This window comes from Aquila chrysaetos, chromosome 5, assembly GCF_900496995.4.
Source record: "Aquila chrysaetos chrysaetos chromosome 5, bAquChr1.4, whole genome shotgun sequence".
Lineage (NCBI taxonomy): Eukaryota > Metazoa > Chordata > Aves > Accipitriformes > Accipitridae > Aquila > Aquila chrysaetos.
The window spans coordinates 67,182,729-67,254,186 of NC_044008.1; positions in this window are offsets into that span (position 1 = coordinate 67,182,729).

The following is a 71,458-nucleotide window of genomic DNA, read 5'->3' on the forward strand; positions in this document are numbered from 1 at the left end:
TCGGTGAGCGCAGCCCCTGTCCTTGTACACAAGCCATGCTCAAGGTGAGGCATCGCAGAGATGCTTAAAGTAGAGTCTAACCTGATGCAATGAGCCTTACGCTGGATCTCGCCACATGAATGTTTGTTTCATGCAGGGGTTTTATTTGCTGTAGAAATAATTAAATTTTGATACAATGCCTTTATGATCTTGTGCTTGGCTTGTTAGTGCAGAATGGAACCCCGAATCGCAGCTACTGCCCAGGTTAATCAGGAGAGCTCAGTACTGACAGGATAAGGACCCTGAGAGGCAGATGGGCAGAGCACGGTGTGGCCAAACAGTGAATAGTCATGCAAACATGGGTAGATATGTGACTGCATATTGGAAAAATTCCCCTTGCCATTGTGTGTCAGCCAGCAGACAATGGCACATATACAGTTTAGTGCCACTTTCTGTGGGGTTTCCAGAGGGTCACACAATCTGCTGCAAAATATATTGTGAATCTTGTTGCTCCTCCAAATTTCAGCCAAGACATCCACCCTTCCAGCAGTTGCAAGGCAAGGTTGCGGTCTGGCTCATAGCATGGGCGTTCATGGGTATCAGCAAGTCTGGAGGACTATGCGAGTTATGGATGCAGCTATAAAAGGTTATGGCAAGCCATGTGGGCTTCAGAAGGTGTGTAGGGTCTGAGTTGGTGGCAAAGGTTGGACTGGATTTTGATCTGAAATGACTCACCTGGTGCTTGGAGCTCTTTCATGGACTAAGCTGACCCTTTGGAACGGATTTGTGTGCTTTAAACACAGCTCTCAGAAAAGTAAAAGTCTAGTCTGTGGACTCATCTAAGCTTTTCTGCAGGCCATCTCCAAGGTGGTCATCCTTGAATGGGATGAGATTTCTCTGCAGATGGCAGCTGGTCAACCAGCTACTGACTTCTTACTGCTAACCACTGCCAGGTACCACAGATGAGCCCCACTGGTGTGTATAGAGCCACTGGTGGGACCCACCTGTGGCCAGAGGGTGCCAAAGGGGCTCCTCAAGGAGACTGTAGAGAGGGGTTTTGCAGGTAACTGGGTTTCCAGCACGGCTGCAGCAAGAAGCCCAGCATCAGCTCCAGCGCAAGGTGACAGACGGAGAAAAGGTGGAGGGAGGAGAGCCCTGAGCAGGTGCTGCTGTAAAACATTTCCATCCCTTTCTGCTTCGAAAGGCGTGCCGGCTTCCCGGAGTCTGCGTGTGCATGGATGTGAATGATATAAATGTAAAATTGGCCTTCTCAGGTTCTGAAGAGCGTAGTTTGCAGCTGGAGATGGATCACCAATCTTCCAGGGAATTGTGCTCTACAAGGTTAAGCATGTTTGCAGAAGAAATATGGATAATGCTCTTATCATGTATGACCTTTACTATATGTGTAACATTGTCAGTGACAAAAATGCCATTTTTTAAATGGTTTTCACACTATGGTATCCAGCCATTAATCATGATGTATGTGAGTGACTCTATATTGTTTCTCTGAAATTGCAGCATTAGATTACTTTCCATCCCGGCTGCTCACATGAATTGTACCCCCTGTTACCATGAGCAAGGTTCCTATTTTCCATGCCTAATGTCATTCTGGCCCTACGTTTACCCAGAGGACTAGAGAGAAACTTCCAAGGCACGAAGACTGCAGCTCTCCTCTCCTTCCTCAGCAGACAATTTGTGCATATGTGCGTATAAATGGTGCACTTACTTTAAGATGTCTCTCTAATCCAGGAGTTGATAAATTACTCTTTCAGACGCCTCTGCTGATGTTGCATTTTTAATGTAGACAAACTAGCTTTGGCTCTAGTCTGTGTATCCCTGCTACTGCCATCTCCACTCTTCATGGGTTAATGTTTCATCTTGCCTGGTGTAATTTGGGAGTTTTTACTTCCAAAGTGTATTTTGATTTACAGAAGGTAAAAAGCGGTTGGCAGTTTGGTGTTTACTCTTTTGTGGGCTTTTTTTTTTTTTTTTTTTATGCAGTGAGCTTTCAGGTGCAAGTGATGCTTCTCACTATACATAACTAATTCTTCTCTTCCCTGCCTGAAGAAAGATGCCACCCAAAAGGGATGTCAAACAAAATCCCTTACGTCCTGCTTGAGCTATGTTTTTGGGGTCACGGTGTGAGTTGAGGTCTAACTGCTCGCTACGGTGCATGGTGGCACGTAACACCTGCCAGTACAGGACTTGTGCAGAGATCAAAAGGAAAATAGAGCTTGCAGGTAGTAACGAAATAATGCAGTCATTATTTGTAGCCCTAACTATTTCTGCCTTTTCCCCCTTTATTGTTGGTATTAAAGCACCCAATCGAGATCAGGGCTGGTTTTAGCAAAGTCGTAGCTGTGGGCATCCTGTTCCCAGCCCTGTGTGTGTGTGCAACGGAGTCGGTGTGTGCCCAGTGCCCGCTCTGCACGTGCCCACACTGTGCAGGCTACCGCCAGCAGCGCCAGAGCTGCGGCACAAGGCCAGTTGTTCTGCTGACAGCTGGAAGACGGCATCAGGCGCCACGTAAACAAGGCTTTGGAGGTATCCCTTGTCTCTCCGTTGGAAAGAAGTTTGCATTATCCATGGCGTCACCACGGGCTCGTTGGGAGCTGATCTCCCTTTGCTGCTGGAGTGGGAGTGAATGAAATGAGTTGAAGGGAAATGAAGACTTTCTGATGGAAATAATGTGGATGTGCCCCATCCATGCAGAGCCATGTGTATCTGTGGGGGAAGCGAGATTCCCAGTGTTTCATGTCTCCAAATGTAACTCATTAAGATCTAATCTTGTTCATTCTCATCAGTGTCAAACAGGAGTGAGGCCACTGAGACCACTGAGCTCTGCAGCTGGAGTGGGGGAGCGGAGAGTTAGTCTGTTGGGATGAAAATTATTTTAAATTAACAAAAAAGGTCCGTGTTTTTGTAGACCATTGCTGATTTTGAGGAAGACCTCATTAGGCCTTTGACATCCTGAGTCACCTTGGGTGAACCACAGGTACCTTTGTCTCTGGGCTAGAGTATCTCTCCCTTCCTCCTGCTTTCGTGCAGAGCTCTTTGTTTCGGAAACATTCCATCTCTTACTACATGCAGACGTTATGCCCAGTACCGTAGGGATTGGTTTCCTTTACACCACTTCCATAGGGCTCTGTAATCTCTTTATTCTGCTTTCTTACGTGACTCTTCAATATTGCAGAGAGGCAGCAGGTCCCCAGGCACAAGGCACTGGACCTTCCCCAATGAGCAGTCTGTCCTCACCAGCGTGATCCCTCCTTCTGTCCCCACAGACCCTCACAGGGTCTACTCCTGTCCCCAGAAATCCCTATTGCTTACTGATAACTTTCTGGCACTGAACTGAGTGCTTGTGGCCATAGCAGCCCTTGCTCAACTGGATTTATGGGCTGTGAGCTCTCACCTGTGTCTCAGGATGTCCGTGGCACCGTTTTGGGTACGGCTGAGTGCTGCACCCCCAGGGGTGGAACCGGGAAAGGTGACAGCCAGGTTTGGTCTGCAGGATCCTGAGACAGCCCTGCAGAGCTGCCCTCCCTGTGCCTGAGCCCTTCTCACCAGCCTCTCCCTGCAACTGCGCGGGAGCATCTTGAGATGAATAAATTATGTGTGTGTGGGAGCAAATGCAAAACAAATTGCACATGCACACGAGATCAGGCGTGTCTCTTGTCTCTTTGTCTCTATTTCACTGTATGCTTTTGTTTCAAAGTCTTGCTTTTCTAATGAGTTTCTCCGTGCCATGTGCACTGAACTTTGAGACCGATAATGCTGCAAGAGATTCCCATTTGTTGGTACCATCTAAAGAAGTAACGTGTCTTTCTGTCTGCGTGTCTCAAACACATCTTAGACTAAGGCCAGACCTTATTTTCTCAATTTACTCTGACTTGCTGTTTCTCTTCCCTCGTTTTACCTTAATAATAAGCCCTGGAGAGCGGTTTGGGATCTTGACATGCATACTCAGTCTTGCTGTGTAGGGGTGCAAAGGATATTTTGGGGGGATGGACCTCCTCCCTGCCTCCCCTCTGGAAGGGTTGATGTTGGAGGCATTACTCCATGTTCCACGCCACGCAGTGAGTCAAACTCTGCTAAGTAACTAAATAAAGATGTAATTTTAATGATGATTAAATTGAAGCACCTCATTAATTTCATGTGAGAGGTGGGGAAGTACACGGCAGCTCTTTCCCTAAATTCATTGTTTGTCTGGCCGCGAGACGTCCCCTCTCAACGTCTGGTTGAGTCTAATTTAAGTATGTAAATTTAATGGTTCAGTAAGTAAAATTGCCTTTATTGTTTGGAATGGTTTGCACAGTAATTTACGAGCTAGCAAGGCTCATTTGATAGGAGTGTATGATGGAGTAGGTGACTACAGTGAAGGACATGTTTATCTTAAGGATACAGGGGAAGAACGCAGATACGTAGCATCCGTAATCAGGGACCTTGGGATAACAGCGCCGCTGGCAGATTCAGGCATGAGCCGGGTCCCCGGGACAAAGGAGCCCTGAGGGCTCGGTCCTCGGGCACACCGAGGCATGGCATGGGATGGCTTCCCTTGCCCTATGTGGTTGCTGTCATTGGAGATCACACCAGAACTGAGACGTGCCAGTGCACCAGCTCAGCTGGGGCAACCGCTCTGTGTGGGACCAATGTCACCGCGATGCCCCAGAGAGAGATTTTTATCATCAAAACGAAGGACAAGAGAGCTCGCACACTGCAGGAGGGGCAAGGAAATGATTTCAGCTGCATTCAAGTCTTTTTTTCCCCCCATGGTGCTCCTTGGAAAGCCTTTTGCTGGGAAGCATGGTGGGCTTAGGCAGTCCCTGTTAGGAAATTAAAGGATTGCTCTGTGTTTGGGGATGGTTTTCCCCAGCAGCCCGAGGAGCTCAGGTCTCACCTGAGGCTGGATTCGTGGAGAAGCAAGGCTGAGCTGTGGGTGGTCCCAGTGACCTCTCTTAGCCATCCTGCCAGTGCTGTGCGTCGCTGTCCCTCTTCAAGGCTCCTTCATGCTGTAACCAGCTTGTTATTATAGCGTTTTTTATTTAAAACGGCTTGTGCTGAGGAGCTTGAAGTGCTTTTCAACTTTAATTAAGCCCCACTACACACTTGTGTTCTGGGAAGTGATTGTCACTCTTACCTTGTAGGAATTTACAGGAGGTGGCAGGGCTCTGCCCAGAGTCACCCTGCTGGGCAGTGCCGGGGTTGGGAAGAGGTCCAGGACACCCACGCCTCCAGCCCCCCTGACAGCATCCTTGCTATCAGAATCCGCTGCCCAAAGCTGTCATTTGAACAGACAAATTAAGGTAGCAAACTGTAGTTTTCTTGACTAAAGTCTGGCTTCCAGAAAAATCTCTGTAAGGCATGTTGCAGTCATCGAAAAACAAAAATGAAATGGAAGTGTTACAACAAGTAACTGCTCTTTAGAAGGAAATGTGCTGATACGGGGATAGGTCGAAAAGCCTAACCCTTAGAAAGGACAGGGACTTAGAGTTTAATTGTCATCATTACAGACATAACCCAGAAAAATCTCCACAAATTTTTTGTTTTAATTTTGGCTCATCCGCCCAGCATTTACGGCTTCCCTCGGTCAGGCTGGACAGATGTGCGTACACCAGTCGCTGCCGAGGGTTTCCTTCTCCTGCGATCTGGTGCAGAGCAGGAGCGGGCACAGGGAGCAGAGCTTGCCAGGCACCAAAGCCCCAGGGCAGACATGGGGGTTTGCTCTGCACCCCGCTTGCACATGGCTGCGTCCCACTGACAGCTGCTGCATATGGGGGGAACTCACTGCATTTTTCTCTGGCTTTTACAGCCCACAGCAGTGTCCTTTCCCCGTCGCAGGTAGCCAGGGAGATATGGCAGCTATGGCAGCATTTGCTGCAGCTTCTGCTTGCTGGTGGGAGCAGGGCTGTGGTTTCAAGAGCTGTTCAACTTAGTGTTTGAATCTGTGGTAAGAAATTGAAGATAGACAAGAAGTATTTACGGTCCTGCTTTTATTCCAAGAGTGAGAAACAAGAGGGCAAACACCACCTTGACGTGCTTTGGCCCTTCAAGTACCTTGTGGGTGGCTCAGAGTACAAAAAGACCACTACTGTGAAAGATTTCCAAGTTGGAGACATCCTCGCTGCTCTGCCTGTACCCTATCTATCTTTGCTTGGGCACAGCTTCTGGAGCTGGCAAGATATATTTAACCCTGTGGCTGCTGCATTGCAATGAGAGACCATTAGCAAGCTGAGCAGCCGTTACATCCCTCTGTGCTGAGAATGCAGCCATTTATTTTGCTAAGTAGACAGTGTGTAGTGAAGAGTGTGATGAGAAAGGAGGGAGGGCTGGGCGATGTGGAAAAAAGGATAATTAAAAAAATGAAAGGAAATCTACCCAATTGCATTGACTGTTTTCAGGGGTTGTATTCCTCGGGCTATGTTCAAGATCTCAGGGTCTTCTCTGCAGTATGTCCTGCTGCCGGGTTGGGCGAGGGAAGGATGGGGCAGCTTCGGCCAAAGAGATGGGAAACCCCTTTTCTCCCACTCTCTCTTCCCACGTTTGACCGGTGAGCAGGACCCGCTGACTGCAGTGGTGGTGTAAAAGGAAACGATGGACCTCTTTTCATGGTCTTCTTCCACCGAAGTCATCTGCTGCTTTGCTCTCAGAGTCTTTAAAAACTGAATTTGGGGGGTTGGTGCTTTCCATTCTCCTTCACCTAATGACCATCCACCAAAAACCCTGCTGCCAGTCAGTTTGAGCTGTGCTGCTGCAAGGATTTTGCTCTGCTGAAATGAGTATCAGGCTAAACCGTAATACTTGTTTATTGTTGTGGTTTCCCCTCATTTTATTTGCTTCTGAGCCTCAAGTATGAGAAAACACACACCTGTTTGTTCTTTGCAGTTATTTCTTGGGTTGCTTTCTGAGGTCTTGCAGACCCCAGCTGGGAGATGCTGCTCCAGGCAGGGACCCTGCTTGCTCGTGCCTTGCAGGAAAGGGCCGTTAATGCAGTGGAAATACAGGAAAAAGGGCCGTATTGGTGTGGGGAAAGTAACATGCCCACTTTGTAGCGTTAGGGATGGAAACGTACAATTAACATAGCAATCGGCCAAGTATATTCCTAGCTGACTTTAAAAAACTGTTCCTGCGCTCAGTGATGAGCAAAGAGAGACCGTATCGTATCCTTTGCTGCCTGGGGCAGGCACTGGGGAAACCCCAGCTGGGGCCACCTGCACCCGCTGCCGGGATCTTCCGAGGGCAGCGGAGGGATTTGATGCTCTTGCTCAGATTGAGCATTTTTTTGCATCAGCGTTGCATTTCTGCTTACAGCAGGGCTCCCCACTAGGCAGTCGTGCAGATTCGCAGCCTTTTGTCTCCAGCACTGGCTGCAATGATGGGCAACTGCCTGCTCCTCTGCCGGCAACCGACCCAAACGCGGGCAACGCGTGGCAGCTGCTGTCTGAGCTGGATCCTCAGAAGGATGAAGAAAAAAGTGCAGACGCTGAGGACTGCATACAGAGCCGCTATCAAGGGCCTTGAGACCAATTAGTCTATATTAATTACCTTTTGAGCTAGCCTGCAGCTTTTTGAAATTCCAGCATCATCCCCACCACGAACACCTTTTAGATCCTTCAAAGGGCCAGAGCTGCCGGGTACCCCGGGCAGGCTGAAATCTCTCGAGTTGCCCAGGCTCAATTATGTCTTTCAACACAGCTCGTCACCTCTAATCCTAAGGCCCAAATATGAGGGCACTGACCTTTTCAAGTCTTGGAAAGGTTGTTCAAATGAGGATGACAACCCAAAAGGGGGAAAAAAAAAAAGGAAAAGAAAAAAGGGAAACAGGAAATTCCATGTGACATGGAAATAATTTCTCGCGTCCGTGTGAAGGGTTTTACTCTGCCTTCACTTACATAATTTATCAATTTAGAGATTAGTAAAATTGTACTGTCTGCAAGGAGAGGCAAATTGGTGCATTACAAAGCTTTACAAAAGATCTGTCCTAACCGTGATAGGAGAGAGAATGAACTGCCAGCCCTGGACAAAGCAGTTTAGTGCTAAAAAAATGATAACGTCAGTTTTGGCTCTGCCTAAAATTTATATTTTACACAATGAAATGAGGGAGATTTCTGCCAAAGTCTTGAAATGGTGGTAAATATTTTCAGGTTCTTTGTTTTAAATTCGTGGGAAGGGGGAGTTATGGATGTAGTAGGGGGTTAATCTTTTGTGGGGGGAGGTTGTTGTTATTTATATTACGGTATTAGGGTGCTGAGACGGCTGGTAGTTTGGTTGGTTTTGATGGAGAAGATATAAAAATTTAATGATGGAAAACAGATATGCAAAGAAACAACAAATTATCTGCCTGAGTTGCGCTGCTTTTTCCTGGGCGAAACACAAATAAAGAAAGTGCATAAATGATAATGAACCAAAATGTCAATAATTGAAGATCTGAGTCACATGGGTAGGGAAACTTTTGTACTAATTATCCAAGTTTCAATCTTGCAGTGTCTCTTTCAGGAGCAGAGCAGCTTTAGCTATTTGAATCATTTCTTGATCATGCAAACATCCATTGAAATAAATTCATTTTTCTTCCGTGCTTTTCAACTCTTTTCCATAGCCCTGGGATGTGACTGTCTTTATATTAATAGGAACTGCTGCCTGACAACCATTAAATGTGCATTTAAGCCTTTTGCATACCCTGAACATGCTATAGCTGTTCCATGTCATGACTGCTGACGAGTGGGGTCAGGCCCTTTCCTCAGTAGATATTGCTGAGCCTATTAGGCTCTAACGGGGTTAGAACAATTGATATTTACAGCCCTGCTGTGGCCAGCCAGGTTTTTGCAGCCAGCAGAAGGGCTGGCAGCACGAGGGGTCCGATACTGGGCTGAGCCACTGGCTGAGGAAGGTAGAAAGGGTGTTTATCTCAGTTCCCAAAGGGAGGAGAAATTAGGGGGAGAAGGTTGCTGGCTGGATGGGATGAGGGTTGCTGCTTTAAGATTTATTAACAGCACCAACTTTTTAGACCAAGTCTTTTGGAAATGCTCTTGTGGGAAGCTGAGCGCGTGGTTTGTCAGGCTGGAAAAGCAGGGCTCTGCTCACTGTTTCTCCCTGGGATGCAAACGTGCCCTTTGCCCCGTCTCTGTGCTCTGCCCTGGTCCCATCCAAAACACACAGTGATGGCACCTACTCGTGCATCGTGCGCTGGGATCCGCAGGTGCCATGCGCTGGGCAAAGGCACGGCAGGGATCACCGCTTGCTGAACACAACCCGTGCTCTGGCTAATCGAGGGGTTCGATAGTGCTGTGATTGTAACACGACGGGTGAGCTTTGGTTGATGAATGCTTTTGGGTAAGGCACAGAAAAAGGTCAGAAACTTGATGTACACAGAAATGCTGCAACTAGAGACTGTCTAAAGCCAGTGGTTTGGAGTTGCCACGCTGTGCTGCTCATGCCGTGCAGGTTATTTGCCAGGGGTGGAATCCCCAGGGCTCCCAGAAGCTGGAGCTTTGCGCGTCCAGGTGCCATGGCAAAGACCTGGGGTGACACTTGGGAAAGTGGTTAGGTGGAAGTCTATTACTTGATTTCATGAGGTTTTTTTCCTTTGGCTTCAGACAGAAGTGGAAACCAGAGCAGAGCCTGACCTGGTTACATAAGAGAAAATGTAAAAATAACCCATGAGCGTGAGAAGGGAAAGTGCAGGAGAAGTGGACCTGTGTGACAGTTCCTGGAGCTGTCCCGGCTCCAGCAAAGATGCTCCCTATCCTCGGTTGGACCGCTCTTATGGGGTGATTATTTCAGCCTACAGAAGCCTGTTGTTGCAATTAAACACTCAGAAAGAGCGGAAAACAGAAGGGAACAAAGCGAATAGAGAGGTGAAACAGCCTTGCCTCACTGAGCATTAAGAAATTATTTTCTGCTCTGAAATTATTTTAGGCCCAGAAGACAAGACAGAGAAGGGAGATGATGGACTTTGCTTGGAGCTGGGACTTTGGAGGACAAGAGGGACAGCTCTGCAAAACAGGGTCCAGACAGGTTTTGGGGTTTCGGTGTTAGGATGATACTTGCCGGAGCACTGGCTCGGGGCACTTCTGGTCTGTGCTGCACATCTGCTGCTTTTCCCTTTTGTAGAGATGACTTAGGGCAAGGGATGAGGCAAATGAAGCAAGGCCTGGTATTTGCTTTCACCTAGGGATGTTGCAGGGCTTTGCTGAGATGGGCAAGTACTGTCTCATAAAGGGAGAGCTTGCAAACGCAGCAGGTTAAGTGACCAGCAAGGTGAGGCATTTGTTTCCTTAGCAAAGAGAAAGCAGAGCTCCTGTGCCCCAGGCTTCCTGATCCATGCAACTAAACAACAAAAAAATATAGAAGAAAACTGAATAAAGCTCATTCTTTCAGCTAACTGCAGGTGACCACTTTCCCAAGGTAGTTGTTCTCCTCTTTATTCCACTCGCTTTAGCACTCACTGGGCACAAGCAGCCGGCTCGCTCCCTCCCAGCAGGATATAGATGTCAGTCAAGACAAGGAAAGTCCGAATCCCTCATGTCACAGCGTGACAAGGAGGCCTGGATGGTGGTTAAGTGAAGAGAGTAAAGGCTGATTTAGCAGTCTCCGTGTTAAAAAGGCTTTGAACGGGCAAGTAGGTGTCAGCGCAAGGTGACTGAACAACAACCCCGGGCGTCCTTAGGGTGCACTTGCTGCTACAGTAAGAGCTGTTTGTGTGCAAATCGACTGCTGGAAATGCCAGGCATCCGACGGAGTGGCTGGTGTTGCCGCTACTTTGGTTTTTCCCCTTTTAGTTTTGAAAACAGAGGTGTTTTAGGGTTGTCGGCAAGGTGGAGATGGGAAGTTGCATTAAGAAAAAGCACCCAAACTGTGCAAGGAGCTGCCTGAGGCAGACGGGCGTGCCATGGCTTGCGGCCCAAATGCTGCTGGTAATGCCACAGGGATGGGGCTGGGCTGGGTTTGTGCCACCCTGGGGTTCCCTGCAGAGGGGAGCCCCGATTTCGGCCTCACCCTTCTTCCAGCCACCCGTTGCCGTTTTGGCTGGCGGTGCCTCACCGTGCCGCGTCCCCATGCCTGGTGCCAGCTGGGCTGGTGGCTCTGGCCGGGTGAACCCCGAGCACCCACGACCCACTTGCAGCCCCTTCCCCACCCAGGGCATCCAGGACTGGGCAGCGCTGCCAGCCCCCAGCTGCCGGCGCCGCCTGCTTTTGTCTTGCTGACAGCGTATGTGGGGACGACTCGCTTTGATTAATATTAACACTGCGTCGGCGGCTCCTTTCCCACCGTTTTAGCAGAGGACTTCTCCTTCAGCATTGATCTGCCCTGCGTCCACCAAGGAGGTGAGGATCAATAGGCAAAATGTGGGCACAGCTCGCCTGCCGCCTTTTATTTATTCCTCCCTCTTATTTATTTATTAGTTAATCTGATTTATATTTTTCCAGCTGCTTTCATCTACCGCAGGGCAGTCAGGTCTGTTGGGGGGGGGAGTCAGTCAGCCGGTTGGCCGTGAGGATGGGCTCCGTCTGGCAAAATTGCCCACGAAACAGTGCAATCCTCCATCCGACAGCCCGTGTCTGCTGCCGAATATTGTCATCGCGATGCTGTTTGCTGGGACGGTGCTGCCGGGCACCCCCTCCACCCTGCCCGCCATTGCGCAGCCCTCCGCCGCGGCGCTCCCCCCGCTGCCACCGCACGCCTCCTCTGCTCGCAGCATCTCTCCCCTCCGCATCCGCTATAATTGACATTTTCCATCTGACAGGTTCTGTTTTCCCTTCCCGCAGTTGCTAAGGAAACCAGAGAGAGGGCCCGGGAGCCATTAGCTGCCGTCATCGCCTGCCCGTCCGCAGAAATGTCACTTCTGCTAACGAACACTGGAGGAAAAAAAAAAAAAAAAAAAAAAAAAAAAGTTAAAACCCGAACAAAACGCGGTGCCAAGCTGCCGTCGTATTAAAGAAAGGGGGATGGTGTAACGCCCCCCCCCGTGTCACCTCCCCGTGCAAAGGTGGTGCATCCCCACCCCAACGCAGCGGCAGGGCTCAGCAGCCTTTCCCTGCTCTACCTTCGCTTGGGTGGCCCCTGCAAAACGTGGGGGCAAGGGCTTGTCCCAGCCAGGCGCTGGTGCCCACGGGCTGTCCCCAGCTACGGGGAAGGGCAGAGAGGTGCCTGTGGGGGTTTCTGGTCTCCGAAATGGAGGTGTCGAAGCCCCAGCTGCCCTCCTGCAGTGTGCGTACCCCCCCAGGGCTGGGACCGCAGGTACGTGAACAGCCTCCCCCCGCGCTGCTTGCTGCCTCGCTCCTGCTGCCGTGTTGCAATTTTAAATTCTCTTGAAGCGCTTTGTTTTTAAAAAGTACATGGTCGTCCTTCGCCGCTCCCCGATGTGATGGTGGGGAGACGGGCTGCGGCAGCCCTTACAACTCCCTGTTGAATTAAGTTTACAAATAACAAACGTCCGCTGACCAAACCGCTGCGGTTCTGCATCCTGCCACGCGCAGGTTGCTGTCCTGTGGAAGTTAAGACTTTGCTGCCGTCTTCATAAATTCCTGCAGCGTTCCTTTCGCTTCCTTTCAGAAACTTTTATTCCCCATCACCATTTCTTCATTCCCTTCCCTTCTTATTTAGAGAAATGCCAATATTCTACTAATTGGAAAATCAGATACAACGTGATCCAGCAGCTTGTTGGAAACCCCACATGCAATCTGTGGTGGAGCTGGGGAGAAAGCTAAAATTTCCTGCCATCCCATTTTGGAACATCTTCCATGCTACTGTAATTCTTTACTCCCTCATCAAGATACCAAACCAAAGGAGACCCAGGCTCCTCAGAGGCACTGCCGGCTCCACGCACACCCCAGGTTGTCCTCTACAACCTGCTCCAAATGAAGATAGAAATCCTTCTCTGTTCTATCAAGTCTGCATGACCAATGCGGTTACTGTAGATTCAATGAAAATTTATTTCTTTTGCTCATGGAAGTGATCGCATGCGGCAAAACCTTCAGGGACTTCTGCTTTATTATTTGACATACCTCAGTGCACACTCACAAAATAACATTTTTAAATATTTGTCACAATCAGGTCTGGTTTTGGTGAGACTGTGCTATGCTACAGCTGGGACCAAGAACTGTATCTTTGCCAAATCTTAAGTTTTAAGAAAAACTTGAACTACTTGGAGGTTCAGATGACCTCTGAGAAGTTTGAATTTCTGGTCTCTGGAGAGTTACTGTTTGACTTTTGTGCTGGGTTTTGTCCTTTCCTGCTAGTGGTCCTTTGTCAGCGGTTGGCAGAGAGAGGAAAGCACCAGACCTGTCCCTCTTCCCTGCTGAAGACCTGTCAGTAATGCCAAGCAAAGGGTTTCAGCCCTGCATTTCCCTTCACAAATGCACGGCAATACAAAACTACAAGCCAGAGCTTTCCATAGTGTTTCTTGTGCCATAGCTTTGCCCGCTTCTAGCAGCCAGCTGAGGGTTAATTTGGCAGGCTGCTGGCTGAAGGCAGCAATTCAGAGCTAAAGGTGGTGGCGAGTGCCATGCCCTCTGGATCCTGAGAAGCAGCCCGAGACGGTGCCACGAGCATCGTGCAATTTCTTGTCTCCATTACCCAGACCAGGTTTCCAGCCTCTCCCACGTGCCTGGGTGCTACTTGTCACAGATGCACAAGAAACAAAAGACTCGGTTTCTTTAGGATGGGCACAGGAGACCAGCAAGGCTAGGCGGCATTGGAGGGGACGGGAAGGTGGTTCATGGGTTTTTCTCCATGTTTTACCACCACAAGACACCTCCTTCTCCCAAGCACCAGCTGCGTTAGCAGGGGTGATGCACCCTCCCGTCCAGCCCCGTGCTGGTCTTGGGACCGTGGACCCCCAGTCGCTACTTGTACGTTGTCAGTGCCTTGTCCGCAGTTACCTCTGGGGAGTGTTTCCCTGACTTCAGAGCAAGAAATGGCCACGTAAAATGAAATAAAACACTTCCCTAAGCGAGCTAGGCAGGTCCCGGGCAGCTGCAGGGCTGGCGGGGCGATGTGCAGGAGGAAGAAGAGGGACGGAGTGTGCTGAGCTCGGTCTACCTGGCTGGCAAAAGGGGAGGGGGACCTCGGAGACTCATACACCGGTGTTTTGGCTGTTTGGTCTTCTGATTTTATTTATTTTTATTTTGCGGAGAGTGAGCAAGCCCCAAGGAGAGACCTGATGTATAGAGCTTTATTTCCGTCTCCTGCCTGCTTTATGGTATTCTTCCTTACCTCTGTGGGTAAATGTTGGCTCTTTAGTGGCAATGACTGCATCTATTATGCAAGGCTGAGGAAGTGGTGAAATAACAGCATGAGAAATGTGCTCGAATGAGTATTCAAATGCGAACATAACGAGTGCAGTCAGTGTAGCGCTGAGTCCTGAGGGACGTGGGAGCTTTGGTTCGACTTTTATTTCTTTAAAAAGAAAGCCTTAACCCTCCCACCCCCTGGGTATTATTTTCAAATTAATTACTCTCATTACATTAATTGTGTGAGTGCCTGTTCCATTTTCCCCCCTTTCAGTGGGTTAGGCTAGAACAGGGCTGCTAAAAATATAAAACCTAGGAATCGCACAGCAACAATTAATCCAGAAAAAGGAATGCTATTGCTGCACACACTGTCCTTGTTTAACAGATAATAAATAACAATTAATAAATGATCCTGTGTTGGAGCACTCCCTCCCCCCAGATGTAATGCTGATAAATTTCTCTCTCGCTTGGGGGTTAGGGAACGCCGGCTGTTTAAAGGCAAACTACAAATCTAAAATGAAAATTGAGTTCTGACTTGTCATATGGCTGAAATGCCCTCCCGTCTAGGCTGGGGTGGGCATTCATCGCAGCTGTGATGTATGTTTTAATTTACCTAGTATATGTTATTAGATTATAAGCCCCTTAGGGCAGGGATCTCATGTTTTATACCTCTAAAGCACTGCACACACCTATTGAACTATATAAATACCTTTTACAAAATGAATTTGTCCTCCTGCTGTGAAATCCTGCCATGCCTCCTGGTTTGCATAAATATCCTAGGACATATCGGTCTGCGGCGATTTTGACACGGGGGGGTCCTGTGGAAATTCTGGTGGTGCCCATGTCCCAAATGCTGTGACAAATCTGACTGTGCCAGAGCGGGGAGAAAGGTCCAAGAGATTTTCAATTGTTTTGGCTTGGTTTTGTTGTTTTGGGGTTTTTTTCAAAAACTGTAGTCTTTTCTAGTATGTTTTGTGGGAAACATGCTGGAAGCCTGGTTAACTGGGACATTCAGCGAGTATTTCATGTCTTGGCTCCGTTTCCACTTTAGCGCTGTGTTTTGTGGGGCTGCCTGGGGGCAGGCTGGGTGCTCTTCCCACTGGTGTTTTCTCCCAGTTTTACCCTCACTCTGAAATGTCAGCAGCAATGGGCGACCTACCCCACTGGATTTTCATTTTTCCTGTGTTTTTCTTTTTTTAATCTTACCCTGCTGCTTAAATTTCTAGTTTAATACCGAAGCATCCCTCTCCCCGCCTTGGTGCTCTAGTTCAGCATCTTTTCACTGAGGATCTTCAAAGCACCGAAGGGAGTGATGTGCCAGGGCTCAGTGAAACGTGGTGGGAGATGAGCTCACCTTCAGTGATTTCTGCCTGAATTCTGGGAGCAGTAAATGCGTGTGCAGGCTGCTGCCCATCCATATAGGTTGTTGTGCGGTCTGGACTCACCTACCCTGCCTCAATCCTTAGCCCCAATTATTCTGTCAATAAACTCCTCTGCCAAACTCACAGCTTCTGTGGAAGTTGCAAAATATCTTAATGAAAAATATCCAGACTGCAAACACTTGAGAATCTACTGTGTCTTTTAAGTTGATTTTAATTAAGCTTTTGGGTCTTTATATTAGTATGCATCTCTGTTCTGGTCTAAGCTATTGGAGTTGGGGATTTTTATCCGTTTATATTGAATGATTAATAGGAACAGGCAGATAGATCCATGTCGCTAAACTTTCTTTTCTTGTCACTGCCAAAGGCAGGCTTTGTGGCTCTCGTGTAGAAGTGCTACGCAGAAAAGTTTGTTCTCATTAAGTCAAAATATTTATTATTAAAGCAGTGGAATCTGGAGTTAATCCCTGACTTGAGTGGAGGTGCTTGCTATTTACACCGTTTTAAATGTCATAAAACTTACCAAGTGCTCATATCTCCGTGCTCCCAGCAAAACAGCATTATAAGAAATGACCGATTGCCCAAACTATTCAAAGAATACGTAGAATTTCCTACTGTGTGAGAAAGGCAGAACAAAAGGTGAGCCAAGAGCTAAATGGGATTAGGTGGTAAAATATTTTTGCTTGCCCTGCTTCTGCAAATATGGCTCATGTGGGTATGATATTCTGGGAGGACTGACCTTCCCAGTGCAAAATTTGAGCCTGCTTTCCATGGGTGGATCTCAGAGGAAGATAACTTCAGGGTTCCCAGTAGCATGGGGGTCGAACACAGCCCTACTCATCTCCAGGCCTCAGCAGACACCTTCTCTGCTGTCTCAGAAATGCTTCTCCAGGAGCATCCTCGAATCTTGGGGAGCCCCTGTGTTAGAGGGGAGACCTCCAGTCGGTAAGTTCCTGCAGTGCAATTGCGTAATTAAATAATCCTCGGGATGTTTTGAGAGGATTTTCACAGTAGTGTTTATTATGTAAACTCTAGGCTGCTCTTAATGTCCTGGCTGCTGCCTGAAAGGGAGCAAGGGGGGAAGCAGCACCTTGTTCTTTGCGTCAGCCTAGACTTTAATAAGCAGTTGAGTTGTTTGGAGCTCACAGCAGAGCGGGTGAGATGAAAATCTGGCAGGTGACACCACCATCCTGTAGGAAATCAGTCACGGGCCCATTCTCTACTTTCTTACCACTTCTGCACTGGGAGGACATGGACCGGGGTGTGTGCGAGGCCAGCGTACAATGTCACGAGAGCGAACCAGCGTGTCCTGCTTCCCCCAGGACTTTGTGCAGGTTTATATGGCTGACTCATGATAGCACTGCACTCAATAATCGTCTGGTGTGAAAGCAGCATGCCTGTTGCTAATATTGAAGAAAAAGTGTTTCCTTTGGTACTTGTGAAGGACGCAGCTGAGCAAGAGCTCTGCATGATATCCCACAGCTGCCTCTTTTGGTTCTGTCCCATGTAAATTAAATCACCCTGCTCCAGCTGGCCATGGTGCCTCTGGACAGCACAGCCTGTGTGCCATGGGATGTCACCAGAGCTGCTCCCGGTGGGGATGCTGGGTGGGGGACAGCAGGCTGGGCCAGCTCCACGCAGTGGCCCCAGCCCCGTCACTGCTTGGCCCTTCATTTTGCATGAACCGCGCGGAAAATGATTAATTAGTTTTCACTTGGCTCAAGCTCACTGCTCAATCTGTGTGTGCCTTGGAAAGCTGCGGACAGACCTGGCCTGAAACCAGGGAGCCTGGAGACAAATTGGGAAGATGGAGAAACTCAAAACAAAACGTGATCCACTAAAACAAAGGAACAAAATTTCCCAACTTCAGATTGTTAGAAAGGTTCATTTGGGATTTGATTTGGCTGGGAGCAATGGTGAACCAGCTCCTTTCCAGCATCAGGCCATGGGCAGATGGTCTCTCCTGGGTCCAGCTGTCCCCACTGGGGCTGTAGCACTGCAGCTGTTGGGGGTTCCCATGCATGTGGCTCCCCATGATGGTGGGGAAGGTCTTTGGAGGGTGCGTTTCTGGCCCGGCTATTCCCCAAAAGCCACCCATAGGGGTGCCACCCTCCCCAGCTTGCTCCCATCTCAGGCATGTTGCTGCAGGGCTAGCAACGCTGCCACACGTGTGACCGTTTCCAAATGATTTGCACGTGTTGGTAGTTGCCTAGAAAGAGCTTTTTCTCCTGTTTCTGTGCTTGTGTTTTGCTTCCTTCACGTGCGTCTTGGTGTCTTCCCCCAGGGAAGGAAACATCAGGTGGGTTTTATGCCTCAAACAAGTTGGGGCATGAGCCAGGGCTGGAGCAGAGACCCCTTTGGCAGTGGGGTAGTCCCCCAAGTCATCGGCTACCACGTAGGACAGATGCTTTGCACGGCACCAGTGTCCGGGTTTTGCCAAGAGTCTGCTGAAACCTCCATGGTGTCCCAGGCGAGGAAGGTGCGAGTCCCTGTGTCACTGGGCTGAAGCCAGAGGTAGCTGTGGTTGCTGATCACCCCTAGTCCTTGTGCAGCTCCCTGGATGCCTCCAAGCTTGCCCCTGCTCACTGTCCAGGTCCCTGGGGCCCTCCCTGGTCCTCTCCAATGCCACACCACCTCCTGGGTCTTTCTGGGGTTTGCTCTAGGAGAAGAGGAGATATCCACCCAAATCCCTCAGGAGAGCAGTCTCCCGTTAGCAGGTTGACTTTTTGCTATCCCATGTCTTTTTGGGGCAGCACTTGGAGCTGGTAGCATCAGTGCAGGGAGACAGCACTGAGAAAGCACTTTCTCCCAGCAGGCGCACATGCTGGCCAGCCATTTACCTGGAGCATCCCTGGCCACCAGCTTGGGCTCCAGGTGTCTCACAAACTAGATCCCGCGTGGGGTCTGTTCCGTAAGCAGCATTTACGTGGCAGCCGTCGGCTTCATCTAGACTATGTCTAAGCTGCTTTCTGCCTGCAAAGCAGGGTCCAGTGCTGCAGGGATGGGCAACATAATCCCAAGCGCCCCGGGCTACCTCCCTTCTCCACGGAGTGCACGTTAGACTGTGGCTTTGCTCTGTCCCCTTGAACGGCTCCTTTAGTTGCCTCCCACCTCCTCTGCAGGCGCATTGGAGGGCAGACCTTCATTTTTATGGAGTGGGAAAGTACTGAGACTCGGCTATTTCACACAGTGAGGGGAAGTCACGGAAAGGGGAGGTCATGTTCCTGTCCTCCATGCACCATCCAGTCCCTCTGGGTCTGCAGAGAGGTGGTGCACGGCAAAGGTTCCTGCTGCCTGCAGGACCGGCAGGGCTGGCACGTGGCGGGACGGAGCCACCTCAGTCCCTACACAGCACAGAGCTGGGGTCAAACTGGCAGCCAGGGTCTGCAGGGGCAGACCGTTGGTATAACTGCACCCACGTGGCAATTGCAAACCAGGGTGCTGGTTTTCTGCCTGCACGGACGCACAGAGCCGCTGCAGCGGGAGCTGTTCCCCGGGGCGCCCGGGCCGGCTGCGGTGCTTCGGGCACGCCAGTGCGCTGCAAATCCTCGTCCTGGGGAGGGACGCAGACCGGCTGGTTTCACGTCTGGCCGTTGACAGGCCCCGGCGATGTCTCTGTGACTTGCTCTCTTATCTTTGCACCGCTTTGACGCCACGCTGAGGCTGGTCTTAAGGGAGACGTCTGTTAGCTCACAGGGCGAGCTGGGATGGAGGCTGCAGGATTTGTGTGCCGCTTCCTTGCTTGGCAGGAGGAGAAGCTGGGGAAGGGCAAGAACCTAAGCCTCTGGGAAGCTCTCGCACCCTTTGTGCTTGCCCGCAAAGATTTGGGAAGGATCCCCAAAGGCAGGAAGATCTTTTTTGGGGGGGAGTTGCTGTTTACTTTGGCGGCACAGGTGTCGAGCGTGGGATTTTAACGTCTCTAAGCATGAGCGTCCACTGTGGCATTGTTCCCGCAGCCCTGGCTGTGCGCTCACAAGCCTGCTGCAGGCTGTACTAAAAATAGGATGCAAACATCATCCCTCCGCCACCATCCAATCAGTGGCACGGCGCGGGGACGCGCGCCCCGCTCGCCGTCAGCTGCCTCTTCCCTCCAGCTCGCAGGCTGTTGACAACTCTGGACAGACTGGAGAGGGGGATGGTTCTCCTTCTAGGAGAAAACAAGAGCTTCTCCTTAGGAGTCAGAGGAGAGCTGGGCATTCGAGCGTACGGGGCCGTGCAGCAGAGTGACTCACACCAAGCCTCGTGCCCTTCGCTGCCCCAAAACTCTGCCCCGGCTGATAATGTTGGAAAAGCAATATGGAAAGGCTGCAAGCGAAGGTGAAGAGTGAGATCATTTCCAGTGGTGTAGCCAGAGGTCTTATCTGTAGTGTCAGCGTGCAGATTTGGTTATGAACAAGTAGGGTGAGGTTGCTGCTCTCATCTGCAGGACAGCCGAATTTTCCAACATGCTGCCGTGACCCAGAGTCTCTGAGACCTTGTCCCCTTTCGCAGGAGCATAACTGGGAGGCAAGGTTTTGGAAAAACTAGCCGGGGCGCGGTGGGGGGGCTGGGTAATTTGACAGCATTCTTCCAATATGTGCTGTTAAGCATCACCGAGTTGCAGATCATTTGCAGCAGCAAAGGGCAAAATCCATTCTTTCTTCCAAGAGGAGTTGATTCAAAACTGTTATTCCTTTTCCTCTACGATAATTGTTCTGTCGATAGTGCTTTGCAGAATATTTACAAGATATAGTAAATACCATAAAGTACCTATAGTCTTAGACAAATACAATATACAAGCCATTGCTTCAGATACAAGAACCATTGCTAGAAATGTAAATCAAACCTTTGCTGAGCCTCAGAATATGGAAGATAATATTTAGGTTTTATTAGGTTTCATTTCTATACCTTCTGTACATTCCAAGGTTGGGTTAGGAGTAGACATGCCAAAATCCTAAGGGGGAACCTGTAATTACAAGATTCACAGCCTGTTTATACAGGCTGATGAAACCTGAATAGGTCTGACAGCTACCGCCTTCACTTCCAAACTTACGACTGTATCTCCCATCCTTGGAGCACAAGGAGTTTTATCTGTTGTTCATAGCAGGATGATGTTGTAGTGGTTTACTTTGCAAGACAGTCCCTGTAGGCTTTTTCTTCTGTTGGTGAAGGTAGGAAAGGGTGACCTAGCTTTGCTGTTCCAGCGGTTGGGGTGGTACCGCTTGCTCTAGTTTATATCTGTTGGCTGGAAAGCTGTGCATGACCGGGAGGCTGTTTTGGCAGGCTCAGTGGATGGAGAGCTCGGGTCTCTCCCTGATTATGTGTGTCATTTCCATAACCCCCGATGGAAGTCCGGGAATCAGCACTTCAGGAAACACTCATCAAAACCAGCCCAAGCCAAGAGACGTCAAAGAATCCCAGAAGACTTGATGGAGGTACCCAGGAAAGTGTCTTTCCATGGGCCTCTTGGTTTTGTTTCAGGTGTTTCTAAGCCTTAAATCTATGCTAATATTTTACTGTCTCAGGAGACAAACTGGGAAGGACAAACCCACAGGAACTCTCCCTGACCCCCCTCCAGGCAGGAATTATAGTACGTTTTAAAAGCGACTAAAAGCAAAGCTGCTCATTTCTGCTAACCCCATCCTCCATGGCCCCTATCATGCTGCAGCTGCAAGGGCTCTCTGCCTAGATTTTGACTAGATTTGGTATTTGAAGTCTTCCAGATGTCAAGGCGCAGCTGAGAGCCGGGGCCCTATCCCTGCAGCCCCCAGCATGAGGACCGTGCTCCTGGCCCAGCTGCGAAGCGGCCACAGTATTCCAACCCAGACAGATCTGTTTGGGAATAAAGGGACAGAATACATCGGGAAAAGCTCCTGGGCTGATGCTGCCAAATTTGGATATTTTGCAACCCCCCTGAGGGGCAGAGCAGAGACATTTATGTTCACGGTTAGTGCCTTGAGCGGCGATGCAGCTCCTCCATCCTTCTTCCCAGGAAATCGATTCCTGCAAAGCCACAACCACATTCAGCCGGGCTCTGACTGATCCAGATGCCCTGTTGCTCCCCGGCTGGCTCCCGCCGAGGTTCTTCCTGGAGCCAGAAAGATCCTGTCCAACTCCGCATCAGGTCCTTTTAAACAAAACAAAACAAAACAAAACAAAACAAAAAAAAAAAAAAAAAACAAAAAAAAATCAATGCGGGAAACCCAGTCACCCCAGCACCACCCCAAACCCTACTATTCACCAACAATTCCCTTTTACTAAACCTCATTCACCATGAGGAGCCTCTCCTCTTTCAAATAGAGAAAAGGATTTTTTTCCCTGTTCCCAGGACTTTTTCCTGCCATGCTTCAATGTTGCCCTGGGGGTCTTCCTCCCAGCAGCCTGCATTGCCACCATGAGTCCCTTCCCATCCACAGCCAGCAAACCCAGCTCCATCTCCTCCTCCTCCTCCTCCTCCTCCTCCTGCTGTATTAGTGTCCTGGGATGGCTCCCAGCGAGCAACAGGCTCTGCCGAGCCCCAGCCACATGTTTTATCTCCCTCCAAGATATAAGTTATAAGTAAAATAACATTATCTCATTGCATTACATCTCTCCATGCCAGGGGCTCTGCGGCTTTTTGTAATGTCAGAGCAAGAGCCAGGGAAGGGCTCAGTGCTGAGAGGGGAACAATAGGCGTTTAAAAAAATCACCATTTCTTTTGTATCAGCTGCATACTTTAAAAGGATCGTTCTTACCCTTTTAAAACACTATCTAAGTTTCTTGCTGGGCAATTAAGATTCCCCAAATGACAGTAGCTGCGAGTTGTATCTGTGGAAATGGATGCTGGTGGAGAGACATATTATACTAAAAGGTTGGTTTGGTTGTTGTTTTTTAAAGGGAGGATGTTTTCTATTAATTATCTTTTATATACTCAAACACTGTCTCCCATTACTCTTCCAAGTCAGGGACAGTGAGAGATGTGTCAGGGCTGGGGAGCAACACACAAGCAGTAAGATTAATTGACACTTAGAAATCAGATTGTGATGAATAGATCTCAGCCTCCCAAGGAGATCCATCTTCTTTAGGGTGCATTTAGGGCTCAGGCTGCCTTTAATATATGCAATGAAGCATCTTTACCTTGCATATGATACTGCTGCTAACCCCATGGCATGACATCCTCGCCGTGTATGGCTGGCTGGTGATAGGATATTTTACACTCCACCGGTTAGTGTTTTCTTGCTTTTTTAGGTACTTTTTAAAGTGCTAAAACGCAGCGTACACGAATCCAGCGGCCAACAGCCTAAGGGCTTCTGAACCTCCGGAGGGGCCAAAGTTTTTCTCTTTTCTCTCCCACTCTTCAACACAGATACATTTCATTTCAAGTGTAAGAGACATTGTCACCCTCAGGCAAACTGCCCCCTCCCCAAACTCCTTTTTAATCAGGCTATTTTCTGATGGTCTACCTCTCAGCTCAGTGTTCAAAGCACCACAGATGCTACTGTGGAAGTGATTACAATTTCATTAGCCGGGCAGGAGAAAAAGGGATACAGGAGGGGTTTGATTCAGGATCGGGAAGAAGGACGCAGAGCATGCCAATCAAGGAGAAGACAGAAAAAATAGATGCCCTAAACGTGTAAAGCCACATTGAAAAGAGCAATGCAAATAGGTGAGCCTGCAGGAATAAAACCACGGTGGGAGGCCGGCAGCTGGTGTGGGTGCGCACCTCAGCGTGCCCCGGCACCTGCAGCCTTTGCCAAGTCTTTGGGGTTATCCCCAGCCCTTCCTGACGGTGAAGCTGGGGAGAAAAAGGGGGGGGAAATCTTACTGGTGGCATCTGCCTTTCTCCATAGGGTCACTGCAGCCCTTGCTGCCACGCAGCAGCTTCTCCCATCCTCTACCAGCTCTGCTCCTCGTACCAATTACTTATTCCGCTGTGTACTTTCCTGTAACTACCCCTTTGAAAAACAAATAAGCGGTTGAAAACAAACACATTTAGCTAGCCGTTTACATGGCACTTGACAAACACAGATTACAGCGTGTTCCTGCCCCCGAAGACTTCACAGTCTCAGGAAGGCAACACAAACATAAAACAACAGATCCTGGGAGGAAGAGCCGAGGCAGTTGCTGGTGATGTGCCTGAAGGAGGGAGGATGGGAAGGGAGAGGAGAGGTTCCTCCTGGCATTTGGGAAACGCTGGGAGGGAGACCGTGTGTAACTCTGCCAGCCCAGTCTTTGCAGGGTGAACTGTCCTGGCTCCCTCAGCACCGTCAGCTTACCCTGGCTGTCGGGAGGCAGCAAGTGCCTCAGTAGCTTTAAAGCACTTCGGGTTTGAGGCATTTTTAATTGCTTGTTTGGATATTTTCAAGTGCGTGAAGATGACTTGACTTTCCTCGGTCCTCGCTGCGGCATCAGCCTTGCCCTCCAAGAGACACGCTCGCATCCCCTCCTGCCTCGCAGAGGGGACAAGGGTGGTGGGAATGGCAGAAACCCGACGGCTTTGGGAACCAGAGGGCAGGGAATGTTGAGGAGTAACAACAGAGGGGGCTGGAAACAGCAACCCCGTGGCACTAGCTGTGCAAAACCAAGGGGGTCTTCTCCACATGCAGGGCTTGCTGCTGAAAGGGGATGCTGCATTCCCAGCATATATTTTCTTTTTTTATAATGCTGTGCTTTAAAATCCAGCGGTGACAAGGAAGGAGGAGAAGGGGATAGAGCATTTCAGCATTAACACTGCTCTTCTGTTCATAATAACATGCTGGTACTTTTAGGAGTGTCTCGGAGCTTAAGGGGTGAAAGGTGAAGTTATCTTTCAAGAACAGCACTAACACTACAGAGCTACTTAATGCGAGCTGGGAATAATATAGGGCCGCGAGTTTAACCGGACAACGTTGTACTGGGTTGGTTTCATCCTGTCTGCGTTGGATTGTAGTGTTTTCCTATTGAGTCAGGGGTTTAGTCTTCCCCCCCCTTCCTTTCTTCCCTTCTCTCCCCCCCTTTGCTTAGACCCGGTTAGCGTATCTGCTGCTTTGCTGATGCAGCGATGGTTCCTTCTGCTGCCAGGATAAGGGCTGGGCTGCTCCTGCAGCGGTGGCCTGTGCCGCAGTGCCCTTCTGTCAGCCCCTGGAGGGCCGGTGGGAACGCACGGAGCGCAGCGCTCGCTCTGTGTGTGTGCGCGCGCGCGCACGCGTGCATTCACGTGCATGCCCCCACGCTAAATCTTTTCCTCTCCCAGCAAGCTGTGCTGTGCACAGGAGAGCAGAGGCGATTGCTTCTGCAAGGGCTTTTGTACAAGAGGGAAACTCTGCATATCTTTCTGTATTTATCATTTTTCCCTTGTTCGTTACAGCATGATGCAAAGAATGCCTTTAGCCCTGCGCTGTGTAGGTCTCCTCTCTCCTCTCCCCTGCCCCAGGCGAGGCTGGTGGCTGGGAGCAGACTGTTCCAAAGGTGTCTGGGTGTGCTGCTCTGGGCAGGGAGCTGGGATTTTGCTCTTCTCCCTGGCTCTGGAGGATTCATCTGCATCAGCCGTTGCTGCCTCGGCAGACTGAGCAGATGCTTTTGTAACCAGCCTCATGTTTCTCAGGGCTGGGACAAGTCAAAATCTTGGGAATATTTCCATCTCCCTGCCTAGGATGTGGGAACAAGCGAAGGAGAAGCCCAGCGATGCTGACTCCCTCTTGCAATACTCCTTGTCTCATTTTAGTTTGCACCTGGGCAGTGGCAGGCAGGTCGTAGGAAGTACCATGCTGTGACACAGCCTGGGTGGAGTGGTATTTGTTAAGATGGATGAGGCTTTCCAGGAAAAACAAGGACCCTGTTTTCAAACTTAGGGCCATAGTTAAATCTGCAGGCTCTGGGCAGCGGAAAACAAGCTGCTCCTTGAGGTACAGCTTGCCACAGGCATTGAAATTTCCTTGGTCGGTGCCAGAGCCTGGCAAAGCAGACTGGTCACGGCTGGGAGAGGCGAGAGCTGGTGGGGAATGTCAGCATGTCATGAGAGCATGAGCAAGGATTCACATCAGACCTTTATAGTTGCTTTATCCTAAAAAATGCTAGAGATCTTATTTCTATAGCCTTTTCTGCGTTATTTTTAGACTGGCTCCTAAAGAAGCGTGGCTTAGGTGATTGCACTCCTTGTACTCAGCCGAGACTGGTTGTCAAGCCTAACCTATTAACTTCTCAGCTCAGTGCTTTGCTTCACTGGCATGTGATTGAAGGAGTAAGATCTCAGTGATTTTAACTACACATTTCATGAAAGTTGGTGGGCAGGTAAAGGAAAGAGACTTAAACAGTAATAGACCCCACCGAGAAGGGCTGCGGCATGGGTTCTGGCGGTGTGAAACATCAGAGGACCCACCTGGGAAAAGAGATCTTAAACACAGGCACAAAATACAGTCACGTTATGAAATATTAGGCACCAGAGAGTCTATTCCTGGCTAAGCGTTCTCTAAGTGCAGTGACTGATGTCTGTAACAGGATGGTCTCAGAAGCTTTTCCTGTGGTCAGGATTTTCACATCTGTCTCCCTTCTGGATTCTTTAGTGGCTGCTAAGGGGTTGAACCCACAATCTGCCTTTTATAAAATGCCAGGCAATGAGACATGATGCACAGGAAATCAGCCTTCATTAGTCCTCGTGTTGGAAGAATTACTTTCCTATGCCAGCGGGGTAGTGTATGTTCAGCAGGCGACCACCACCTTGGTGCCCATCTTGGCTAGTCTTCTTCAAGAGTAGCCCTCTGCCCTGCGATCCAGATGTGAACCGAGACACACGGTTAAGACAGCCCTGGGACTTCTGGAAGGGCTGTACAGACAACAGAGCTGAGAGCAAAAGAAGCTGGCATGACTTTTAGTGTCCTGGAGCAGCAAAGAAGGTGTTGGCTGATTTACTGCTCAGCAGTTTGGCTCTGTATGCTTTGAAACCACCTCCTTCCCCCTTGTTCCGTTGGTTTCTTCAAAAGAAAACTAGACCAAACACTGGGAAGGTACCAAGCTGCTGTGATCCCAGAGTGTCGGCAGCATCAGTGGGTTGAGTTTTACTGGAAAGCTGGATTTTTTTCTTCTTCAGGCATTTTGCGCTAGAAAGCAGGGTAGCCAGACAAATATTTGTTCACTGACTCCCTTCCTCCGCTGTGCAGCAGGGATCGTGTGGGTTTGATTTCAGTGTATTTTGGGAATGTGCCTTTCTCACTGGCACCCTGCAGCAGCATCCCGAAGCTGAGAGGTCATGAACAGCTGAGCTGCTCTCTTGCATGGAGCTAAACGTGAAGTACCGGGGGAGGAATGGCTGCAGTCAGCCGGAAAGGTCCCCCAGAGCAGCCAGGCTGCAGCGGCAGGATATTGCTCCCAGGTGGAAGAAGTAACGAAGGAAAATATCACAGAGTTTTGAAGATTTGAGCCTCCAAATTGACCACTCGCTGCAAGAGGAGTGTTCCTGTTGCTCACAGTCTGGATCTGGTCCTGGGGCACAGTGTAAGTTATAGCATTGCTGCTATAACCTGGCCTTTCCACCCATGCACATGGCAGGCATGCAGCAGAACTGCCAATCATTATCATCTTCTCTTGCCCAGGTTATACGTGTTCCTTTCCTGCCCAATGCCAGGAACAAATTTCTGCAGTGATAGCTAAGGGCTTGGGTACGTGGCGTCTGCTGGAACCTGGTTGGGATGAAACTGCCCTGAAGGAAGCACAAAACCCCCATGGCATCAGTGTCCATCAGGCAAGGATGTTCAGTGTGGCCTCCTGTGGCACCGGTGGTTCCCTGCAAGGCCTCCTTGTCCCCTGGGGTCAGCATGGACATATCATCGCCGTTCCTCACCAAAATGTCTTTGCCAGCATCAAGGTGATTAGCACGAGGCTCCCGATCAGACTCATTTTCTCCCTGTCTGCCCGTGCCTTGGGATTTTCAAAAGCCCCAGGGCTAAACCTTCCTTTGGGTTGTGGTATCTTCTTGGTGCAATGAATACCATCAGAAGAGAAGAGAAACGTGTTTGGGAAAAGGCTCCGGCTGCTCCTGCTCTCGGGCGATGCTGCAAACGCAGCAGGCTGCGTCGCGTCCTCGCGGCGCTCCGCGGGATGGGCGGGTTTTGCAAGGAGGATGAAGAGAGTTTGGCTCTTGTGCCTGATGATGCTGAGAGATATCAGATCTCCTCACACAGCTGCGGTCTGTATAATCCCTCTGATGCTTCCTCCTACCTGCAGCTTCTTCCCACTGGCTTTTAATGAGCAAGGGCGACAGTAAACTTACATAATGAAGGGCAAAGTCTAATTGAAGCTTGATCTTTACTTTGCAAGACTCTGTTTTGTGGCTGTGAACCCCATGCCAGGCTACGCCTCGCTCTGCCTCATCTGCTTGTCCTTGCCGATGAGATGAGATGCTGCCTCAGGAGGGCCGGTCGCAGCGCTGAGCAGCTTAAGGCAGATTAGAATCTTAATTCTTCAGAGAATGATCTTCTGATCTCCTTCCCTCCCTGCCAGTCAGCAGCAGCTCCGCAGCCCCACATCTCAGTTTTCTGCCTCTGACTGGAGATGACAGCTGAGATGTGCTGGCAGGGGAACCGAGAAATCCATGGTTTGAGACGCGCGTGAGGAACGAGAAGTCGTCTTCCCAAAATCCGAAGGTCCTCGGGCGCCATGTGGTGTTGCTGACCCACAGCCATGAGTCGGAGGTGGAGGCTGGTGCAACTTTGCCGTCCCAGCAGGACGCCAGCCTGGCTGAGTTACCCCCCTCCACCAGCCTGGTGATTAACCTATCCTGCCTCTCCTTTTTTGGAGGAGCCTTACATATTAAGGCCAAGCAGAAAGATCAGGCCTTCAGCCAAGAAATGAGTGGCTGGGATTGCAGGTGAGGGCTGGGAGTTCCTCCTGTGTGCACCAGCTCGCTCTGGTGGCATCTGGACTCTGCAGAGCTCAAAGGAGCAAAATTGCTGCATATGGAATAGGAAAATGGCAGTTACTGTGGAGACAGGGGAGTGCAAATCAATGAAAAGGATTTTGATGGAAAAAGATATCTAGAGGAAGTCATAATGGGTAAATGCAGCGTGAAGTTCTCTGTAGGAAGACTGTAGTGCATGGCTGGGACGCTGCCGCTCATCTCCCTGGACGGGTGCTGGCTGGCTTTGGTCAGTGGCTCTCCCCAGCACTTTCTGTGTCTTGTCTTCTCCTGTCTTGCAGATGTCAAGCCCTGACTGCAAATGGCCTTATTTTAACATCTTGTATCTGTGCAGGAATGAGGGAAAAATGGTACAGGTAACATATTTCAAATCATGTTTTCATGCTGAGCTCATCACAAGTGCAGATGAACCTGGCATGCAGACCCTGCTCTCCCTGGCCTATGAACAGCGATTTGGATATGGGCAGCGGGAGCCCATCTCCAGGAGATTTTTCCCTCTTCTTTCTGAGCTGCAGACCAACATCCTGGTATCTACATAATCCCGCTGTGCACCCAGAGAGGTTTCAGGTTGAGAGGGCAGAGGGCTGTGATGATATTTAAAGCTGCCCCCAGCTGCTCGGAGGATGTGGCCATCATTCTTGTGTCCTGGCAGCTTGCTGGGTCCGTGCTGTTAACCCAAAGCAAAATAAATAGGCTGCTTATCCCATCCCTCTCCTGCTTGGATCACAACTTTTGATTTTGTCATAAAGCTGCTTGACTTGATTGAGAGAGCTATAATAATGATACTTACTGAGGAGGTTTCATCCAGCAATCTGAAATAGAGGTCCAACGATCCCCATTAATGAGCCTTTTATTGCGCCCATCTGGCTGCTGCACGAGCGTTCCCATTGCTGCTGGCTGAGGCTCGTGCCTTACCTCGGTGGCACATCAGTGCACCTCATTTACCCCAGCATGGCCCTGCAGGGCCTTAGACACCAAAAATCTCTGAAGCTTGGGGTCTGCATGACCTGGGCACGCGCCTCTGTCTCCCTTTGTGGAGCTCCTCGTGGGAGGGGAGGCAGAGTTACAAAGTGGAAATATTGCCAGGACTTAGCCAGGGAAGGACGCTGTGGGTGTTACTGCCATTTGCACAAGCTGGATTAATACCTGCATTTAAAAAAGAAAAGAAAAAAAAATTATGTCGCTGCTGGTAACTTGCAGGCATCCTCGCTCTCCTTACAAGCTGGCAGAGCCTTCAGCAGCAGCAAGGCTGAGGTTTAATTGGGAGGCTACTGTGCTAGATTTTTGAGACCCTGATGAATCTCCTCTGTTTTGTAAACTATCCAGGGCTTTTATGTATTCCTGCTGCTAGTCCTCTCCACTCCCCAGGGACGGCATGCAAGGAAAGTATGTCCTGTTCAGCAAATTTATGTTTATTCCTTTAATCCTCCACCACAGTGGGGTGGCATCTCAGCTCAGTGTGCATCAGCTCACTGGGGACACGGGTGCCACCACGGCACGGTCTCATGCGCCATCAGGGACCGAGTACCCAAAATACAAGTGCGAGGAGTAGTGAGGCGGATGGCGAGCAGAGATGGGTGCTGCTGTGGGCTGGGGGCGGGGGGACACAGCTGTCGGCAGTCGAGCTAATAGACTTGTGAGTGCTGCTGAGATAAAACAGCAAACAAAGAGAAAAAAAGGCAAAGGGAGGCAGGAATGGCTTTTCTTCGCTGCATGTGTTGTTTGACTGGAGGGTGAGGGAGGTGGTGGAGATGGTTTAGGTTCCCCCACAGCACCTTGGGTGCAGCAGGATGGGGGCTGCGAGCCCCCCTGTTCAGCCACGGCAGCTCTGGTAAATGCTGGACCAAATTTTGCATTTCCTCTAGCAGCTCCTGGCCGGGCTGATGCAGCAGCGTGGCATGTTTGTCCGTCGGGGCTATTTTCTGAGCTCATCCCTGTGGCACTGGAGAGTTCCCGTGATATCTGGGCGAGGGAACAGCTTTTAGGCTTTCACTATCCTTGGAATTTTGTTGATTATGAGTCATTTGCAAAAAAGCCCAAAACATGCTTGTGCTGCGAGTGATTTTCTGAGAGCAGCCGGCTCCTTGGGCACTGCCACCCTTCCAGCTCTCTTCTCTGTTTCTCCTGTGGCTGCCGGGCCTAAACCAAAGCTGGGTGAAGTCCATGGAGAGGGTCCTTGTCCATGGAGTTTGAATCAGCCTCTTTGCAAAGAAAGCTCGGGGCCATACTAAGGCATCACGACTGCCTGACTGGCAATCGCTGTCATCTTGCACAGGATCAGGGATCCAGAGCAAATGCTTTGGTAAATGCCTGTTTTCACTCCTCTGGTTGTGTTCATGTTTCTTTCCCTGCCCTGTCCTTGGGGCATTGCAGGGTAAACCTAAACTCACACCCTTTAGGATCAGGCTGCTCCCATAGTCCAGGATGCCATGGAGCACAGGGTAACACAGAGGCTGTCTAGATACTTCAGCTGTTGATACACATGAAAGCCTTCCAATTCCCCACCGAACCCAGGACACACCGACTATAACGTGCAGCATCTCTCAGATGACCATGCTTCTGGCTGGCATCTTTGCTCAGACGTGCAATGTACCTGCCACCGTGACAGCCTGACGGCCATGTGGCATTATAATAGGATTTGCTCCATGTCTATAAACTGTTATCCTAAATATCATCCCAAATCCTTTGATGCCCAGTGACAACCTGTCTCTTTAAATCTTTTTCCCCCCCTGAATAAAGCGACATGCTCTCAAATCATCGGGAATTCCACGTATCCACCATATAATTGGATTATATTTTATATGTCTCCTAAAATAATGATATAGTTACATCTTATTCTAACAATGAAGCGACTCAGAACAGAGCAGAGACTCACCGTGGCTGTATTATAAATAATGCTGCCAAGCTGGTTGGGATTATCAGCAAAAGAACTTGTTAGCCTCTTGGAGAGCAGATGCTTAATTAGAGCTGGGTGACACAGATGGGTGCCTAATAAGGGGAAAACACCCGTTTTGGTATTCAAAAAGAGCTGGGACCAGTTGGTATGGCTTTTACCACCTTATACTTAACTATTTGCCCAACTACTTCTCTTCTACCCTCTGGTTAGGAGCCCTAGGTCCAATTCCGTCATCATCGCTGATGATGGATATTAGTTAGGTATTAGATAAAATGAATGTCAAGCTGAGGTCAGGTTCAGACACTGCATTTTGTGTTTCCAGAGGCCTGCTGGTATTTTGGGAATCACTTTCCCAAAGGCCACATGCAAGGGGTTACAGTTGGGGCATGACAGAGTTGAAAAAAAGGGATTCCCCGTGGGGAATGGAAAGTGAACACATTTGCAGACCAAACGAGAAGGGTATTTCTTTGATCTGGTTTGGCTTTTACTACAGAGAATGGCTACAAGAAGCAAAGTTATAATCTTGCCAAAATTTGAGGTGCTTAGTGACAGAATTGGGGTGTTTACATGATGGTGGGAGACAGGACTTGTGATGTTTCAGATACATAATCCGTATTTCTGCCTCTTCATGTTCAGTTTGGGTCTCTAGTTTCAGCTTACCTGCAGAGGGTGGAAGAAGGTTCTGGTGTTTAATCCTGGGGCCACTAATGGTTGCGTGTCCCTTGGCGAGGCATCCTAACTCAGTTGTGCCCCCAGTGAGAGTGAGACTGCTCCCCACTTCTGCTTGCTGGGCAGGATCAGGGCTCAGCATGGGGGTCCTCCAGCTGGGACATCTGTGGCCTGGTCTGCAGAAGCCCATGGCACTCCCATCAGGCGGGGGGTCGTGGTTGCTCTGCATCTCCAAAAAATTAATTTCTTTTCTTCTGGGATGACTCCAAGTGGAGGTCATCAAAATTCAAGGTTTAGCTATGGAAATGGTGGTCGAATAGCACCTTCCAGGCACGTGCTTGGGATCCTGATGTTTCGGATGTTTTCCCCTAGCCCCGCTCTTTTGGAAGCTCATAGTGGCTTTGTGTGGCCATTTGCCCCAGGCAAGCCTCCTAAATTAGATGTCTTAAATAAATGGCACGAACAAATAACTACAGAGAGAACCTCTCTTCCATGACATCTATCCTGGTTTATGTCAGGAAGCAGCAGATGGGTGAAGCAGACAAATGAAGACTGGTAGGATGAGAGGTGTGAAGTGACAACAGGATGACAAAGTGTTTTGCAGGATCAGGCGGCCACTGGCCCAGCCATACTGGGGGAGAACAGGGGTAGCTCTGTCCCAGTCCAAATAACTGTTTCACACCATTTTGGTTGGGACCTTCTTAGACCAACAAATTGCTCCTTTATTCCATTCTGCTTTGCTTAGAAATAGAGTAAAACTTTCTTCTTCTACAGATGCACATGGTACTAAAATAAATGCTACCTGTAGTAGATGGGGGCAAATTTGTGCTTCAATCCTTCATAAAAGTCTGCATAATCTAGAACATATAATGTCAGCATTTTGGAAAATGTTAGCCTAGGTCTTCCTGCCTTTTATAGAATAACTTGACAAGTCTGATTATCCATGCAAGTGTCTAAATTTTACTCAGACCTTGATTGAGAGGCAAGGAGTGACTTTTGGCTCACTCTCTAGTGAGCAATCTGGAAATAAAGAAATAAAAACGTCAAAGCACTTTTATCTGTAAGTGTTTCAAAACTAGGGCTTTAGGAATCACAAAAAAAAAATCAAAACATGTTTTCAGGAGTTTGTAGTACAAATTACCCTATTAAAAAGTACCCTGCTTATAAAAGGAAAAAAAAAACCATAACCGGTTTGAGGGAAGAAGTGAGAAAAGTATTCAGCAATGAGTGATCTTCACTGAATAAATTTTCTCTGGGCCATTGTAACTGCTGGAACTTATCAAAGAAACGGTTATTTTGATCATAAATGTAGTGGGTGGCATGATTTTCTTGGCATTTATTTGGCTTTAAGATGAACAAATTTTTCCCGTGGAAAAAAAAAACAACAACAACAACCCAGAAAGGTAGATAATTAGTGTGCTAATGGGTAATTTCAAAGTAAACGAGCAGAGCTCATACCTTCGTTCTGAATGGTATCTGTATTAGCTGAATATATTTTCCCTTTCTGAAAATGAATTTTCCTGCCTAATTCTCACTCTGGTGACACATTCTTCCCAGTGAATCCCGCAGGTGATACCTGACTGGTCACTTTGTCTTTCTGGGTGCTCCTGTGTTGGGTTATTTTGCAGAAGAAAGCACTTGTTAACTACTAGCCAGACTAAGAGAGGATGCTCATTTTGCCCAGATGCCGGTGCTTTACCAGCTTCACGTGCCTTTTGCTGCATTAAATCCACTGAATAAGGTGGCTTTCCCTACCAAAATGATAATATAAAATTGTTGCTTAGTAAATCAGGGGCACTTTGCAAAGTTAGACTTGGCAGATGAGTTTTGCTTCCTGTGGCTAATGCATGACATAGAGGAGGTTCCGTTTTTGTTTTTATCTCCCCGACAAGCTCCATTATCTTATAGACTTTAGGTCTGGAAAGACTCGTTTCTCTGATGGCCTTCGGATGAGGGTTGCTTTGCATCTGTATTCAGACCCCTCTGTTTCTTTGGCAAGCACCAGAAGATGGAGATTTTTCTATTCATTGTCCAACTGAAGACCTGTGCTCTGGAGCTGATAGCTTGGGTCCTTCCCAAATACAACCCCCCCAACCAAGGACTGACTCCACCCGTTGTTATGGACTTGCCTGGCATTGGGAACACAATGGCCCAAATGGGCCTCTTTACTCTGCAAGGGACATGCTGAACTGGCCTTTGGAGTTTTGAAAAGCCTCTTTATCTTCAAACAGCCTGATTTCCTCTGTCCCATCGTTGCCCCCCCCCCCCCCCCCCCATGGCACCTACAAGGACAAGCAGGCGGAAAATGGGTCATCGACTCCAGCACAGCCCAAGGGCTGGTAGCCTTTATGCTGTTGACTTTTCAGTGTATAAATAGCAGAACAATTGAGTCGGAGTTATTTTTATCTATCGCCCTTAACATTACAAGAGAGTCTGGGAGAACAATAGGGTCTGGTCTCATTGGAGAAGTGGAAATTTCAGTAGCTCTCTCCCAGCTGACTCTGCTCAGATGGGCTCCTTGGCTCTTTGCATCAGGGTTGTGATGGGAAAAGGGGGACTTTGGGGCAGTGCTGCGTAATGAAAGCTGTAATTGGCGTTAAAATGCCTCCCAAGGTGGTACTGCCGGGCATTAAAAAGAATATTGTCTTTTGCATGGGAATGATTAATTCTTCGCTATTTATGTTTTTGTTCCTGGATATCTTGGGTGGAGAAAGAGTGAAACCTCTGTAGCAAACGCTGAATGCTCTGGCAAATAAGCCCTACCTATTTCCTACATTCCCTGGCAGTCCTGAGTGCTCAAAACCAGAGATTTTCTTATCAGCCAAAACCCAATTCGTGCAAATATTATCACCAGGACACAGGAGACCTGCCTGAGCTGTGTGCACCAGAAATGAATCTGGACCGCCCGGTTCAGGGAGTCACCCATGTAGCAGGACCCCCCCCCGGGCACACCGCTGAAATCTGGTTTCTCTGAGTCACATCTCGCTCAGCTGGAGGACACCACCTGCACCAGCTCCAGACCCTCCAGCCAGAAACCTCTCCTGGGAAGGAAGACAGATAAACTGCCTTTGAAATGATACAGTCAGGGCCATCCACCTTCTCCGTAATCATTTTGTGAGCAGCTTGCTTTCTTGGGATGAGGGAGCCTGAGGTTTGGTTTCCAGCTTGCCTAAGAGGCTGACGCCCACCTCGTGGAAATGCCCTATATTTTGCTGAGTGGCCATATTAACAGAAAACACACAGATGACCCTGAAAGCAGAGATCAGCAACCCAGGGTTATCGCTCCTCGTGTGTGCCCAGCAGGTCTGCAGGTCCCCTCCTGCTCCACCCGTCAGTGCGGTGAATCCGGCTGCAATGGTCGGACATGGCTGCGGGAGGGGTTTTCTACCTCGCTCGCAGAGTAAAGATGGAATCGAACTGAGTCTCCACTTTGGGGTTGAATGCTCAGTACTAGATGCATCTTTACTCCTCCTCCTCTCTGTTGCAAGCCAAATGCTGCAAAGCTTAATCCTGATGGGCTCTCACTTTTTGAGATCCTCCTTGCTGGCACTGGTGGGGCTGACTTGCCTCTTCTCCCACTTGTCTCCATGGGAGTCCAGTCCCAGCACCGTGTGGGAAGGAGCTGAGTTGCAGCCATGGGGGTGTGTGGAGGAGGAGGACGCAATGCAACAGGCGTGATGCCCTCCAGGGCTGCCAGAGACCAAGCTTTTTCTCCTGGTCTTGCTCCCCAGGCAAGGGCCAAGTTCCCCTGCCTGTAATGCAACTGGGAGATTGATGTGTCCCTTCGGCTCGGGGCATAGAGGGAGTGTGATCCTGAACAGGAATCCTGCAGCCGGGGTTGACGTCACATCCACACCGTGCAGTGGGTCAGTTGCCGGTGTCTTGCCACCCTCCGCTTTGTACCGTGTCCTCTCCGAGCTCAGACACCAGCCTCACTGCTTTCACAGCTTGCAGGGAGCTGCAGAGCAGCACCTGGTTCAACACAAGAGGAAAGACAGGTACTTCGGTGTTGTCTCTCTCTCAGCCTCCCAAGAGGCTCCTGCAGGAGCAGCAGCCTGAGAGCAACAAGCATGATTTCATATCAGGAGGCTGTAAAACATGAGCTGGGCTTTCTCATGCCATGAAACTGCACTTTGCCAGAAGATCCCCCTCTTTACAGTTGTCTTGGTGTTGCAATAGCATCTGTGCCAACCAGATTTCTGCTTATGCTTTCAAGGACATTTTAATTTTTATCATCTCTGGGATCCACTGCCAGAACTTCTGCTAATGTTTTTGATTGCCAGATGAGCATCGCCCTGTGCTTTCATTGCTCTCCGAAAATAACATCTTAAACTACATTATGCTGAAGCTGCTCTTCAAAGGCTTCTCAAATGCCACCAAGCCAGTCTTCTCTGAAGCAACTTGGTGATGACATACAGCCTGGGCACCTCTGGTGTGCATGCTGTCATGCCCAAAGGGCTGTCCTGGCAGGGTGGATCCCAGCTCCCGGGCTGCTGACGGGGCAAGATCCACGCCGATAGAGGACTCTTCCCTGATGTGAAGTGTTTGGCCCCATGAGGTGCTCAGCTCTGTACCTGCAACGGTAAAAGCCTTGGACGTAAGCAGCTGTGGGATTCTGCACTGGAACAGGGGTGTTACCAAGTCCTGTATCTATGTGATCATGGACATTTCTATATCATCCTACATGGATTGCTTTGATGGAGGATGAACTTGGCTCTTGGTGGCCCCTATGTTGGTACTCCTACCTAGCTGCTGGTTTCAAACATCCCAGATGGAATAAGGGAGGTGATATGGCTTTTCAAGCTGACATTATCGTGTCAGGTTTTGCAACCACGATGGTTGGGTCCCCATGGACCAGAGTAAATGCTGGGGGAGTGTGCTGGTTTTGGCTGGGATAGAGTTAATTTTCTTCACAGTAGCTGGTATGGGGCTATGTTTTGGATTTGTGCTGGAAACAGTGTTGATGACACAGGGATGTTTTCACTATTGCTGAGCGGTGCTTACACAGAGCCAAGGCCTTTAATGCCTCTCACCGCACCCCACCAGCGAGAAGGCTGGGGGGGCACAAGGAGTTGGGAGGGAACACAGCTGGGACAGCTGACCCCAACGGATTGGGGGATATTCCAGACCATATGATGTCATGCTCAGCATATAAAGCTGGGGGAAGAAGGAGGAAGGGGGGACATTCGTAGTGATGGCGTTCATCTTCCCAAGTAACGGTTACGCGTGCTGGAGCCCTGCTTTCCTGGAGATGGCTGACCACCTACCTGCCCATGGGAAGCGGTGAAGGAATTCCTTGTTTTGCTTTGCTTGTGTGTGTGGCTTTTGCTTTACCTATAAAACTGTCTTCATCTCAACCCACGAGTTTTCTCACTTCTACTCTTCTGATTCTCTCCCCCATCCCACTGCGGGGGGGGGGAGAGACCGAGCAGCTGTGTGGGGCTGAGCTGCCGGCTGGGCTTAAACCACGACAGGGAGCAGCAGCACTTTTGTGCTGGTGCAGGTGGGATGCCCAGAGCAGGGAGATCCCAGGAGCTGTGGTTGCCCCAGGACACCTTCCCCAGCCCTAGCACATGGGGCTGGGTGCCCAGGAGGACTGTCCGTACATCCCTGCTCCCTCCTGATCAAGTCTGCGACTTCCCTTTTGATAGACTCCCTCATTCAGAAACATTATTACAAGCATTTGCGCAGACCTTAGGTTAACTTGCAAGGAGTGTCCTGGCAGAGCAGAGGTCTGGAGAGATGCAAAGTTAACGTATAATCAAACCGACAAGATCAAGTGAACTGCATACACTTTCCCTTGCATCCTTCTCTGCAGTAGTTCTGAGATTTAATTACTGACTCTAAAGCACCTTAAGATTTTCAGGTGGAAACTACTACATAGAGGAAGGGGAGAGTACAAAAGCAGCCTACATAATTAAGTGCTGCTTGTTTAATTTAATTTTCTCCTTCATTTGATCCTCTCCTAGAATCTTGAAAGTAACAGTCTCTAATACCAGCTGGGTCCTTTTACACTCGTGTTACATTCACATGATGATCACAACAGCAGCAGAAAACAATGGTTCAGGGAGATCTGTCTGATGCTGTCTGTGAGAGACGGGGTCTGTGTGAGGATGCTGGTGGCCGTATGCCACGACGGTGTCATGGTGAAGATGCCCACTCTGCTTCTGAAGGGACATTCACCTTTTGAAGTAAGACTCACGAGGGATACAGCCTCTTAGCTGCAAAACTGGGCTTTTGGAAGGTATCAGGAATTTCACATACTAGTGCACTAAAAGGGTTTGCCAATAAAATACGATAAATAATTTGCATTTGGTAATCCAGATGAGAGCTGTAAAGAGAAAATACAAACGGGTTAAGCTGTAAATTACTGCTGTTCCTCACTTCCCCCTCTCCCTATTCCCTTGGAAATTAGCCAGTTGCTCTCTGGAATCACTAATTCTTACAAGCTGCCCATGCCAGTCTAGCATCAGAAAAAGGAGGAGGTTTATTTAGTATTTGTTTCTTTGTTTAACTGTCCTTTCTTTCCAAATATTTTTAAATGAAAAATTTTTATGAAAATTCCAAGAGACAGGAGGATTCCTTGCATGGCACCTCTTTTACAGCCCCAAGCCCACCTGTATAGAGAAATGAGAGCGTTCTAGATTGGGCTATCGTGATTATTTGTGAGCAACCATCATGGTACAAGACAAGGGAGCTGGGGCAATGCCTGGGTTCTTACAAGCCTGCTCTTGATAGCGTTTCTGAAACGGTGCATTAAGACACCATATAATCCGCCTGGTACCTGGGCCATCTGGTCCTCTCCAGAGCGGCACTGTCGACTCTGGCAGCGGTAGGGAGTTTCATTTTGGTTCAGGAGAGATTTATATGACTTGAGTTTTGTGTTTTCAATCGTATATCCTGAAGAAGAGGTGAAATAAATGTGCATGCTGCTGCATTGAGTAGACATACCTGCACGCTGGGTTTTACAATACCAGTCTAAAGTCAGCAAGATGGCCAGGATCAGGGGTGGTACATGAGAGGCAGTGGAAGGTTGGAAACGTTCTGAATATTTGTCAGTCCCATTTTTGCACCTCTCTGGGTATGGTGATTTTTGATGGGAAGAGAACTGGAAGTAACCAAGTACCAGGAAAGCATCTCTTCCCATTTCCCACTGGAATTAAAAATACCGGAACTCAGACGACAGAGGCGGTTCTGGAGGGATCTCCCTGGGTGTGAATCCTTCGAGGCTTCCTATCTCATCCCTCTTAGGGCTAGAGTGATTTGAATACATGAAAGTTATCATATATTGGTTCCTCAGGGGTATGAGACCATTAGAGTTGAATGCAGGGAATTAGTATTAATTAAGAGTAATAAGAGAGAAGAATGGGCTGAAGAAAGGCAGGGAAGAGGTTGGATTTTCTGCTGACTCCATATGTAACAACACGATTTCTGTAGCTCCAGCATAGGTCTTGCACCTGAACTGCATCTCCAGCTGTGGCTCATCTGACAAACTTGAGGATCATCATACCTTCCCTTGGTCAGACCTGTGGACGGTGAAGCCAGCCAGGTTCCTTCTGTCCATTTTGTGCATTCCAGCTAAATATTGCTTCCCGAATGTCACAATGGATGCATCAGTGTTAAATAAGATTAAGCAACACTTTCTTTCATACAGCATGGTTATTGGTTCAGATTCAAGGATATTGGAAGTTGCTGGGATGCTTTGGCTTCAGGTTTTGGTTTGCTTAAGAGGAGACCATGCACATGGGGATGGGCTTCAAAATGCTCTTCGTCGTCACCCATCTCATTGTCTCCAAGGCAGGTTTCAAGCTGGTGGTCCCCACCACAAATGCTACGGGGACAGGGAGACAGGCGCTCAGGGCTTCCCCAAAACTGCTCTGGGGGCTGGAGAAATGCTGCCTGGCAGAGATAGGAAAGCTTGTTCTTTCAGGCTGTACACCCTGAAGCTTAATGTCACGTTTAGCTGATCACAAAAAGCCTCAGAGGAGAGACTTGTGCGGCTGCAAACATTCCCCATCAGATGGCTCAGCGTTGCATAGGGCCAAACTTATTAGTGCAGCTACAGAGAGGCACGTTATGTCCCTGTGATCATTTCTGAGAAGATGTAAAGTGATTCTGACGGTGGGTTTTTCCTCCTTCCTCCTCTCTTTCCCTTTTATTTTTTCTTTTCCCTTTTGCAGTGAAATGCAGAGATCTGGGACCGCATCCATATGGAATTGAAACGTGCTGGGGGTTGGAGGGGAGGGGGAGCGGGTCCTGCTCAAAGCCCAAACCTGTGCTGGCAGCTCCAGGCTGGCACAGAGCAGTGCCCGCTCCCCAGCTGGCAAAGCCCCCCTCTGCCATGCCCATCCTCCTAGGAGCTAAGGAGCATCGTGCTCCCCCCCCCCCCCCACCCCCCCCACCTCCCATTTCCCTGTATTTATTTGTGCTTTTTTTTAAAAAGCTGAGATCCACAGGATGAGAAAATGGCTCTTCTCTCCTTTTTTCCTCCTTCTCCTTTTCTCGACTCACTGAGCCAGCTGGGGCAATGCCACAATTCAAGGCGTCTCGAGACAGAATCCAGCTCGCTGCCTTGTGATCTGCATGTCAAGGTGAAACTGCAATAAGATAATAATGTCAGTATCCCCAGAAGGCAGGCGGTAAAAGATACTAATTGCATTTCACTGAAGGCTTCAGAAACACTCAGCAGCTGGAAAGCTGAGGAGAATTTTGATGCTATTCTTATAAGGGAAGATTTTTTTTTTCCCCTTACACTGTTTGTAAATCTATTACAGAACATGGGGAGTGGAAGCGGGGGAAGGGAATGTATAAAACCAGTTAAAGGCTTAATGTTTCCCATTATATTTTGTGAGCTGTAGGTGGTCTAGAGCTTATAAAAATGTAGCACATTCCCTTGTAATCAACCATAATAATTTATTATTATTATTTATTATGATTTGCTGTTATTTTGCACATATAAAGGCCCCTGCCAAGGCACTGAGAGCTCCGCACAAATAGTTAACATTTATTATAGCAGTAGTAATGTTTAAAAATATTAACTAAATAAAATAAAAATACCAGCTCTAAAGAGCTGAGGACAGTTTTGTTATTGGAAAATAAATGCAGGAAGGCAAATATCTTGCAGAATGGCTGATACTGATTTGAATAGAAACACGCCTGGTGAGGGGGGAAACACATTTTCAATTCTTGGAAAAATGCAGGGGGCTTGGCTTGGAGATGTGTCTCCAGGGGCCAGTTCTGCACCCAGTGCTTTGCCCAGCAGAAACGGGAACCCCCTTGCTGGCCAGGGTAATGCCTGGTAGCATGGGCACGTATCTGCTGCCCGTGCTTGGGCTCAGAGATGCGTTAGCTGGTTGCATTGAAGGACTCTCCTTGGAGAGTGCGTTTATTTAGCCCCAGGTGGTTGCGCTCCTTTCCTGGCTGTTTGCACCACCGTGCTTTAATTGCTGTGGTGGTCTTCTCCAGGGCAGCCGGAGCCCAAGTCTAGGGTCCTTGGTTAGCGTTTCCCAACTTCTTTCCCATCCCTTGCCTTTGTTCTGTCCCAAATCTTTTATCCCAGGGAGGAAGGAAAAGTCTTTAGCCTCCACTTCATGGACTGTAAGATGGATGGTTCCTCACCAGGGCCTTGCAAGTCAGTCAGTAGTGGGGAAATATTACTGCCCTTTCTGCAACCTGGGCTGAAGGGGAGGTTATGGGAATGCTGGGTGAAGGGCAGGATGCTGCTGTGGGTGAGGAACCATCTGAGACCCAACAGGAGAAAAAATGATGCTGAAGTTTTAACAGCAGGACGCAATAGGGATGTGTACAGGACCTGGTACTACACAGTATATTTGTTCATGAGCTGGAAAAAAAAAAGGTGAACAGATGAATAGCAAAATTTGCAAGTGCCTGAGATATCTTTGGGTTAGTCAAGAAAAGAGGTGGAAGACCTCGCAAGGGTTTTCTCCTGATAAAGCTGGAAGGCTGGGCAGTGTGCTGGTGAGCAGAGAGGCTAAAACGCAAAGCACGCTGCACATGGGAAGGAGCACTGGGAGCATGTTGAGGTCCAAATTAGCTGTAACCATTTAGGAAGAGGAGAGCAGCGTCAACAGAGGCATCCGTGTGCAAATCTCTACTCTCCGTGCACAGTGGCCACCAGATAAGCAAAGAAAATTTGAGGAAGAATGGGATTAAAAATATTGCTGAGAGTATTATAATGCCAGCACATAAATCAGTGCGGTGGTCTTGCCTGGAATAGTGTGTTCGTTTCTAGTCAATCTGTCTCAAAAAGATACAGCAGGAATAGAAGGGGTCAAGAGATAGGCAACAAAAATTATTGGAGACACTGAAAGACTTCCAGATGAGGAGAGACTGAAGGATGAGGGGGAACATTTATTTTGAAGATGAGATAAATATGAGGGGATATGATCCATGCACATAAAAAAGGAGGTAGTAAATGGCACAGAGAAGGTAAATCAGGTGCTGGTAGTCACCCTCTCTTGTGAGACAGAAACCAGGGAGCACCTGATGGGACTGAACGGCAGCGAGTTGAACATTGTCCACAGGACATATATTTTCCATGCTATTAACTGTCAGACTAGCCTGCAGCACTGCGGTGAGCGAGGCTTAACAGGACTCAGGGAGGCCTGAAAGGGGACCTGGGTACCCAGAGCATCGCAGCTCCACGAGAGGAGATAAGACCATGGGGGATACAAACACCTCAGCCCATCTCCCCCAGCAGGATTTTGCAGCATTTCCCTCGTTATTCTGGCACCCCAGAGCTGTAGCTACATTAAGGGGGGAGGGCACAAAGGCATTCCCCCTCCTCAGGGCACCTCCACCTCACTAGGGTGAGGGGCATCTGCTTGGCAGTGCTGGTGTTATTTTGGGCGCACTGATGCTGCAGAAGAGCTTGGTGGGGCTGGAGGAGGTGCTCGCTGTTAGCGGCGGTGGGGACACAGTGGGACGGGGGTACATGTACCCTGCAGCGCTGCATCTCCAAGCCACGTGAAGCCACTCAGCACTGGGGTTCCTGCCACGCCAGCTGGTGAATGATGTGGCTGTGAAACCCACTGAGCAGGTCTCTGCTTGAGGATGAGGAGGGATGGAGGCTGCGCGCCGGTGCTACAGCAGGCGGCCGCACGCTTCCAACGACAGATGCAAAGCAAGAGGGTTAATGGGGCTGGTGGACCGCGTTACTGTGGTTATCTGATCTCCTCTTTGTCCTGACAGCTCTCCCCAGGTCCCTTTCGGGGCTGCCCTGGGGATGTGCTGGTGTGACTCAGCCACGCACCCACCCTCCCACCCCACCCGCTGCTGCTACCGGAGGTTCAAAGGCCGGGCGTAAACTGGTCTGAATCAAAACGCTTGGCTGTGACCTTCTTTTCTGTGCTGGGGATTATGACGTTTGGTTTAATTCTGCACCATCAGATAAGGGTCCGCTCCTGCCCAGGCATGCAGGTGGAGCCCAAAGGAATCAGAGGGATGCTGAGCGAGCATAACGCTCCCCCGGTACCCTGTCCATTTGCGGCGTTAGATCTAACTCGTGAAACTGGAGTGGCTGAACTAGGGCACAGTGATGTGCTATAAATAGGCTGCGCTATGGATGTACGTGTAGGTGTGTGTGTATGTACACACACGTACACAGACGGTACAAAATCCTGATGTGTTAGCTCAACGTGGGAGCTGCGGGATTGTTCATCATGGGGCATCAAAGCCCCTTCCTGCAACACCCTGACCAATGTGACTAGCAGCTGTCACACGGGGGTTTTTTGTCCTTTCATCATCTCCCCAGGGGCAGAATTGTGTGCAGTGGAGTGTCTTGTTTTGGTAGGGGTTAGGTCTTTTTTTAAAAAAAAAACCAACATGTTTTAAATATGCTGGTTGCTATGTGTTTCTGTCAGAGAAAGCCAGGTCAGGGATGCGTGCTGAGCATCTGAAGCAGAAGTGGTGGGTTTTGCAGTGAGTCTCAGTTTCTGGTTTGCTCTAGGTTTGGCCTCCCCCAAGTTGTTTCCCACGCAAGATGAGCTCTGTTTTCAGTGCAAGGAGTTCTGCTCCAGAGCAAAAAAATTGTCAAACCCTGGGTAGTCTTTGAGTTTTCTTCCTAGGAGACCTCTGTCAATAAGGGCCACAACTGGGTTCATCTCATAGCTGTACAGAATGGCAGTGTGGGAAGCAGAGGTGTAGGGAGGGGAGGACTGGTGGAGGCATGTGGAGGTGCAGGACCATGCTCTCGGAAGCTCTAAAGCTTGTGTGCACAGCTATATCACGGTGCTGTAGAGCAAAGGGGATGTGGCAAAGTCTTGGTAACCACAACAATGTCAGGGTCTGAACCAAGGGGGAGAAAGCCCAAACACGGGGCCGACAGGAGAGGCTGACAAATTGTGATGTTCCTCGAAAACAAGTCTCAGCAAAGACCCCAGGTCAGTCCAGTGCCCTGAACTGGGGGGGACCTTCGGTCCTTGGAAATGCTCTGATGCTCAGAGCTGAAAATACTTTCCTCTGTCTTGCTGAAGGTCAGTTCACCCGTTCTTCATCCCCAGCTCATGCAAACACACAGGCATTTGGGCAGCAGCAGTGCGATCCCGTGGGAAGACTGCCTGCCTCTGCCTTTTGTGCACGAACTGATGCCCTCCAATGATCCTCAGTGCCGGGCAAAGCCACGGAAGGGATGAGGCAGGGAGCAAGGTGTCTGGCCAGAGAGGTTGTGATCCCACAGCTGCATTTTCAGGCCTCTGATAAATGACATTTCATAAAACAACACGTAAAGATAGTGAAAACCTGCCAGACCTTTGGGGCTCAGGTTTTTGAGGTAGAATAGTTCAGTAGAGCTCCTTTGGTCTACCCAAAGAACAAAAAGTATAGGCTCTGGAGAGGATTCCCATACAAGGTCCTTGTCCAGAAGGCATCTGCACTGGAAATGCTCTTTGTAGACTCATTCTGGGCTGGGCCTAATAGCCCTTTTTGACTCCTTAGTTTGCATCCATCTGCCTCGACATAGCAACTTGGCCATTAAGGGTGAGCTAGTTATTGTAGACTGCCTTTTAGTCATTGGGAGGAACAGGGCCATTCATCCCAATCTGAGATAACCCAAAATGATTACTCTGGAGGGATTCTTATTTCTCTTGATTTTAAAGGGAGCTTTAAAGTCCAGGTTGAAATTAAGCACCTAACTTTCAAAGCTTATAACATGAATCTCACTCTGAAGGTAAACACCATTTAGGTGTTTATCCAGCGTGCAGTTCATTGCAAAATCCCTGCGGGAAAATGGTCATTAGAGAGTCAGACATTGCATTCATTTCAGTAGGGGAAAATGACAGAGATCATAAGCTGCTAGCAAGGCTACAAAGGATGTATCTCACTGAAACGTTCAGGGTCTCATTGGCTGTGTCCTATTTGACCAAGTGTGACCAGAGAGTGCTTGGCACCCATGCTGTCCTTGACCGAGGAGCAGCCTCCAGCCAAGCTGCCCCTGTATCCCATCTACACCTGAGAGTCAGCCCTGGAGATGTGTCCAGGAAAACCCCACACCTGGGATTTCAGTTACAGCTCATGACAGGCATGGTCAGATTTTCAAAGGTCTTTATTTGCCTGAAGTTGCAAAAGGCCATTCATTGTATAAGCTTTGGAGGAATTTGCAGAAGTACCTCAGCTATCTGATTTTGGAACCTAACTTAGGGAGGTTGTAACCTTGTGTAGGAACCCAGTTACAGCTTCAGGTACCTTTGGGAATTTTCTGCTGAACATCGTTGTCCTAGTAAAAAGGTTAGAATTTAGTTTAACAGTAGAGGGGGTCTTCTGTGGTCTGAATTACAGCAAATTTACTTACAGTTTTCTTTATTGGAAAGTTCAGGAGGAGGAATTAACCCACCAGGGAGTGCTGTTTAATTTCTAAGGAACCACTTTCTTGTCCTGATATAAATTTGATTGTAATGATAGGTAATTGTGGCAATAGTATAACAATGATAAATCGTCATGGAAATAGCAGTATTTTCAGTGCAACTTTGTGAAAATCCTTCAGAATGTAAACTAAATTAAACCAGAAAACCAGCTAATATGGGCTTAGTTTTTTATGCTGTGTTTGGTTCACTTTTTATTCAATGAAGACTAAGATAAAAGAGGAGAGGTACTGATTCTGAATTGTGGCTGATCTCAGTATTTGGCCTCATCCTTCTCTTTCATTAAGGTCATTATAATCCACTTTGAGATTGTATAGAGATCTTAAAATGTCAGAAGTTGCCTTTTCCACGTACTGCAGATCCAGAACTGGGCAAGAAAGGGTTGCTAAGGGCTAGGTGTGTTGAGACTTCACAGATGTGAGCCTTACCTGTGGTCTGTTCTTTACCAAAAAGTGGTAGTACTGTCATGTTAGACCCGCAAAACCACACATTTTTTAAATCTAGAGCCTTTGGAGCTTTGAATCCCTGGTTTTCATCCTCCTTTTCCTCTAGGAGGGTCCCGGTTCTTTCTATCTGATTTGGATCTCATGCATCCCAAGACTCAGGCCACAGATATCAGCACATTTTATTTAGACCAAGTGAATACTTCACCTATCCCTTTCTTTTTACCTAGGGCTTTGCAGCATCATTTCCACCAACTGATCCCCTTGTTGTGCTCTGAGAACATTGCTATCGTCTTTATTTAAATTTCACACTGGTCTAAATGTCGAAGGCTAAGTTCTGGCATGCAGAATCGAACGGATATTCACATTTTTAAATTAGCAGACAGTGGAAATGAATGAATGGCTCTTCCCTAGGGAAATATTCTGGTTCTCCTCAGTACAACAGCCTTGAAAACTGGGCTGCTGCTGGTAATAAGACAACCTTAGCTGGGGCCTCTAAAGCACAGGAAGACTGGAGGTTGCATCAGCAGCTCAGCAGTGTTTACCAGGGCAGGAGGAATAAGCTCAGCGTCTAATTCCCCCGGGAGCACGGCACGCTGATGTTTGCAGTCAGTCCAAATCTCGTCTCCGAAGGAAACAATGCAAAAAGCCAAACCTCTCTCTGACTCTCACCCCTTGATTTCTCTTTTGCAGTGGGCTATTCCTATTTTCTGCATCGGAAAACAGAGCATTTAAAGCGTGTGTTGAACAGCACGGCCCTAGCTCCCCTTCTCAGACCTGCTCCTGTGCTGGTGTGGGCACAGGCACGCACGTACAAAACACAACACCTAGAGGATTACTTGAGTAGGGATTTTTTTTCCCCGCTCTGCTTAATATGGCTGTTTCAGTGGCAGCTCGCCAAGCTGGAAAAGCAGATCAGCAAAAGGGGGCACGTAAATTTAGGTATGGACCTTGTCAGCCTGTGCAGATAGTTGGCCAGGTCCCTTCTGCAAACATTGTGCTCTGTCGTGTTAATGTCATTGTTCTTGTGTCACGGCTCTTGGTAGGATGCTGTGCCTTAGGGATGCAGCCCCATTGCCTCTCAAGTGTGTGGTGTCCTCTACTGTGCATCCTCCAGGGCAGCCTGGTAAAATAAGAAGGTCAAGGAGAGACAGTGTAGATCACACAAGTGGGAAACCTCTATTAGAGAATTTTGGGGGCTCTGGCTTAGAAAGGAAAACTGGGAAAACGTGACTTTTTGGAGAGGGGATGGGATATCCGAGGCATGAAAAATTGTCAGGGAATTATCTGATGAACCCATTTGATGGGATTAAATAAAAAGTGAAAAATAAATGCTTTTCTCTATGTTTCTTTGTCACTATTGCTAAAATATTGAAGTTTAAACAAGGAGGCTTTTAATGGAGGGTTGTCTCACAGGGTGTATTGTATTCACTGGAGTTTGCTCTCTCCTTGGCTAATTATATATATTTATCCATCTTATTGAAAGCTTCTCCAGGGCAAAGAGATGCTGGTTTATTTCTTTATTTAATAAAGGAAATGCATAGCGGAGAGAGATCTGTTAAATATCAAGGCAGTTCAGTCTCTGATACTCCAGCTCCTGGTAGGGGGCTGGAAGGGGACATTTCAGAGGGGTCGACAGGAGCAAGGAACTCCCACCTCCACATGGCGTGGCTGCAGGCAGGAGGTGGGGAAAGCCGGGGCAGGAGATCTTGTCAGCAGTTTGGGCTGACACTTTCTTGAGGATCTTGTGGGGATCCTCTGTTTCCTTAGGATCCATTGAAGAGTCAAGTCCAGCCCCGTTCCCACTCATTGCCTGTGCTAGGTGATCACACTGTAGCTGTTATGTCCTCTCTCCTTGATCCCCCCAACTCCTCTTCGTGTGTTCAGGTTTCGTGAAACATCCCATCTCCCCCTAAAACAGTGCAGTGTCTCAGCATCTGCAGCATCTTTGGGTAAAGAGCTCCACAGCGCAACTACCTAGTACATGCAGAACGAGCTCCTGCTGCTGCTTCTGCACATGCCATTTGCAAGCTCCATTTGAAACCCCTTCGTAGAGGAAGAGACCCTGAGCAGTCCCTCTTCAGGCAAAGTCTCTCCTTACTTGCAGGCTCTCCACTCTCCCCAGCTAGCGCCTGTCCAGGCTTGCAGTGGTTATCCCTGTACTCAGTGATGTGGCTGTCCATACCCCAGGGACAGAAAGACGGACCGGTGGCTCAGTGAGCAGATCCCATCACCCAGCAAACACTGCCTCGCGTTGCCTGCGTTCGGTCAGATGGCACGGGGAGCCGAGGTATAGGATCTTCTGTACGTGAGCAGATGTGCCTCTGTAGTGCCGGAGGAGGTACGTCGGGGCTGTGCAAGGCTGCGCTCCCGATCTCAGGGCCCTCGGAGCACCCAGAGCACCCACAGATCTCACCCAGCAGCAGCCTCAGCTCCCTTCTGTTCAATAAAGGCATTTCAGACAATAACCTGCTGTACTAAATGTGCCATCTTCTAATTAGTGCCTATTTTAATCATGGAGAAGTTGTAATACTGGGAGAAAAATCATGCCACTGTATAGACAGGGACTGGCCTGGGCAGTAAACCGTGTGACATGCAAAGGTGTCATTACAGCCTGCCAGGGAACAGCGCTCATTTTCCTGCCAGGAAGGGTTGTTTCTCTGCTTGCAACCATCAAACTCCTGAATCCCGGGAAATGGCACAAATATGGGGGGCTATTTTCTTTCTTATCAATTTTTTTTTGGAGCTTGGTGAAAAATGCGAGATCTTTATTTGAAGCTGCTGCTAGACAGCTATATGCTGGCTCCTTTGACTTATTTATATCCTAATGATGCCGCTTTATTTATTTCTTTTTTTGCTTAGCTACCCAGTTGAGCACCGTATGTTTTCTTCTGCAGGAAGATGAGCTCTCAGGAGTATCTTCTGCTTTATGGCTTTGTGCAGATTCTGTGGCTTTGGGTTGTCACTTACTGTCACATATGTATTTGCTTTTTGAATCAAAGGGGATATGGTCTTCATACCTGGAGCCTTTATTTGGGAATAACTGCCTTAGATCAGCTGAAGGGTTGCATTTCTCTTTGGATTTACGTTCTGGACTTGCAACAACTACCTGTGACATCACAGCTGGTGTTATGAGCACACAGGGATAACATCGTACGGGGTGATTACTGCTGCAGCTCCAGCCTTGCACACCATTATCTATTCCCCCTCTCGTCTCTCTCTTTTTCATCTTGGCCAGGCACACTTAAGGGGTGCTTAGCCTTTAAGCATCACCTTCATCTCACATGAGAAGCAGGCGAGCGAAGCATTGCAAAGTGAGAAAGCTGGATTTTAGTGGAAGAGCCTAAATGAAGTAAATAAAATTTTGGCAGTTGCTTCTGTGTAGAAGCTGACATAGACTCCTGGGTTATGGCACCCGGAGCTGGGCTTCTCTATCCAAATTTAGATAGCTTCAGCTGAGCTATTCATCCAGATTCCCCGTATAGCTGACAGGCAGTGCTAGTGCACGATTCATCTCATCCTAAGGTGCATGTCAGAAAATAGGTCAGATGGATTGTGCTTTAAAAGTGCTCATTTTCCTAAAGGCGGTTGTGCTGATGAGCACAGACGTAGATACTTCTGTACGTCTGGAGTAGGGGGAGGCAGAATCTGCCCTTGGAAACCAGCAGCGTTGCCACATGGAAAAGGATGCTGATATAATTCCTGCTGTTTTCCCAAGGTAGCATCACTGTCCCACACCCATACCCCAGGTCTTGTTGGAGCTTAGTGTCAGTAACAAGCCCCATCCAGGGGCCAGTCCTCTCTGCACACTGGGTAAAGAAAATCAGCAACAGGGCATTGTCAGCACACGGAGCTGATGGGGTGTAGTACCTGCCATGCTGACCTGTGTCCCCGGCACTCCCTGGGTTTGGGGCCTGACGGCAAACTGCAGAGAAACTGTTAATAGCAAATTCCTGCAAAGCCTCGTGGTGGGAGCAACCTGGTCCTGGTGCCTGAGCATAGCTCAGGTTATGGCTCCTGCTGCCCCTCTTGCCTCCTGGGTAAGCAAGTTATTTTTTCAATGTCTTTCAGAGGAGTGTAACTAGGAGCTGAAAACATTACCTCGTACCCTGCTCTCCCCCTGCCAATAAGTGGCCTTGCTGCATGGGGGTGCTGGGGAACTCCCTGAAGAGAGAAGGGGCGGGAAAACCTCTCTTAGGGGAGATTTCAGTGTTAAAACACAGCCCTGCATGGTCCTTTCTCAGCAGTTGGAGATGTAAGGTGAAAGGGCGGTGTGTGCAGTGCACTCCGCTTAGGAAATGTACTTATTTTAAATGATAATATTTAGAAATTAGATTGCTATCTGATTAGGGCAGGACCTAGCCCTCTCTGTGCAGCAGTTATCATATTGTTGGCCATAAGGGGTAATAAATAACACCGGGAGATGATCATAATGCTGGAGATTGAGTGTAGGATGTAAGAGGAGGTACGCAGCATTTTCAATAGGAATCCTTCCCGCCGGTGACCGTGTTGAGGTGGTGTTTGTGTGCACTGGGCAGATGTCCAGAAGCTGCTGCATGATGTACCAGAGCCAAATGTTGGTCATCGGTGGGTCCAGTGAGACCTCGTGGCAGCCACCATGTCCCTGAACTACCGGTGCTCCGCAGGGGGAAGTTCACACATAGGAAACACGATAAGTTACTGAAAATAATGTTCCACTATGCTGTCCAAAAAACTGGTGTCAAGCTGTCTGCAGTTTGTGGCTGTAGGGGTAAATGAGGCTGCTGCCCCAGGTCAGAAGCAGAAGTCCTCCCTCCTGGGCACAGGAGAGCAGGAGAAGCACTAACCCACCGGCTAAGCAAAGCCTTCAAACCATCTGTGGCTATTTCCAAACCACAGCCAAATTTTGGATGTACTCCCTTCCTTCTGCCAGGTGCACGCCCCAAGACAGGGCAAATAAGCCTGCAAATAAATACATACATCTAAACTGGTACGCGCATAGAGTAACACCCAGCTGCACGAGTGCTGCAGCCTGTGCATGCACATGCTGCCCGTAGCCAGAGTCTTTGGCTGCTGGAGATTTTTGCAGCCAAGCTGTAAAGAGCTAAAAAGACAGGAATCTGGGGAGACAGGGAAAAGATGGAGGGCACTGCAGCCTGATGGAAACCCCGAGAGCTCCTTAACCCCGTCAGCACAGGCTGGCATCACCCTAATGATCCACTTCGTTGATGGGAAGTGGCAAGCAAAGGCGATGCTTTTAACAGCACTGGATTATGGAAGGGGCAGGCAGCTGAAGGTGACGGGCTATTGTCTGAAAGATGAAATTTATTACAGGGCACCATACAAAGCCTAAATTAGGCTATCCAGGAAAAGCAAAAAAAAAAAACCCCTTGGTGTGTGTTATATGTATGCAGAGCTTGTCATATCGAGTAATGTAGTGCAATAAGGCTGAACCAGGCAGTAATGGGCTGCGTGGCTGCTTTTTTGCTTCTCTCTCTGTGTTTTTTTGTTGTTGTTGTTGCAGTGGGACCTTAATGGGGTTCTTTAAACAGACGCATGAGGAGTCGTACTTCAGAGACCCGCGATTAAAAAAAAAAAAAAAAAAAAAAGAGAGAAAGAAAAAAAAAGGAGAGAAAAAAATGTTGAAAGCACAAGATTGGCAGAAATCATTTTTCAAAAGAAAAGAGCTTGGGGGTGGGGACGAGCTGGGAGAAGACTGTCAGGCTGTGGAAAAGTTTAATAAATTCCATGTCACTCTAAAGACCGTCGTGTGCAGAGTTGCCCAAGGCCAATAAAACCCGATAAACCTCTGATAGGCTGGCTCTGCTGCACTGGCACACATTATTGCTTTGATACCTTACACAAAAATAGGGTGCCTTTTTTGTTGTTTTTGATATGGTAAGAGGCCTTGCAGTGTGCTGTTCTTTATAAGATATATATATAAAATCCATGATAAAAACACCAAAGGATTTAAGTGTGTAGCTGTCATCGGTTACTATTTAACTGAGCGAAACATGTTAAAAGCAGCAACAATACAATATAGCAGTGAACGCATGAAAGCTCAGGCAATCTTCCTCCCACATTTAAGAGAAAGTGCTTTTTAAAACTGTAATCTTGATAGGATTTGTGGGGAGGGGGAAAGGGGAAGATGGAGAAAGCAGGGAGAAACGTCTTTTATTTTTGTTTAACTTCAGCGAGTCATTTGCCTGATGTGGCAAACCTTGGAGTATTTGCTTAATTTTCCTCCCAGGAATGGCTCGGCTGAACTAATGTGTTAAGGGCTGTGACCTGTCTGGTTCTCACTGCGGCATGGGGGTCTCACGTACCAATGGAGGGTGTAGCACCTACCAGCTTGGGGAACAGCAGCAACCTCTTGTGCTCGTACCCTTGGGGGATTTGGCTGAGCTCTCCGAGCCTTTATTTCCCTCTGTGGTCCTCGTCATAGAAGCACGGGTATGATTTTCAGGGCACGTTGCGCAGCGCACCCTTCCCAGTGCAAGCATGTGGTTAATGTATTCAAAAGGACCTTGGCTGTCGGAGCGATGGGAAATCTGGTGGTTCCTCCTTGCTGGGAATCCTGCCAGTGTTTTCACCAGTTTTGGTGCTGTTTCAGGTCCTTGCCCGTGATCCCTGAGTACCAGCTTTGAAATGACCTGGGAATTGCCGCTAAAAATGGGGCAAAGCTGCTGCTGCTGCTCCTGGCAGGCTGTGCGGACGCCCAGCTCCTGCTTAAGGCTGGCAATCGCTCCCAGCCCGGCCTGGAGCTGAGCCCCATCTGCCTTGGCATGCCTCTGAACTCCGGCAAAACTCAAGGCTACGGGGTGGGCAGGGCAGCGTGGGGCCGTGGCGGTGGGGAAGACCTGGCCCCAGGGAGGGCTCTCCATGCCAGTTTTCCAAGACCTTTTTCTTGCCCTGGAGAAGAGGCGGACGGCAGGAGCTGGGGAGCAGCCAGGTGCCCGTGGTCCCGCAGCACAGGCAGCCCTGAGCTCTGCGGGGTCTCTGTTTCTCTATTTATTACACAGTTTCTCCATTTGCTGCTGTTTGTTGTGCCGGTACCTAGAAGGCAACCAGGTCACGATTCAAGCGTGCTCAGTGCCAGATTTATCGCATTGTTTTTAATAGTTGCCTCTCTAAAGACCTGAAAGTCGGAATCATCAGCTGGAAAAAGTGCAGGAGACTGCAGAGAGCTGGGACTGGCCGGACAGGGGACGGGGCTCCCCTCTAGCCCTGTGTTTGAATTTCCACGTAACTTTTCCACATGGTCATCTCTTGGGCAAGCTGAAGTTTTCCAGGTTTGGGTGTCTGTACGGAGCTGAATAGTTGGAATATTTGGGCGAAATCAGTTTGGCTAGCTGCAACAGCCTGGCCTTACTGAAAGCAGTATAAGAAACCCTTTTTTTTTATTGTTATGTGAGAAGTACTTGCAGGGCGTTATTTCCAAAAGAGGAAATTTGGCCTGGGAAGAGCCGTCATTGAGCAGTGCTTCTTGTTGTTCTGAAAGAAATTGGGTTTGAATCGGCTAAGTTATGAACCTTTGATAATCATATGCTTAGCATAGTTAATACATTTTTCTTCTAGACTGCTGGCTGTTTTCAATAGTTTTCTCGCTCGTCTAGACACACATTTCATAGGGAAAAACACAACTCCAGAAAAATCCTCTTCTTCCCTCGGTGCCATAGCTGGCAGGAAGATGCTTACTTCCAGGGTTTGCAAAATACACAAAAATACAGGCTCACTAAATGAGGGGGAGTTGCCTATTTTTCCCCTCTGGAAAGTATTGATTTTCTTTCTGAAGTGTCTTTGGAGCAAAAGTTGCACAGCTTGAAATTTATTTCCAACAACTTTGAAGATTCAGGTCGAATCCCCCTTTCTGCTGGGTAACTTTGGATGAGTTGCCCAACCTCTTGGTTTCTCCCTGGCCAAATAGAGCCAGGACTTTTCCTTTTTCTTCCACCACTCCCTGCTTTTGCCTATTAAAATACAAACCCCTGTGGGTCTGGAAGATGCAGTCCTGGATGGTTCCTTTCTCTTATATGTATTTGCAGTGTCTGTCTGTGGAAGGACAAGCCATGAGCATCCTGGCAGCATTTTACAGAGCGGGGAAAAAAATGTGGCTTTATCCAACATGTTGCTTCTGGTCAGATAAATAGTGATTTCCTGGCAAAATTCCTGCTTACGTAAAGCTTTGCCTTGTCTCTCCTCTGGCTTCCTTCAGGAGGCCACAGCTCAGCTCAGTGCAAGGAGCATGCTCTTATACAGATACCCGCAGAAGGGAAAGGTAAAGAAAAGAAGCCGCAAATGTTTAATGTTGTCCACATATCAGCAGTACTCACTCTGTTCATCATAATCCCATTTTCTGCCTCAGACGTGTCATTACTGCCCACTGGATTTGGGGAGATAGCAGCAGGAAATGAGCTGGAAAAACATCAGACAGTTTGGGTCTTTTTTTGAAAGTCATTAACACCTTTAAGATATTTAATGAACTGCAGGCAGCTCTCAGAGTGGAGAAGGATAAATTCGCTGCGGGTATGACAGCGAAGCGAGGCTCTGCAGAAAGGCAAGAGGAGAGTGTTGGGTTTTGTTTGGGCTGGACTGGAGGGCAAGGAGAGCCGAGGGCGAACCCTCCCAGATGCCAAAGAGAAGAAGGGAAATGAAAAAGGCAGAAGCGTTCCCTCTCCCCAGGCCCTCCATGGGCAAACAGAGACGCACAGGGCTGCTCCCACGCGTGCTCCCCTGCCCCAGCAACATTGCACAGCGCTTGCAAAGATGTTGTCTTAATGGAGGCACACCATCACCTGCCCGTCGTTCACACTCGATGGAGGCACACCATCACCTGCCCGTCGTGCAGGCTCAGCTAAGCCCATCTGTGTTTGCTATTTGCAGTCTTCTGAAGCAGACTGCAAAAGGGAGGTGAAGCCAAGGTGTTATCCCAGGTTGAGCCAAATTCCTAACTGCCCACACTGCTCCAAAGTGGCAACTATCAAACTCAACACGTCTTAGCTATCATCAGGTTGGAGCAGCACGTCCCAGAATAGCACCCGCTGTAGGTTCACGCCAGCCACAGCTCAGGCACTTGGGTTTGCACATGCACAGCAGCCACCAGCGACGACCTGCGCACCAGCCCATACGCCTGGGAGCTGCACACAGGCTTCTGCCATTGACCTCTCCCGTGCTGGCTGCAACCTTATCTGATTTTGATAAAGCATTTGAGGTATTGTTCTTTTTATGTACTTGCTGTACTGTCTGCACAGCTACGAGCGTATCTAATTTGCAGCACATCTCTCTGGTGGGAAGAGGTATTTATCCTTCTGACAGGCAGAGGGGGGCCAAGCAACTTGTCCAAAGCATGGAGCAAGTCTGCAAATTAACAGGGACTCAACCCAGACCTGAACCGGTGCCCCAGCTCCTGGCACACACATCCTGCCTGCTGGCAGCCGCTGGAAACACGAGGTGGAAAGGAGAGCGATTTGTTTTGCAGGTTGCTTATTTGTAAGGACAGGCTTTTTTTTTTTTTTTTTTTTTCCTTTGCAGTGCTTTATAATTTTAAATTGTCTGGGCTATCATGTCTCACATTCTTAGGGTTCCCGTGGGCGGCAGAGGTGGGAAGCTGGGACGAAGAGGCGGCACCCAGGTGGCACAGGCTTGCGAAGAGCAGTGCTGGGGGGCTGCCCGGGGGCTTTGCTGCACAGCTTTGCTGGCACCTGAGTGCTGGCTCCCATCAGAAGCCCTGGGCTCTCTTCCAGGCTGAGGAGGGCTTATAGGATTTAGTAGGCATAAGCTACAGTGCCACTTCCCTGCTCTCTTGACCCTTTCCATCTCAACCACATCAGCCTGGTATGAACTTGTCACCTCCCCAACTTGTCCCATTTGCCGCATCTCCTGTCCCATCCCAGTCACAGCCCAGTTCCTCCCTTCCCTGACCTACCTCCCTTTCCCCCCTCCACCGTGCCAGACTCAGTCCTCCCCTCCCTGGCTCTTTCCCCTAACCCCAACTCTGCATCAAGGCAGTTGCTAGAGCCCAGGGCAGGCACCCAGGGGAGCCAGCCCTGCCTCCTGCCTTGGCTTCGTGCAGCTTCCCATCTGGACAGTAAAAAGCACATGTCTAATGTAAGGCCTTGGCCACCACTCTCTGAATTTCAAGATCCTCCTCCAAAGCACAAAACGTTATCCAAAAATTTCCTGCCAATGTATTTCTCCCCATTCTCCCCCCAGAAATGGCTGGACTGCAGAAGCTGAAGATGGTGGTGGGACAGTTGGAGAGGCACACACTTGCTGCAGAAAGTTTCAACCCAAACAATTAAATCCCTGAAGGAATTTCAGAAAGCGCCTAAGCAGGTTACATGCCTAATTCTCAGAGCCCAATGGGTCTTGGACATCTAATCTTCTTAGCTGCTTTTGAAAATCTTTGCCAGGTGCCTGTTTGCATGTTTAGGTGCTCTGAAACCTTTGCAAGTCCGAGCTGTAGAGGGTGGTCTGTTTGGGTCAGAGCAGAATTGCAGCAAATCCCATCTGGAGACAGTTATTTGGGCTTAAATCTGAGCTGGGCAACCAGTGCGGTCCCAAGCCCTGCTAAGGGACACCATATGTCAATTGTCATTAGACCGTTTTATTCTACTTTTTGCAGACTTATTATGAGGAAGGCAGAAAGACGGGGCATTCCCGTATCTGCCCCTGCGCAGAAGAGCACCAGCTCTGTTAGATACCACAAGAAGTGACTCAACTGTCAAAAGCACTCGCTGTGCTGTGCTTTTTTGGCAACTCTGGCCCATAATGACCATTTCTTTATGAGACCAGAGCTCCAAGTCAGGAAGAGCGAAGGCAAAGCCTCCAAGCAAGAGCATTGCATTGTAGAAACGTGAACAGAGCAGCTCTTTGTGTAATAGCAATGCTTCTGTCCTTGCAGTGCTGTTGAAAATCAGAAACTGTCTATGTAGTCAATGTGCAAAGCACTGACCTCCTGGCCAGTGCCGCTGATGGAAGGAGATAGTTGGACTTTTTGGTGCTTTGGGAAATCAGGCTGCAGGTTTTGAGATTGAAATATAGACCTATGTGAAAGTCTTGGCTGTAGGACATCAAGGACAACCCCACACAGTCACTGTCACTGAGCAGAGGCAGATGCTCCAAGTGCGAACATGAAGAGCTAGCACACTCAGCAGTGCTGTGTCCCGGCTCCTAAGTCACTTGAAAGCTGTCCTTCTTCAGGAGAGCAGCAGGAGTGCATTGCAGCCCCAGGGATATCCATGCAGCCACATCCACCAGCCCCCAAGCCCTGAGGACCTCCCTCCGCTGGGCCTCTGACCCCCCTTGTCTAACCCTCCCCCACCCCCAGAAAGTGACCCCATTTTCTGAGGAATTATTTCCAGTGCAATAATTGCAGGCTGGAAATTAGACCATAGTCTTCAAAGAGTGGGCTCTGAAGTGCACATTAGCTATCTGCTGGGATGAGCCATCTTACCAGTCCCTGCTCATCTCCTGCCTGAAATTATGTTTGACTACAGGGCATGAAATGTTATTCATCCTTCCCCATCTCCCTCCCATCCATTTCTATTCAGATTCAGCACCGAGTGGTAGCAGCAGCAGGTATATGAAAAAGATTTTCAGGTGTTCGTGTGCCTTTTCTTTCTTTTTTTACCCCAGTTCCCCTTTTATACATGAGAAAGCGGCATGAAAGGCAAAGCAAATGAGAATGGGAAAGAAACTGTTGGATTTAAAGCAATCTGTTAACACGGGGGAGTTTATTATCTGCTAACACAGGGCCGCGGTGTGTCAGACGGCACGGGGTGAATGGCAGCGTGGCCCCGAAAGCCGCCTCTCCCGATGGCCATGGTCAGGGCTGGCGTGGAAAGGGTGGTGCCGAGGCAGCTGATGGGCACGAGGTTAATTCTCATTTCACTCCCTGGCAGTAGCAATTTCACGGATCTCGTCATCTGTGGACAGTTGCAGAAAGGGGAGATCAGAAATGACAAATATCTACATTACCTTCAGAGATTAAAATGCCACCAAATGTTCTTTTAATATGAAACCGCCGGTGGTTCTGGGATTTGGTTTGTATAAGAGACCATTTTCGGTTTGGGGTTTGGCTTTTTTTTTTTTTTTTAAAAGAACAAAACACACAGAGAAAAACATAAAAAAATGCAGAGGTAGCTGGAACTTGGAGGCTACCATGAAGAGCAGACCAGATATCTAGGCTGGACATCTCCCATTTGCATGGATAACTGATAATCATGTATTTTTCCCACCAGTCAAAAATAGAATAAGTTTTAAATAGATAGGACCGGCTCTTGCCATTTTCTTGTCAGTGTTATCTCATTAGGATCAATACTTTTCTTTGCTTTTCTATAAGCCTGGGAAAATCAGGGGGATGGATTTCCTCTAACAGGATAAAAACCTTGCAAAGGACTTTGGAGAGGTGAGATAAGAAATTAACATTAAGAAAAGCGATCACTATCGTATGCAGAGGTTTTGCTTCTGAAACCCATCTGAAACTTGTTTTCTAGCACATTTACATTTTGAACAAGCTACGGCTCTTGTTGATTTGAAGCCGCAGGGTGTAAAAACACCCTGGGATTTCGCTTTGCTGAGAATTGCCCATCCCTGCACGTGGGAAATTTGGTGTGACGCAGACCTTGCAGCTCAAACGGGACCGGCCGGAACCGCGGGAAGAGGGGCAGGAGGGCACGGAGGATGTGCAGATGTTGCACGTTTGTGCTCCTGCTCAGGTCAAACTAAAACTGAGCCGTACAAGGCTTTTATTTAATTTTTCCTGCTGGGGAGCACAGCAGCATCTGTGCGCGTCAGTGGAGTTCCACCGGTGAAAGAGCCGTCCCCTCTCCCGTGTGACCTGAGGGCAGTTTGGGTTATTTTTGCTTGTGCCATTTCTTTGCTCCCCACATCCTCGCTCCTCTGTAGCTGCCACCCACGTCTGTTCTTGTGCCGTGGGAGGAGACAAAAGGAGAGTGAGGGAACCAGCGCAGGGTCTGGACCGGACCCTGGGGTGCAGAGCATCAGCAGAGGAGGAAGGTGAGGAAGAGGTACCTGGCACAGCGAGCGTCCCCTCGCTGTCCTCCCCAGCACTGGCTGTCTGGGCTCTCTCGTAGCTCCCCGGCGTGTGCCGGCGTTCGCTGCTGGAGGCTGGGGCACACCATAAATCAAAAGCTTCGCGTGCCCTTTGATTAATGCCTGGGGAGGCGTATGGTGGCAGCGCTGGTGTCCTCAGCCTGGGAGGGGGTGGCAGACACAAATCCAGAGCGGCTGGCTGGAGCAATTAGCATTTGTGGAGCGGTGCAGGTATGGGCCAGGGCAGCATTTAGCCAGATGCAGGAGAAATGGGGGGTCATCTCTTCCCCCCCCCCCACCCCGGGGGTGGCACAGCGGCTCCCTGGCTCTGCGGGAGCAGCGTCATGTGGCTTGGGAGGGTGCGGGAAGCAACCAGGGCTGTGTCGGCTCTTCTTTGGAGGTGTCCCGACCAAGGAAACTTTAAGGCATTTAAAGAGGAGAGATGGAGCAGCTCTCCAGGTGTTTAAGGGGAATCCTTCTGGTTTGGCTAGAGAGAAGCCAGGAGATTGAAAATTTAATGGGAGGGTGATGGAAGCTGGCTGATGAGGGGTGGGAGCTGACAGCTCAGTAGTAAATGAGACATGACAGAAACGGGGGAGATAATTTAACAGGCTTGGCCTGATATTGTCCTTCATAGTCATGTCTTGATTTTCTCTTGCTTTAGATTTGTCAAAGCTGATTTTACACAGAAGATGGGCGGGGGGGGGAATGGTCTGTACCGCACGTGCTGCGCGGACGTGCCTGTGCAGCCGCCTGTTGCTCTAGCAAGCCAAAAGCGTGCAAGAAGTATTTCATTTTAAATGGCTGGAAGTATTTTACTGGTGTCAAAATGACCTCTCCTTCATCAGTTGCCTTCTTGAGAGCTGTTGCGCTATTTTTGCTCCAAATTTCAAAACAAATCCCCTCCCCCTAAGGCAGAAACCAAGAGCAGGAACTGTCAGGAGCTGTCAGCTTCACTGAACTAACTGAAAACTGAGATTTGTAACAAAAGCCTTTGACTTCTGCAACAGGCTGCAACCCCCCCGAGGCTTGGCAGCTGCCCCCCCGGCTGCAGGAGATGTTTGTGGTGGAGCAAGGAGGATGTTTGGGGCCTTTTAGGTTTTGCTCGAGTGTCCCGTAGGCTTGTGAGCAGCCACGTCTCCACGAGTTGGTCCTGCACCCCAGCCCAGCCAGGCTCACGCATCAGGTGTCGGCCGAGGTGTAAATCTGTGCCCTGAGAGCTGCTGGGTACCAACTTTTCCAGCGGGAGGGGATGTCACGAGCTCCCCTTTGTGCCAGCAAAGTTCCCACGGTCCCTCGTGGCTCCTGGTCTCACCCTCGCTGTATTTTCCCCTCTGTGACAGTTTGGGGGGACAGGACACGCAGATGACTTTGATGACAAGCCTTGCACCCCGGTGTGCTGACGGCAGCCTGCCTTCCCCCCTGGGGAGCCGCAGCCCCCACGGCAGCCCGGTGCTGCGGTCGGGCCCCCAAGGGCTGTGAGCACCGGCTCAGCGCCAGGCGCCCGCACGGATCCTGCACCCAGCCCCGGCCCATTGCAGGTGGGTCCTGAGTTGCAGCTGGGTTTGCCCAGGAGGACCTCCCGGACCTTGCTGGCTGAAGGGTGGTCCCTAAAGGCAGGTGCAGCCCCGCAGCCCCCAGGGTTACTGCAGGTTGGGTGCCCCTCTTCCAGCTCTACATAAAAATAATAATTAAAAAAAAAAAAAAAACAAACACCAAAAAACCTGAGCTGCTTTTATTTTTTAACCAAAGTGGCTGCATAAAATAATTTCTTAAGCCCTTTGCCTATGGCAAATGGCTTAGAAGGACATAAAAGACAAGCTCCAATATTCCTCTCTAACTGCCCTGGCCTTTTTTATGGCTATTGCCTGGCATAGCTCCTAAGCCACAGGTTCTTTCAGCTTCTGAGGCTGAAATTTCCCCAGAGGCCAGGCGAAGGATGCCTACAGCCTCTGTAAAGCCAAAAGGCAGGGTGCTGCAGGCAGCCAGGGCCTCTCAGGAAAGGGCTGCTGCTGCTGGGAGAGGTTGTAATTGCAATTTCCCTGAAGATATTTGCTTTAGTCTCTCCAGGCTGGGCTCTCCTGAGCCCCAGCTGAGAAGTGAAGCTGCTGCCCAGGGCAGGGCACTGCAGGTTGGGCACGGACCCGCAGGAGTTCTGATGTGGTACACGCAGCTCCACAGCAATTTAAAAATCATTCCTCAAATCCCAACCTCCTGGACCGAGCCAGATGGGGATTAGAAGGGGTTTGCCACAAAAAAAAAAAAACAATCAACCCCAAAGCACGTTCTGGTGGTGAATTTAGCAATCACAGAGGTCGCTAATTACAGGGAGGTGGTGAGCCCGCTCCCTGGCTCCCGGGGACACCTCGCAGTGCTGGGGTGGGCAGGAGAGCCCCGTTTGCGGAGGGCCGCTTCCCTGGCCGTTTGGGAAACGCTGCTGGTTTGCTCAGCGGTGGGCAGCCGCGGTTGCAAACCCTCCGTGCCAGGCGGCATGGTCCTACCCCGCCGGGCAGCGCCGGAGCCTGGGTCACACCGCAGCGCTGGGAGCAGCCGATCTGTCCCCGCTCGCCGCCATCTCCTCGAATACCCTCCGTGAGGGCTTGGTCCCAGCCGCCGATCCAGCGACGTGTTCCTAAGCTGGGAAAGCCCCAACCTCTACCCTCGAGCTGTTCCCGTCCCTGTTGCCCTGCGGTTTCAAAGCCACCAGGAACAGGCAGAGACGGGCAGCTGGTCAGTGCTGGTGGGCAGAGGGGAGCAGGCTGAGCCCCCCCGAGTGGAGCCGAGAGCTGCCAGCTGCCCCGCAGAGCCCAGCTCTGCCTTCTGCAGCACAAGCTGGGGAAAGCTGCTCGTTTGCTTTTCTGCATTTGCTTTTCATAACGACCCATAACGTGAAGGCTGTGCTGGGGCCGCACCAGGTCATCAGCCTGGCCCCTCGTCCGGAAGCCACCAGTGTCACAGTCTGAGCGAAGCAACAGTTGGATAAAGCAGCAGTTGGGAGAAACATAAGCTGATGGGTGCTGGCAGTGAGCTGTGTCCTTGGCTAAAGCCGTGTGATGAGGTTCTTCAGGTAAAGCTTCAAGCAAACGTGATGCTCGGACACGCAGGGACAGGGTTAACTACACCCAGAGCACTCAAGGCATTACCCACAAATTTTTAACCCCAGTGAGTGATGAACAAATTTTCCAGAGGAAGGAGGAGCAATACTGGGTTCACTTAGTGATAAGGAAATATCAGTGAGATATTGTGGATGGAGGCTGATTTGGTGGAGATTTAGTGGGAGGTCAGAGGACAGGATGGGCACCAGCTTCTCCTTATCCTAAAATCTCTGGGGTTTGGTGCTGGGGTCCCTGATGTGCGATGTCCCCTCCACCCTCCCCTGCTGTGTATGGCATCCCACTCTTCAAATGCAGGAGGATACTGGGTGTGACGGCGCACCACTGATGAGCCGTCCTGGGAGCTGGCGCTGGGGGGACCAGCTTGGTGGCTGTGTGTGGGTCTGTCTCTGCTGAGGTCTGGGTGCGTTATTGGTTCAGGGGGGAGGTTGGCTTTTGGGCCCCCCTGGCCACTCCTGCGGAAGATATGGGAAACTGTCTGTCCTTCCTGGGGTAAATCCCACCCCGACTTTCCCAAATTATGGATGTGGCTGACCCTCCACCCCCAGGTTCACGACACCCCCAGTCTCTACAGCAGGAGCTGTCCTCCTGGGGGGCACAGTGTGGCCTGGGCAGGGTCATGGAAGAGCCTCTTCCCAAACGCAGGCCGTCAATGCTATGCACAAAATGTTCTATCAGGGAAAATTTCTGCACCACTTTAACTTGATCTTGACTTAACTCCTCCATGGTGGATGCTCTGTATATGTTTAATGCTGCAGAGATAACCACTATAGGTTTGGTGAAAACACATGCACTGATTAATATTTCTGCTCCTGTAGAGCAAGCAGAGCTGGAGGGAGGGCAGGCAGGACGGCCAAAGCCACACCGAGCTAGAGGCAAAACTCATGGCGGAAAAAACCCTGTTTGCTGGCCCTGGATTTGCATTGAGCCTTGCGCACTTAATGCGGGGAGGAGGTGCTGAGGCTCAGACTTTTTTCCCCAGGCGCTGCTTGCTGGGGCGATCCCCCGGGAGAAGGGAGCTCTGCGGCAGCAGCACAGCAGGGATGGACATCACCAGCCAGCCCTGGCGATGCTGCCTCCCCGCTGTGGCAGCCCCGGTGCCTCTCGGTTTATTAACAGACTGGTCCAAGTTAAATTTTAATTGTACATTTCTCTCTGATGCCCACTTAAATAGGCTGGGTAGGCTGCCCGAGGATCTAGCACGTGAGAAAGGTGAGATCTTTGCTTAAAAGGACGTTGCCCAGTGATTTTTCACAACCCTTTGAACAGTTTTGCTGATTCTTTTATTTTTAATTGGTTCCCCTTGGAAAACTTGTGCTGAAATCTGTGTCCTTTCATCATTTTGTGCCGCCGTTGATGCCAGCAGTGTGCTCGGAACTGTACGGGGCATGCGAGGAGCTGGGGTCGCCTCGAATATCCTGCCCATAAACTAGGTCAGCATTTGACAAAGAGATTTTAGCTGGCAGTGGGTCTGGTGCTGACATCCTATCACAATGCCCACCCCATAGTGGGGTGGTTATGGGGAGGTTTGATTTGTCCCCTTGAAGAGCACCATGGAAAGGTTTTCCTTAGCCTGAGCAGCATCCTTCATCTCTAGGGGAGGTGGTGTGGGGTCATGGGGAGTCTGCAGCCACTTCCCTGGACCAGAGGCTGACTTGAAATGCCCATGCAGGTCTGCTGTGTGGTGGGGAAGAGTAAAGCAAAAATTTCCAGCCTTTGGGTACTGGGGTTAGCTGAGGATGGAGCCGCCCTGCTGTGGGTGCTGGAGCTGGGACTGCAGCATTGGGCATGGGACCCACAGCACCTTCCACCCACCACCCCCAGGCAGGGACCTTCCAGCCCAGGGAAAGCACATGAGCAGTATTTTGGGGGTTGCGTCGCTGGGTCTTTTGTTATACAACTAAATCCCTGCAAGGGAAGAGTCCGGGCTCCATGCTGGATCTGGCCCTTGTTCCGGCAGGGCTGGAAAGTCTCCTGCACGCACCGTCCTCTCAGAGATGGGGTGAGACCTGACCACTGCCCATCGGGCTGCCTGCCGTCCTGCTTCTGGCTCCCATCACGATGCCTCCGGTCTAGGACCTGCCACCATCCCCACCAACCTTATTTGTGGCCATAGGGCCACAGTTTACAGACGGAGAAGGGGTTATTTTGGCAATAGCCCTTTCAAAGGCAAATGACTGCCATCCCTGATGCCCTCTGCACATATGCTTCTCTGCTGCGCTCTGCACTTCACAGCCCATATATCATGCTGGGTTTGATTACTTTTCAAGCCATGGACTCTTGGCAAGGAAAAATGTTCTCCAGAAAGACTAAATTATGCCATCCTTCCCACCAGGGTCCATAGCAAGCATAAGCAGCTCGTCTCTAGCATTTGCATGACCTTAGGAACCAGTTAGAGAAAAGCAGCGCTAATTGCAGCAACACCTCCAAAGGAAGCCTCAGACCTGCTCAGATGGGCTCAGTAAAACAGCTTACTTTTGGCTTCTCATCACCATGATCCCCATCTTCTGATCTCTAGGCAAATGGTGGACTGTTCTTCAGACACTGCAAGGAAATGGGGGGTCTGCTGCCTGTCCCCTGCCACGCAGGAGGGTCAGCCGTGGCAGCAGCAGGAGTCTGGCACAAAAGGAGGGAGGGAGAAATAGATACGGGGGGATAGAATATGGATTTATTCTTTTTTTAAAAATATTTTTAGAACACAATGATTTGCAAAATGCCCTATTTCTTTCACCTGTGGTTGGATGAGTACAATGTGGATATGTGTGGATTAGCAGGGATATTTTCATTACATGAGTAGGTGCAACGAGGCAACACCCACACCCTAACACTACCGCTATCATCTTTTTATGAAATGCACCCGTAAGAGGTGTGAAGCCCATCTCGGCATCGCTTTAGTCATCCATCCCCTTCCCTTCATGGCTTCCCCCGTCCTTCGCAGGTGCTCCTAAGGCTCCTCTTCTTGTTTAACCTCCAGCCCTTTGCACTTGCAGCCCTTCCTATTTCTTGGGCTGGACGGGTTCCCTGGGTTCACCGTAGTCTTATCTCGGGTAGCACAGCTGAAAGGGCTTAGAAATGAAGGGCGGCATTAGGGTTTCAGAAGGAACTTAATAAAACCATGTTGGGGGTCAGGAGCAGTCCAGCGGAGGGTAACGGCAGAGCGCAGGCAGAGGCAGAGCAAAGCTGCCATCCCGCATCCTGCTCGGCTTCGGAGCAAACCGCCGACGCGCCCGGGGTGAGCACGAGCGGCCGACGCGAGGCTGCGCGGAGGCAGCGGCGGTTCGTCTCCTTCCAGCAGCGCGGCTCTGCCTGCGCCTGCACCACGCGCGTGCAGCGGCTGCCTGCGACGGCGGCGAGCCTGGGGGGGGGGACACGGACCTGAGCCCACCCTGACCTGTGCTTGGGCGCTAGTGTTGTCGCCACCTCTGGAAACCGTTTTATCCTCCTCGTTTTTCAAACTAATGTATTTTGCGGCTTTTCGGAGTCGCCTCTGCGTTGGAGGAAGTTGCAAATGTTTTTCATCACAGGGCATGTTTTGATGGGTTGCGGCAGTGCCGGCTCCGTTGCTGCGTCTGGGCTGAGCCTTGCACCGCTGCTCAGCAGCTCGGGAATTAAACCGGGGTCAAGGCCAGGGGCTCAGCGCCTGCTGCTGCAACCAGGGCTGGTTCTGGAGAGGCAACACAGGGAGCAGAGCACCCAGCACCTCCCATCAGCGCCGGGCAGCGGGTCCCTGCCAAGGGAGAGTGCTGGCCCGCACCAGCATCACCCCAGCCACGCAGCAAGTGGGTACCCATGCAGGGTCACAGGTGGCAGCTCTGAGACGGGGGAAGAGCAGCCGAAGAAAGGCAGCAAACAAACAGAAATCCTTTGCACGGTTAACTGCCTCCGCTTCCTCCCTTGCTCTCCTGGTCGTGCTGCTCCGCTTCCCTCCCCAGCCCCCTTTTTAGTTAAACGCAAAGGGGACGATGAGACCTGTTGCTTTTTCAGCTGCTGTGCCTATAAACCCTTCTCTTTGCTCCAGGCAGGAGGAGGTGACGGGTGTCCCAGCAGTAGCTCCGTAGCTGGCTGGGGATGGAGCCTGGAGCCAGAAACATCCCCGTCCCCTCCGTTTCCCCCAGGTAGGCTGCCTGCCTGCCTGCTTCCATTTTGCCTGCCGCCATAGAAATGCTTTTAACTAGTCTTTAAAGATAATAAAAAGACTTACAAAGCTTAATATGAGTCAAAGTGTTTTCAAGAAATGTCAACTGCCACATGTCTCTATTTAAATAGGAAAGGGTTTTTTTTTTCCCATCTGTAAAGCACAAAACCACACTGCTGTGTTAATTCATGAAAATGCCATGGAAAGTGGCAGCGAGAAGTAAAAAGGGAAAAATGACCAGGTCAGCTCCACTGCCAAGGACGAGTGAAGCACTGAAAGGCTGAACAGAAAACGTGGTGTTTGAAGAGATTCGGTGCCTGATTTAACGCATTCCTTTGCTCTGTAGTTCCTATGCTATTGTATTGCACACGACGCACACTTGAACAGAGGCACGGCCTCTGCCTCTGCGTTCCAGCGGCGCAGTTTTGTACCTTGCATGAGAAAAGAAATATGCAAAAAATGATTTTTATTTTTTGGGGGGGTGAGTGACATTTTGCTTTAATAGCCTTTATCTCCTGTCCCTGTGCAATAAATCTTCTTGTGTCCAGTCCTGACCTGCCCTCAGGACCCTACAGCCCCAGGGTGTTTCCCACTGAAGAGCCCAGACTGCAGTGCTCCTTCCAGCATAAGCGCTGGTTTTTTCTTTGCATGTAAAGAAGGGCCTTGCATCTCCAACCAGAGAGACTGGATGTTCCTCCGAGCAAGAAACCCCCCTCTCTGTGGCAGGAGAGGACCCCGGGGTCCCCACCGGCCGAGCGCTCCTGCGTTACTGCACACACGCCGCACCGGGAGCCCGCAGCCCCGGCGGCTGTTTGCACAGTGCGAATCTATTAGCCGAGTTACTGCCGTAATTTCCTAATGGGAAGGGGAACGCTCAGGAAATGATAGAACTGTATAATTAAACGAAGTCTATCTGAGGATCTTCCATTACGGCATGGTAATTTCTGGATCTTGACATCCTTCTTTCCCTTTTTTTAGAAGTCAGAGAGAAGGAAGATGTGAGCATGGTACTTTTCTCTTGAAGCCTTAGGTAGCGCACCTTCATGGTCATAAATCCCTGCATATTTATGATCCAGGGCAGTTAACCTTGCAAATCAGATAACACAGATGATTATATGCCTTGCCTTTACCTGGCTGGCAGGAAGGAGAGCTGCTAGGGAAGGGGCACATATTCCAGCAGTGGAATATGTTGTGTATAGGAATTTAGCAACATCTTTCTGAATAAATGGAGAGCTCTCCTTTGGGACTCACTCGTTTTTATTGCAAAAGCTATTAAAACTCTATGAGAGCAGCAGGGTTCAGGGCAGCAGGTTTTGTCTATTTGCAGAGGGTAGTTAACCTAGTTATTTAGAGTCCAGCTGTAGATGTTCCTCCACATTCTTGAACGGCAAAGAGTAAAAGCCCCAGCAGTTTGCAAATTCTCCTTCCGTGCTCCACTTCCAGGATTTGCTGTTCTCTAGCCATTGCTCAGGGACCTGTTCATGAAACCTGCTGTAGGTCTGCCAATACCCGGTGTGATCAAATGCTGTGAGACCCAGCAAAACGTAGAAGCAGATATGCAATATTTCCACTTAAGCAGGCAGGAGCCAACGTTTTAAAGACAAAGCCAGGCAGCCCAGGTTTTGCTCAAGAAAAGGCTGTGCTGGAAGATGCCAGGAGACTGACAATAGCTGATGTGCACAAAACGAAGATGTCTCCTTTAGGGTTATTCGGGGCACATGCCCTTTGGTGATTGATGCCTGACACCTTCAATGCAAAGTTCCTCTTCACTGGGTCTTGTTTTCTACAATGCAGTCTTTCACTCTCAGCAAGGCACGCTCGGGGTGTGCGCTGACTTTGTCCATCCAGGCAACTTAGAATAAAGCAGTGGTCACAAAGCACTGAAGAAAATGCATCTGCATTGAAAAAAAAACCACCTTTGCCTAGTCTTTAGAGTTAGCCTGTTCTCCAAACTCCTGCATTCAAACAGTCTCATCCTCGCTAGGAGTATCAGCTTTTCTTAGATCTTTTTCTGACTTACAGTGTTATTGTTGGGACAAGGTAAACAGTTACTTAATGCAAAGAGATATTTTCGGACAAGGAGGGATCGGAGCTGCAAAATTTGGACTCATAAGAAAGCAAAATATCTCCACAGTTGCACTGAATTTTGTTCAAGGCTCCCAGGGTTATAATGGGACAAGAAGAATGGTAGATTTGCATGCCCCTTCTTTTCTTTCAATCAAATCTTTCGTCATTTTGATGCAAATAAGTGACCCATGACAGTGCGGCCGCTGGAGCACGGCTTGCTGAGATCTGTGTAAGTGCTCTATGCATCTCGCTGTTAGCTGGCAGAGTCTTTTATTATCCCATAACTCCTCCACTGACATCCCAGATCCTTTTCTTCTGTTCCTTTGAAAACTTTGGCTCCTCTTAGTAATTAAATGGCACTGCTCTAGCATCAGCATCACTTGGTGGTACCAGACTCGCAGCACTCGTGTGAGAGGTGAAAGCTGCAGCGTCCTTTTTGAGGAGATGTTGGGCACACTGGCAATTTGGAGCAAACTTCCTCCTCTCTACCCTGTGTTAAGACATGGTTTCGGACAGGCTGAAACACGAGTGGAAATGTAGTACCTGGTCTCCACCTTAAGAGAGAGACTTACGGAGCAGCTACGCAGTGGTTAAGACATGCAAAACTGAATTTGTGGTCTTCACTACAGCCTGATGACATCGGCTAAGGGTGGCAGATAGCAGCACAAGTCTTACGAGGAGCGGCTGAAGGAACTGGGGTTGTTTAGTCTGGAGAAAAGGAGGCTGGGGGAGACCTTATCGCTCGCTACAACTGCCTGAAAGGAGGTTGTAGCGAGGTGGGCACTGGTCTCTTCTGTCAGGTGGCTGGTGATAGGACAAGAGGAAATGGCCTCAAGTTGCGGCAAGGGAGATTTAGGTTGGATATTAGGAAAAATTTCTTTACTGAAAGGTTGTCAGGCATCAGAACAGGCTGCCCAGGGAAGTGGTTGAGTCACCATCCCTGGAGGTATTCAAAAAGCGCGTAGGCAAGGCCCTTCAGGACATGGTTTAGTGGCTGTGGTTGACGGTTGGACTCGATGATCTTAAAGGTCTTTTCCAACCTAAATGATTCTATGATTCTATTTCGTCGTACAGCCTTTACTAGTCAGTTCTGGAAAAGAATAGATATTTCCTGGGCAGAGGCTGCAACCTGCCAGATTTTACAGTGGAGACAATCCAACCCCCAGGAATTGGTTTAAGTCCAACAAACAAGTTCCTCTAGTGACTTAAGAGCCATTGGGACGTGGATCTCCAGAGATAATGTAAGGAGAGATCTTGAAACGAAGACTTCTGGTGTCCAGCCAGCTCAGGGTTTCCCTGCAGTTTGCGCAAAGGACCTGAGCTGGAGGTTTGTTGGTGGTAGGACACTTGCAAAAGGGCACCTTCTCCACTGCTCAGGTGCCTACGGTTCGGGCTGTGCTGCTTCATCTGCTGCTGGTTTCTTGGAGATGTGCTGTGGACTCTGTAAGAAAAAAATCTGGATTTCTGTGCCTGTCCATGGTTACTATGAAAAGATACTGCAAGTGCTGATGGTCTCTGAGCAAAATCCTCTCCTCCCCATATATCTTAAAATTCTGCTCATGCTAAGGAAGTAATGAGTGAAATCGGCGTTGCAGCCTGCCCCCTCCGTCAGGAGTATCTATTGCGTAGACTTTATTACGCTGTCCGATAGAAACGAGGTTAGGGAGAGTGGTCAGGAGGTGATGCGCTACTTTATTTATAAATGCCCATAGAAGGGTGTCCTGGGAAGCGTAGATCCAAACTGCAATTGCTCAAAGGACAGAAGAGAGGTAGAAATGAACAAATCAGCTATGAAAATTATACCCTTGCCTTTCCACTTAGGAAACCATTATCTGTTCACCCTGGTAGAGGTCCAGATAGTGATAAATGGGTACTAATGGAAAAGAGTAAGTAGATCTGCCAGTCATCGTTACGTATTACCCATTTCTTACCCAGTCTGCGTCATGAGCTTTGGGTTATGGGTTGAATCTTCATGCTCTTCATTACTTGTAGAAAAAAAAAAAAAAGAGGCACGTATCTGGGTGTGCATGAGTGGCCCTGAAGAACTGTTAGAGCAAAGGCCACCTCTCCTCCCCAGGGAGCTCCTGACACCGTGGTGTGAGGCTGCATTTTGGATGCAGCTCACCTAACTGCAATTAAACTTTTTACTAAGTAAAAGCTTATAACCAGCAGTGCAGAAACAGTGTCTTTGGCATTTGCTTTCACCGTGGTGTATGTGTCCTCGCTTTGCAACACAACCTTGTTTGAGTTTTGATTCCTTTTCTTAGCATGACTACAGCAATTAGGTTTACCCCAGTATGACAGTGCACAAGGCTTTTTTTTTTTTCTTCCTTTTTGCAAATTAGTCTATTTTAATGCTTTATTTTTTCCTGGAGAAATTCTCAACATCAAAACAAACCTAGTGTGTGGGTAAGGGAGCAATGAAGAGTGAGTTCTCTCAGCTGATCCTCACTGTGAGCAGAAGTAGGGCTGGAGCGGAAAATGACTGAATTTTGGTACAGTTTTGATCCAAATCTGCGTCTCATGCTGGATGGCATTAGCCAAACCAGTCCCTCCAATCTTCAGGGCAGGTTGTAACTCACTGGAAAAAACAGAGCGGTTTCCTTTTTCCTTTCTCCTTCACTAAACATGCAAACCCCATTCTTTTAACAATTAGTCTTGAACATATTCATTCTCTTCCTATCTATTATTGCTTACTTTAGTAATCTCATTCTATTGTATGGCGCTTCTTATATCAGGCATTAATATATTTCTCAAAGGTAGCATTAATATATTTCTCAAAGGTAATCT